Consider the following 72,089-nt stretch of genomic DNA (forward strand, 5'->3'; position numbering starts at 1 on the left):
AAACACAAGTTTAAAAATAATGATATTGAAAGAAATGTTTCTCTCTAGCTCCATAAAGAAAGACACAGTTTACCAAGGGTCCTCACAGCCTAGGTAGACATAGCTCATCCTTGGGGAGGACAGAGGTTCTGAGCAGTTAGCCACCTAGATCGGCCTCACCTATTTTGGTATGATTCAGTCTGTATCACTTTCTTTGTGTGGCCTCCTCTGTCCTCCAAAAGAAGATGATGCCTTTCTAGGACCCTCTATTTTTTTTAAAAAAAATTGTAATGTTTATTTATTTTTGAGAGAGAGAGAGAGAGCAAACATGAGCAGGGTAGATGCAGAGAGAAAGGGAGACACAGAATCCAAAGCAGACTCCAGGCTATGAGCTGTCAGCACAGAGCCTGACATGGGGCTTGAACTCACAGACTAGAGCTGAAGTCCAGAGTCCAACCAACTGGACCACCCAGGCGCTCCAAGGACCTTCTATTTTCTTGACAGCTCAGATATCAATTTCTAATCATATATTAATGTGATTGTGTAATGTGTGTCTTTCTTTCTTTCTTTCTTTCTTTCTTTCTTTCTTTCTTTCTTTCTTTCTTGGACCCTCTATTGTGTCTTTTTAGGACCTTCTATTTCTTGACAACCCAGGTCTCGATTTTTAACCATGTATTGGTGTGATTGTATAATATTTATCTCACATACTAGGACATATGTTCTAAGAAAGGCGGGATTATATTGATCTGGTACCTGGACAGATACATAATAAACACTCAAAACTTCTTCCGATGGATGAGATAGGGTGATGTTAGAAATATGTCCCTGGACAGTGAATTGTTTTCATTTTTCTGGTTGGTTAGTGTTATTTTAAGTCTCACCATAGCCATTTAGATAAAGCCAGACAACATATAATGTAAACGGGGGGGGGGGGGGAGGGGGAGAAAGTATTTTACAATAATTTAGTACAAACATTCTTAATTACAAGTTTTGGGATGCTTGGGTGGCTCAGTAGGCTTAGCATCTGACTCTTGATTTCAGCTCAGGTCATGATGTCAGGGTCATGAGATCCAGTCTTGCACTGGGCTCTGTGCTAATCTTGGAGCTTGCTTAAAATCTCTCTCTCCCTCTTTCTCTCTGTCCCTTTCCTGCTCTCTCTCTCTCTCATTGTCTCTCTCAGAAAATTAAAAAAAAAAAGTTTTGAAGTTATTTCATTTAGTGACAAGGCCACCATAATCTATATTACATTAAAAGTAATTTAAAAGTGTAAAATATTAATATATATTAATATATTTATATATATATATACATATAGATTAATATTGTTCTACATTTCCCCAAAATATATCCAGAAACATAACAATTTTCCTTCAATTTGTCATTTATTCTATTCTAACATATCAACTTTCATAATTAGCAACACATTTTATTTTGAATCAGAAACATAAATGCTTTCCAGAAATATCTGATTAAACTAAAGCAACTCTTTGTGCAGAAATAAATATGCTCTGAAATTTTAAAAGGAAAAATGAAGTGTATGTGCTATCAAATTGTTACAAAATAAAAGTTACCACTATAAGCCTCAATGTATTTTAAAAAGAAACTTAAATAAAGTAGAATGTAGCCATAAAAAGAACATACAGACTGTAAAACTGCTTAATCATTCATCAGGGCCAATATTTTCCATCTGATGAAGGCAGAATTGAAGGCATAGATTCCTTGCATAAACTAACTGCTGAAGATTAAGGATGTATCAAAAAAAACTCTAGCATCGTAGAGTGAAGTTGCTAAGAACTACCTATGAACTGCATATGTATTTTGATATTTTTTTCCCACAGCAATTTTCCAATTAGAAAAGAGTTAAATAAGCATTAACTTTGGGGTCCCGATTCTGCAACTGACTTTCTATATGATCTTGAGAAAATCATTTGAGGTACTTGGTCACTATTTTATGTATAAATGCCTTATGTATACATATACATATATGTATATGTATTTTATGTATAATGCCTCTCTCACATGAAAAATAATGGGATAATTCAAGTCAAACATCTAGCCTAGAACATTCTACATGGCAGATATTTTAACATTAGGCTACTCTTTCTCTTTTACCCAACTGTAAGAATTTCTTCCACAAAATCATGATAAATTGTATCCACCCTTTTCTTCTATCCTTTTGAGTCTAAATATTCATTTTGTGTATGTGTATGCCAGCTTGTTTCCAAATTTGAACATATATAAATGTTAGCAAGCACTTTCTTCTATGAGATAAAATTTGCTTCTTGCAACCTATTTCTAAAGCAAGAGCAAAGGAACAGAAGGGAGGCAATAATAGGAATTGGTGAGGAAGAAGTGTTGGAAAATCTAGATACCTGTTAGTCATGGTAATAAAAAAATAAAGAGGATACAGTTTTTAATCTAATTAAAGAAAGATTATTTTTATCATGTAGAAATATGTTTTATATGATAAAAATAATAATACATCTATGTTTAGATGCACTATATATATATATCATTTATATATATATAGCATTTAATAATATATATATCATATATATATGCTATATATATAGCATTTATATCATTGCTAACATAAACTTAGCTTGTGTCCTTTTTATAGAAGAGTATATGTAGATAGCCTGGAAAATACAATGTTAAAAAGCAGTGTTACCAAAGATGGGAAAATATTTTCTTAGGGCAGTTAATCCTTAATTCAAATCATAAGAAGAAGACTGTAGTATTGTAAATACATTTTTAGTTTCTTAAAGGATTTATTTTTGAGGGAATTTTAAGTTTACAACAAAATTGAGAAAAAAGCACAGAGATTTCCCACATATTTTCTGACCCCACACATGCCTAACCTCCTTGCCATAATGGTACAGGGCATTTTTTTTTACCAAGGCTGAACTTAGATTAACACATTATGATCACCCAGAGTCCATAGTTCACCTTAGGGTTCACCCTTGGTGTTGTACCTGCTCTGAGTTTGGACAGATGTATAATGACATTTATCTATCATTATAATATCATAGAGAGTATTTTCATTGCCCTAAAAATCTTCCATGCTCACTACTTCCATCCCCAGGAAACCGTTGATCTTTTTTACTTACTGTTTACATGGTTTTGCCTTTTCTGGAATGTCATATAGTTAGAATCATACAGTATGTAGCCTTTGTAGACTGGCTTCATTCACTTACTAATATGCATTTACTCCATATCCTTTTATGGTATGCTATCTCTATTTTTTTTAGTGCAGAATAATATTCCATTGTCTGGATGTACCAGGTTTATCCATTTGCCTACTGAAGGACATCTTCATTGTTTCCAAATGTTGGGAATGATGCATAAAGCTCCTATAAACATCAATGTCCAAGTTTTTGTGTGGTCATAAGTTTTCAACTCTGCAGGGAAAATACCAAGGAGTGTGATAGTTGGATCATATGGTAAGAGTATGTTTAGTTAAAAAAATTTTTTTTACATTTATTCATTTTTGAGAGAGAGAGAGAGAGAGACAGAGCACAAGTGGGGGAGGGGCAGAGAGAGAAGGAGACAGAATCTGAAGCAGGCTTCAGGCTCTGAGCTGTCAGCACAGAGCCTGACATGGGGCTCAAACTCACCAACCGTGAGATCATGAGCTGAGCCGAAGTCAGACATCCAACCGACTGAGCCGCCCAGGTGCCCCTAGTATGTTTAATTATTTAAGAAATCACCAAACTGTCTTCCAAAGTGGCCATATAATTTTGCAGTCCCACCAGCAATGTACAGAAGTCCCTGTTGTTCCGTATGCTCAGTAGCATTTAGTGTTTTCAGTGTTCTGGATTTTGGCCATGCTAATAAGCATGCACTGGTATCTCCTTGTTTTTGCATTTTGCATTTCCCTGATGACATTGGACGTGGAAGATTTTTTCATATGCTTATTTGCCATCTGTATATTTTCTTTGGTGAGGTTCTGTTAACATATTTGGTCCATCTTTTAATCAAGTTGTTTTTCTTTTTGTAGTGTTTTAAGAGTTCATTGTATATTTTGGATGACGGCCCCTATCAGATGTGCCTTTTGGAAATATTTCCTCCCACTGTGTTGCTTATCTTCTCATTCTTTTGATACCATCTTTTGTAAAGCAGAGGTTTTTAATATTGAAATCCAGCTTGTCAATTTTAATTCTTTGTTCCTTTATAGGTGAGGAGTTTTTTCTTCTGGCTTCTCTTTTTCTTCTGGCTTCTCTCAAAGATCTTTTACTTTACCTTGGATTTTCAGTAGTTTAAAACTGATACACTTGTGTGTGGTTTTCTTTGGCATTTATCTTGCTTCGTGTTTTCTGAGCTTCCTAGACTTGGTTTGATATGGGATATTAATTTGGAGAACCTCTCAGTCATTTTTGCTTCAAATATTTCTTCTGTTTCTTTCTCTCTTCTCCTTCTGGTATTCTCATTATAATATGTTACATCATTTGTACCTGTCCCGAGGAGCTTGGATGTTCTGTTAGGTTTTTTTCCAGTTTTTGTTCTATTTGCTTTTCAGCTTTTGAGGATTCTATTGATATATATTATAGCTCAGGGATTCTTCTCTCAGCTGTGTTCAGTCTACTGCTAAGCCCATCAAAGGCGTCCTTTGTTTCTGTTAAGTTGGGGTTTTTCTTTGTCATTTCTTCTTTTTGGTTCTTTCTTAGGATTTCAATCTCTGCTTACATTGCTCATCTATTGTTGTATGCTGTCTAATATATCTGTATTTATACCTATATCTGTATCTATATCTACCATCTATCTGTATATAGAGATGATAGATATAGATAGATATAGATACAGATATAGATAGATATAGATATAGATATAGATATAGATATAGATATAGATATAGATAGATAGATATGGGTCATTTCAACATCTCTGCCTTGTCTGGTTCTGATATTTGCTCTATTTCTTCAAATTATTATTATTATTTTTTTTTTTTTTGCCTTTTGGTATGCCTTGTAATTTTTTCTTGATAGCTCTACATAATGTGCTGGATTAAAATGAGTCTAGGAAGCACAGGAAACACCAAGGAAGATAAAAGGAACTATTGTAAATAAACTTTAGTAATGTGGTAATGAGGTGAAGGGGAGGAGAAGCATTCTATAGTCCTAGGAATCCATCTCAGTCTTTCAGTGAGCCTATGCTTCTGGATTATGAAAGTCATAAGTGTTTCTGACTTTTTTTCCTCCCCCTCTTAGGTGGGATAGGATGGCTAGATCAGACTGGTTTTGAGTATTTCCCATCTCCCATAAGGAAGGGTAGAGCTGATGGGTTGGATACATCTCTTCTCCTGGTTAGTTAGGCTCTGGTTAATTAGTTTCATGTGAGGGCAGACCTTTTTAAGAAGAATAGAGTTCTGGGCAGTATTTCAAAATGATTCCCTTTTCCCTGCCCCTCACTGGAAGCAAGAGAAGATTTTTCTCCAAGACTTTTTGCAGAAATGTTGTTGAACTACTGAAGGTATATCTTAAAATATTTTACTAACCCCTCACTCACAACTGGACCCTCCTGGAGTCTTTAACTCTGAGTTGTTTCCAGCAATTTATCAATTCGAGTTCAGATTTACTTATTCTGGAACTGGTACCCTCGGATGCTTACTAATACCTCTCTGGTAAAATGAAACTCCCTGTGTCAGTTTCCCCCTCCCCAATCTCAGAGACTGTATTTTGCCCTGAGTGCTCTGCTCTCTTCTGGATCCAAGACTTGATTTTCAGTCTGTTCAGCTTTTTACCTGTTGTTAGGATGGAGTGGCGACTTCCAAGCTTCTTGTAGACAGAACCAGACACTTTTGATGTATTTTTCTAGGGAGCTAAATTCAGAATGACTTTGGTCTTTCTGATAGTTTGATCTGATACATGTTATATAGAGTTTACATAAGAGGAGGGGGAGAGGACACTTGTTAGTGTATTCTCCAGACAAATTCCTTGAGAAACCGTTGCTTTAGATTTCTAAGGCAGGAACTTTTTAAAGCTTTTTTGCAGGAACTGGATAATTTGAATCTACAGGTACTGTTTTAACACCTGAATTCTAGATATTCTAGAATTAATTGAAAGAGTTCATTGAAAGAGTATCTACAGATACCGGCTGGCTAGAGATTCACTTGACGTAAATGTAAAAATTAAATAATCTTCATTGTGACTTTATTTTTGTAAGGGATCTATTTAGAAAGAATTGATACAGTAATAGACAAGTTAAAAATATTTTGCAGGAAGAAAATTTGGACTTGATAAAAAGCTTAGAGAAAGAATTGATTGAAGTCACAGATTTCTCTTCCATCAAAATAAAAGACTGGTACATTACCTTGATTTAGCTGTATTAAAGACAGGACTTACCAATTATCTGAATTCAATTATTTTAAAAAAGGTTTTGAGGGTGTTCCTGGATGATTTACTTGGTTAAGTGTCCAACTTCAGTTCAGGTCATGATTTCACAGGTCGTGGGTTTGAGCCCCTCATTGGGCTCTGTGCTGACAGTTCAGAGCCTGGAGCCTGCTTTGAATTCTGTATCTCCCTCTTTCTCTGCCCCTCCCCTGCTCATTCTCTCTCTCTCTTTCTCTCTCAAAAATAAATAAACATTAAAAAACAAAAACAAAGTCTTAGTTCCCATACAACTGTCCATCACAGCTGCAGCTAAATTCAGAGTTGAGCAGAAGGGAGAGGATAGGAGACAACATAGCACTCTATTTTTTTCCCTCTTGAGATTGACTTAAAGCCTTAAAGTCTTCAAATGTATTTTTATTAAATTTTATATTTTCTCATCATTCTACAGGATCTTGGTAATTCCAAAATTTTCCCACATACAGGTAAAATATGCATTTGTTTTTCTGTCCTCTTATATTTCCTTATTTACATTCCATGACTCAGTTTATCTGACCCTTTACAGATTTCTCTTGCACGCGGCGAGTCTTTGAGAGATACTAATCCCAACAGAAACTTGAATATCCATGGTATAAAGTGGTATTATAAAAAGTCAATGATATTTATTTTTTATTAAATTTTTAAAAAATATTTATTTTTGAGAAAGAAAGACATAGCATGAGCAGGGGAGGGGCAGAAACAGAGGGAGACACAGAATCCAAAGCAGGCTCTAGGCTCTGAGCTGTCAGCACAGAGCCCAACACAAGCTTGAACTCTGGGACAGGGAGATCGTGAACTGAGCCAAAGTCAGACCGTTACCTGACTCAACCACCCAGGTTCACATCAACGATACTTAATAATTGAAGAATGCAGCCTTCTAAAACATGGAAGTTATTTTTTTTAAACAAAGTTTTAAAAATTACAACTATTTTGCAATGGCTTTGGAAATACACAGCAGGCATGCTTGATTCAACTTCCTCCTAAACTCTGATAATCTATGTCTATCAAAGGGGACTCTAGCTTTGCTTTCCTTTCTTGGCTTTTTTTCCCTCTACTTGTGGCTTTCTGTTCCAAGTTACTGGAGTTGATTTAGATACAGAGACGGTAGTAAAATAATAACATGTTTTTTCTACTCAATTTTTGTTGTTTGTATTATAAAAAAACATTTTGTCAGAATTTTGCCATGTCATGGTACAGAACTTGCTGACTTCAATTATTTAAGTTTTCCAACAGTCTGACGAGTCTTCCCCTGAAATAACTGTGTTAGATACTAACTTTGTTAGGTGCTATTTAATATTAAGTGTTCAGGTTATTCAGTTTTTTACTTCAATATCTGGAAATAGAAAGAATAGGAATCTGTTTACCAGTCTGGTTCTTTCATCTACTGGGGAGTGGGGAGGGAGAGGTAGATAGCTCCATGAGACTCTGCAATTCTTATTCTCTGTTATATCCCATCACCTAGCCTAATGTCTCATACACAGAAGTCAGAATTCAATAATAAAATTGCAAAAACAGAAAGAAGGTAGTTGTGTGTATGTTTGTGTGTGCATGTTTACATGTAGGTATTTATAAGCCTAAAATACATGTCAGCAAATACAATATGTAGAAATTGTTTGGATTCTTATCCAACAAACCAACGTTAAATTTTTTTAAAAATTCAGTATTTTAATACTTACTAGATATTTGATGTTAAGCGATTATTTTTCAGGATTTTTAAAGTTAAAATAATATTATGGTTATGATAAAATAAATCTTATGTTTTAGAGATGCAGATTAAAACATTTATGAATATAATTATATTTGTTTGAAAGCAACCAATTTAGAAGTTAAGGATATAAATGACACAAGAATGGTCTTGAGTTGACTGTCGTAGCCACGTGACAAGTATGTGGGAGTTACTTATCGCATTCTCTTTTTATATACCTGAAGTCTTGAAGTCTTGAAGTCTCAAGTCTTGAAGATTTGAAGTCTATTATACCTTCCCTAATAAGAGTTTTAAAAGTTTATGCACAAACATGACCAGTAATATATTAAAAAACAAAATAAGACTGTGCAATGTCCTCATCTTATACAAATAAAATTGAATTATTTAAATTACAGGGACTTAAATCACTGAGTTCCTCATTACTTCTCCAGCCCAGCACTTCTTAACTTTCTTACTCTTTCCATTCCACCCTTCTTCTACCTCAAGTACTTTAGGCAGACTCCTGCATTCAAACACTTGTGCCTAATAGCACTCCCATCTGCAACTTGTTTTTTAAATTAAAAAAATTTAAATGTTTTTTATTTATTTTTGAGAGACAAAGAAAGAGCAGGAGTGGGGGAGGGGTAGAGAGCAAGAGGGAGACACAATCTGAAGTAGGCTCCAGGCTCTGAGCTGTCTGCAGAGTCAGACATAGGGCTCAAACTCACAAACCGCGTGGCCCGAGCCGAAGTCGGATGCTCAACTGACTGAGCCACCCAGAGATCCCAGAGTGTGTTTGCTTAGACATCTACATGGCTTACAACTTTTAAATATCTAAACAAATCTCTCCCAATGAAGTGTCCCTATATAACTCAATTTCAAACAGGAACTCTTCTAACATATCACTTACCTTCATCTCCCATTGTAAGCTTTTTCCATTTTCTGTAACACTATTTGATAGACATATTTATATATACAATGTAGATACAATATATGTATATGTATAATTATATACATATATATTTGTCTGTATATTGCCTACCTTCCCTGATAGAAGGTAAACTCAATTGTATTTTTAATCTATTTTGTTCATAACTGACTCCCTGGTGCCTTTAAGGAATTCAACAAATACTTGTTGAGGGAATAAATTAATCAAGTTATCACTAAAAACCATGTTTGTGTATTTCTCTATTTACTGTTTTGGAAATTGTGTATTTACTGTTTTGCTATTTTTTTTTTTAACATCTTTTGTCTACAGTTGTAAAATACTGTCGAAAGTATTTGTACTTTTCACATAAAGTAGGATAACAATTTTTTTTTTAAATTTTTTTTTTCAACGTTTTTTATTTATTTTTGGGACAGACAGAGACAGAGCATGAACGGGGGAGGGGCAGAGAGAGAGGGAGACACAGAATCGGAAACAGGCTCCAGGCTCCGAGCCGTAGGCCCAGAGCCCGACGCGGGGCTCGAACTCACGGACCGCGAGATCGTGACCTGGCTGAAGTCGGACGCTTAACCGACTGCGCCACCCAGGCGCCCCGGATAACAATTTTTATATGTTAAAACTTGGATTATTTTTCTGTGATTATTACTTTATATTTGGACATTATTTTTTTATTTATGAACAAACAATGTGAGTTTCTCCTGAATTTATCTTTACCAGGCTAGACTATACCACCAGACATATGTAATATGCTCTAACTTTAGATTTCACAGCACATCTACTCTACTAGATACTCAAATTTTAAAATAAGGCTCCTTAGTAAGGTCTCCACTTAGATTTTTAAGATTATTTTTGTTGTTGTTCCCATACTAAATGTTATCCTACTTGAATATGGCCGTAAGGTAAATTCTTCCCTTATGAGAGCTATGGGAACCGCTTCTCTATTATGTGCTCTTTCTCTTTGTATAGGATATGCACAAATTAAGCTTGGGGCATTGAAACATTAAGGAGCAGACAAAGATTATCTGGGAATTTAAGGAATAAAGCCTTGATATATGTTAGTGCAAGTCTTACTGGAAAGCAGTTCAACATAGAAATTGAATTCTCAATTGCCTTAGTCATATCTGCTATTTTATTACTTTCCATGAATTTGTAATCAAATGGTACATGTTAGATGTGGCCTGAGTCCATTCTTACTAGAGAGTGAGTTTAATTCTTAACTATTGCTCATTAATGAATGTACATGCTGAAGTTTCATTCAAGCCAGTACTTGTTGGAGAATAATCTGCATTTTGAGTTTCTCTTTGGAGCTCTTGTTTTCATCTTTCACATCTTTCACATCTTGTCACATGTATACAGAGTGGATTCAGTTAAGGAAGAGTATAGGTCTTTTTAAGTAGTTTTTTTTAGGTAGATGGTAACCTGCAAAAATGTAATTAATCTATTCTGTTTAAAGAACAAAGAATATATGGTGTGAAATTATTCTCCATCTATCTGTGTGATCTGTAAAAAAGTTATCTTTCAATTTTTATTTATCTGTGATGTTGGATTCAAATATCAACATTCAAAAATAAGAAAGATGACCCAAGATGACTTAAAGTTCAGAGATTTTCATATTGAAATGTCTGTAACCATAGAAATAATTTCTTATATACTTGTAGAAATGTTGAAACTTACAACCCAGTGAAAAAATCCAATATGACGGGTGCCAATATCCATATCAATTTCATTCTACCAGATACGATGTGCATTTCTTTGGACAAAAGTGATTCGCGTTGCTCTCCCTTTTCTATATGTTAACGTTTACCTCAACAGAGTTGCAAACTAGACCAATCAAAGATGAACAAAAAGTGGGAATAACCTAGATGGAAGAGCTACCAGGACACCCACAAAATTGCAGTATCTGACCATTTTTCTTTACCTTCTCTATCCATCTGGCTCAATCTTCAGATACATCACATGGAAAACATAAAGATATATAAGGAACTGTGGAGTTCTTATTTGACTGGTACTGTTTTCAGTTAATGGCACATTCTCTAACCCAGAAAGACATTTAAGTACTCACTCTAGAGAGTGAATTCTCTAGAGCCTCTAATTTCTGAGACATGTCAGAGCGATTTCTTTAATGGGGTGAGGTATTATTCTCTGGATCATAACTTTCTCTTTGCTCCATCTCCAGATACCGGGAAATAACCCCAGCTTCTTTTTGAGATTTATTTAACACCATGTCTCTTGAACAGGTTCTGAGGCAACTCCTGCCATCTCTTTCAGAGGACCCAAATCTGACTCATCAGAAATGCAACTCCATCTTTTACTTTAACAAACATTGGGAATTCAGTCCTCCCAGTGAAACTGCCTTAATTTATGTGTCTGTAAAAGTAGCTTGCAATCTAATTTCTCACTCTTTATGTTACACAGATGAGAGTCAGACGTACATATGTCCATACTGCAGGAGTCACAAGCCTGTATGAGCTTATACTCTTGTTTAAGTCCTAGTTGTAGAACAGCTCTTCTGTAGTGTGTTTGAGGGGGTGAAGTGGGTGGGATGGGAGGGAGGGAGACTCAGAACACCAAGTCCCACCAAAAAAGAAAAAAATCTATCATTGTTCACTTTCTCCTTCCTTGCACTTTATAATCTTTATTAGTTGGAAATGGGTGTCTTAGGGTTGCCAATCTGGTCTTCTCTTCTCTGCTTTGAAAGTCCTGAATATTGATGTGACATAAATACATATTCTGTGGTTTTAAGGCATTATGAAAACTGAGACTGGGAGGGTTTCTCTTTCACATCTTAGTTATGGGGAAAACATAACTTTAGTCTCCATGTTTTCATATGTGTTCTATGAACAAATAGCAGACATGTGTACCTAGTAAAGGGGGGACTTCATTCAAAAGGATGACCACAACAAGTGGAGGGGGCTATTACAATAGGGAGAATCTTCTGACAACAAGATCTACAAGCTTCACAAAGGTCATGCAGAAGGAAATTTTCTTTTACTGGCAGAAGTGAATAAGACTAGCAAGAACCCAGTACGGGTGAGTGCTAACAGATCTGACATTTGAGCAGGAAATGTTCTCTGGTGGGGAAGGTCTGTTAAGGAAGGATAATTCCATATCAGATGTTGGATGCTGGTTTGGCTGAGAGTAAGCCAAAATAAAAGGCTTAACCTAAGTTTAGCAGGTCATATTAGCAAGTATTTTGTCCAGATGGGTCAATGGGCATAAAAAAGGGGAATCTAGGGGGTGCAGTCAGTTAAACATCTGACTCTTCTGACTCTTGGTTTTGGCTCAGGTCATGATCTCAGAGCTCGAAAGTTCTAGCCTACACCAGGCTTCCTATGGACAGTGCAGAGCCTGCTTGGGATTCTATCTCCCTCACTCTCTGCCCCTCCCCCACTCAGGCTTGTGTGTGTGTGTGTGTGTGTGTGTGTGTGTGTGTGTGAGAGAGAGAGAGAGAGAGAGAGAGAGAGAGAGAGAGAGAGACCCAGAGAGCACTCTCAATAAGAACAGGGAGAATACCTGGAAGGTCTGTGTTTGGCCTTGTCATAGGTAAATAAGAGGGGCATCCAAAATCTTCCTCAGTTTACATGGGAAAGGGTCATTGTTTTTGGTTAAGCTCTCTGGGGAACACAAAAGGATAAGATTTCTTTACCATCACTCTTTTCCACATGATACTTGGCTCAGGAAAATTTGACCTTATCACTTAACATCATTTACCTATTCCAACCAACTTACGTCTGTTAACAAAGCATCCTTAGAGCAACCTCTCCTGTTGTACCCTCAAAGAGAGAAACTGATTTTATTTTTTTGAGAATAACAAAAAAATAAGGCAGGATGTAGTTTTTTGTTTTTTTGGAGGTGGTTTTTTTTATTGTAAGGGACACTAGAAGAAAAAATTGTCTTTGGCAGTCTATTTCTGAAGAGGTACAAAGCTTCAGGCCCTTAAAATGAGGCCATGTAGCTGGAAACTTTATCACGTCTTTGCTAAGAGTCCCCATGTGAATAATTCTAGGCAATTCTAAACCTTGTGAAGAATATATTTGCTTTTAGGGAAACTGGAATGCTCCTATATAAGAAGAAGCAAAGTCTATCCTATTAGTCTGAGCACTGGACTGGAAGATAGAACTCCAGTTTCTATTTACAGCCTCAATGGAGATTTGCTATGGTCCCATGGGGCCTCCACTGCCTCAGTCTCCATGTTTCCACCAGTTATTTGCAAAAACATTTCACAAGTTTCTTTAATAGAGTCACAGACAAAGCAACACTCATTCCTGGACTTTGCTTGTATATACACAGAAGTAAACATCATCTATGGAAGAGTTGTAAAAAGGCTAATACATGTTTATTAAAACTTGTATGATTCATGAAATAAAGTTTCAGGTTTACCAGGCTTTATTCTAAGCTCTTTATGTATATGCCTTCATTTAAAACTTGCAACAACACTTTGAAGTTGATGCCATTATTACCTTGACTTTGCACTTTGAGATAACTAAAGGAAAAGAGCAACTGAGTGGCTCGAGTTTAATACTGGAAAAGTGAGTTTTTGTATCCTGATGGCTTGACTTCATTAATTTACTGTTGATAGGTAATCAAAGACCTAATGTAATTAGGGTCTCAATCAACTTGCTATATCAACAATTGGTCCATCTGGTAGGAAATCTTTAGTAAGTCAAGGTTTTAGTTGAATCAATCTCTGAACCAAAAAGAGAGAGAGAGACAGACAGAGAGAGAGAGAGATACAGGGCCACCTGGGTGTTTCAATCAGTTGATTTCAGTCTTGATTTCAGGTTAGGTCATGACACCAGGGTCATGGGATTGAGTCCCACGCTGGGCTTGTACTGATAGTGGGGCTTGCTTAAGATGCTCTCCCTTTTCCCCTTCCCTGCTCATGCTCTCTCTCTAAAATTAAAAAAAAGTACAGATTTCTGTCTTAGATTTGAAGGATTGTGCCTTCATGTTGAGCATTTGTAATTGAGTGCATCTCTAGAAAATTTGCAAACAAAACCAAAAAGAATCCTGAATTGATGCACATCTTTATATTTCCTAGTAAATTTATGGTGAGCAACATTATTTTACAAGGAGTTCTTTGGAGGTTTAATGAGGATAACTTTGGCCTGAAATTCAATCTCAAGATAATTCCAGAGTAAATGGGAACATTATGTGTTAACAGATTCATTTATCACAGCACTCTAAAGCCTGATAGATGATACAATACCCCATTTTGCTAATTTGCTCGCCCCTCCCCAAGCACAGAACCTGTAGCACCTGTGTGTTTAAGAAATTCTATTGGAGTTTATCAACTAACTATCAATTAGGTATTGGGTTATTTCTACACTTGACAGGTACCTAATTAGGTAGTTTTATCTCTTAGCAAATAAAACCATTTTATTCCCTTTTTCTGGACATTTTAAACAAGATTTTAAAACTTGAACTTGTCCAGATAATCACTTGTTTCCAATCTTGCAAATATAAGCCAAATTGAATCAAAGCCTGAAAAATAGAAAATGTGTCCCTGGAATTTATATCACCATTTTTCTCTAGATAGCAGATCATTCTTGAGTTCTTCGAGCGATTTGATGATTAAGAAATAAAACTTTCTAAAAATTACAGTCACATTTACCTCACAGCAGGCAACAGCCTTTAAATTCCACAGGAGTTGAGTATCCCAGAGCAAAATTTGGCCCTAAAAGTGATGTAAGAGAGCATAGAAAGTGAAAATGAATTTCCTATGCTAGGCCATATGCTCAGCTTTCCAGAATTTGTTTTCTGTTAGCTCAGGGCCACCATGGTTGTTAGGGAAGTTTAGAACTCCCTAGTCTCTCAAAGAGGGAAAAACATGCAAAACTGCACTGAATGAACCGTTAACACATTTGACGTTTATGTGTCCTTTGTGATGGCTAGTTGTGCCAGGTTATCTTCTGGATGTAGTAAGTTCATTGGCAAACAGGAAGAAAATCTTCAGTTCTATAGATAAATCTTAATTTTCTGATGGGGGGGGAGGATGCAATTAGAATGCAGCAATGGGAAATATTTGTTCATAATGTAATGCTAGAGTCAAGAAAAGATGTGTTCATGTGGCAAAAGTCCCTCTACAATCGTTAGAGATTAGGTAATTTACTGAGAGCTTCAGTAAACTCTTCTAAAGTTTACTTTAGAACTTTTAGTTCTAAAAAACAACAAAAACAAGAATTTTTGATAAATTAACACATTTCATGTTTAACCTCAGATAGTGTTGTGTTCATGGTTCATTTGTCCCACTTGCAGTCACCTAAATATTTGCCAAGAAATACCTTGTAGTCTCTATGTGAGTTAATATACACATATACATCATCTTTATTGCATTTAGAGTTTTCCCGTTCTTCATTTGATAATCAAGTTATACCAGAAATAGTTCGAGCTAAAATTAATTTAATAAATTAGACAATTGTCCTTTGGATCAGCAGTCTTAATAAGTACATCAAAGATTCCAATTGCTACCTTTCTCAGACTTATTTGGCATTATAGAGTCATCTGTATTTATATTTATTTCTGTAAGTCACATTACTATTCTTGTTTTATGGTACAGAGCAGATGACCCTCCATGCTTTTCTACTCATTCTATTTACTTAGTTTCTGGGTTCCAAAAGCATTGTGTTCTTTTATTTCTCTAACCACATACTGTTTTTTAAGTTTTTGTTTTCATGCCAAAAAAAACCCCCTTTGAACATGATTTTATAGAACACACTATGTGGCCTTCCTATCCTAATAGAAGCAAGATTTAAATTAGACAGAAGCCATCTGCCAATATTGCCACATTTTCTTAGCAGTCTCCTTTGCTTTAAACTCCAAGAAAAATTCTAGGAATTCATTATCATTTCTGACACATGTATAAATTACATAGAAGCTATCATCTTCAGGGGCTCCAAGCTCTTTCCATGGCCCTTTAAGCCTATAGATGTTAATGGCTTCTCACTGTCAACACTAAGAAGTGTCAACAACACTTTGTACCTTCTGCACAAAGTGACTCTATTAATGCTCTTGAACAACTTTTGTTGAATTTTCTTTTCAGCCAGGATCTTAACTGACTCAGGAAGGAAGGCAACAGTCTTTCTTTGTGTTTATTTTTAGCATAAGAAGTCCTTGTTTGGTGCTTTATAAGTCACAGAACTTTAGTATATTTTGCACATCGGAGGTCATTCTAGCCCATTTGTTTTCTCACACTCCTTTTCTTTAAGTTTATTTACTTTTAATTTTTTTTTTAATTTATGTATTTATTTTTGAGATAAAGAGCACAAGCAGGGGAGGGGCACAGAGAGGGGGAGAGAGAATCTCAAGCAAGCTCCATGCTGTCAGAACAGAGCCTGATGTGGAGCTGGAACCCAGGAACCATGAGACTATAACATGACCCAAAATAAGGAGTCAGATGCCCAGCCTACTGAGTCACTGAGGTTCCCTGCTTTTCTTTAAATTTATTAAATTATTTGACTCCTTATTTTCAAATGGATTTATTTTTATAGTCACTTTGTTCGTTTTTGTGAATTTCTAGGTGAATTTTAATTTTTTTTTCAACGTTTTTTTTTTTATTTATTTTTGGGACAGAGAGAGACAGAGCATGAACGGGGGAGGGGCAGAGAGAGAGGGAGACACAGAATCGGAAACAGGCTCCAGGCTCCGAGCCATCAGCCCAGAGCCTGACGCGGGGCTCGAACTCATGGACCGCGAGATCGTGACCTGGCTGAAGTCGGACGCTTAACCGACTGCGCCACCCAGGCGCCCCAACTAGGTGAATTTTAAAGAAGTTTTCTTCCTGATTACCACACCACCCAGTATCGGTTTGATCTGATAGGGAATGGTTCTGAATCGGATGGGCTGGTGCAGCTGTGCCCTATTTTTCTCTTGCCCACATTGCCCTTAGTGAACCCTTGTCCCCTTCACACAACTGTGAAGAAGAAGGACAACCCCTCAGGATTAGTTCAGCATTATCCCTTGATGGAGAGTGAACTCTTGTGAGGGAGAAATGTGTACATGCCAACAGTTTTTCATGTTCTGAGGAGTCTACTAACCTCTGCTGTGGAGCCCAGACCAAGGGTGCTCTATGTGAAGGTTTCTGGGAAAGGGTAGATTCCCTAAGAGTTGTGACAAAGGTTGTACAACAGCATACATTTCTTGCAATGCTTCCCATTGGCTTCTCTGCTCCCATAGGGAGGAATCCTGGGAAAGTAGATGTCAACACAAATATTACCTAAGTGGCAGCAGCATGGGTTTTCCCTGTTGTAATATAGTTCAACTTTCTCACAGTATTCCCCCAGAATGTTCCTGCAGCTTAACTCATTTCAGCTTCAAAATTCCAACACTGGAGAATTTAGTGGCATGGGAAGTTTCTTACAAGACAGTAAGGTGAATGTGCCTTTCTCTCAAGAAGTTAGTGTTCATGCAAAGAAATTTAATTATTAGAAACTGTTTCATAGTAGTTATATATTTCTGTGACAACTCATTAGGATGGAGATGTTGATCTTTAACAGATATTGCTCAAATCAGAGAATGAAGCATGCACACATAATTGCTGGTGTTTAAGTGTTCTAAGCTAAGCTTGTTATATAATATCAAATTTCTTGTTTCCAAGTAGTTTTTGGTCATATATTAACATGACCTATATTTTTTTGGTGATGCAGCAAGAAAGTTATTGTTAGGTACTATGATTTCCACAAATGCATTATACTTTGAGCCTTTATGAATTATTCGTGCAATGATTATGAAGAAAATCTTTTACAGTCATCAAGGCTATACATTTAAAACAGGGAGTTGTGTTTAAATTTCTAACTTAACAATGCAATTGTACATTTCTAATAAAATCATGTAGGCTTAAGTACATTACCACTAAATTGAAATATACTTTGAAAATCAAAAGAAAATAATGAACTGTAAATCATCTAACACAGGTATTCCTGAGAGTAGTTATATTATCCCTAATATAAATTTTAAAACAATAATTTTCTAATGTCAGGCATCTTCAATTAGCTAAATCTCCTTTTTTCACTCTTTATAAAGGAGCTTTGTTTCCCATTTCAGTTTTCAGTATATGCTATTTGTTTCTTTAACAAAATAAGGAGTACTCTGCCTAATGTAAACTGGTGATTTCATAAAGGCATAACCATAACTCCATAGAATGAGAAAACAAAACAAAACTTAATTTCCCCCATATAATGTCTCTTTGTATTCTTTATAAAATAAAGTCACAGATCATAAGGATATAATCATTGACATTCTAGAAAAAATTTAAAAAATAAATCTCAAGTAATAGAATCAGGGCAAATCAAATGGGAACAGGAAAAACAAATAAAAATATTTAGATAGTGCAGAATAATTATTTACAATAATATCAAATCAGTGGAGAATTCTGGTTTCTATATTTTCAAATGCATGTTAGCACAAAACTTTCCAGGAAAAAATAATGGAATAATCAACCCATTAGATTGTGTGTGTGTGTGTGTGTGTGTGTGTGTGTGTGTGTGTGTGTGTCTGTGTGTGTGTGTGTGAAGAGAACTTTTAGGATCCATTTTCTTAGAAACTTTCAACAGTGTAATACAGTGTTCTAAACTATGGGCAACATCCTATATTTTAGGTCACCAGGACTTATTTATAATTGGAATTTTGTACCTTTTGATCACCTTACTCATTTCACCCACTTTCCATTCCCACCTTTGGCAACCACCAATCTATTCCTGTATCCATGAATTTGTTGGTATGTTTTTTTGTTTGTTTTTGTTTTTTTTAGATTCCACATAAAAATTAGATGTGGTGTTTTTGTCTGACTTGCCTCACCTACCAAAATGCCCATCCATTTTGTTGCAAATGGAAAGGTTCCTGTTTTTAATAGCTGAATAACATTCTTGTGTGTGTGTGTGTGTGTGTGTGTGTGTGTGTGTGTGTGTATATGCCATATTTTCTTTATCCATTCATCCAGCAACAGACACAGTTTCCATATCTTAACTATTGTAAATAATGCTGCGGTGAACCCAGGGATGCAGAGATCTTTTTGAATTAGTGTTTCATTTTCTTTGGATAAATAACTAGAAGTGGAATAATGGGATTATATGATATTTCTATTTTTTATAACCTCTGTATTATTCTCCATAGTGGCTGCACCAATTTATATTCCCACCAACAGTGCACAAAGTTTCCCTTTTCTCCTTGTGCTGTCCAACACTTACTATTTCTTTTTGATAATAGTCATTCTAACAGGGGTTAAGTTATATCTCATTGTGATTTTGATTTGTATTTCCCTGATGATTAATGATTTTCATATATATCTTGTTTGATAAAATGTCTATTCATATTCTCTGCTCATTTAAACATTTTTTTCATGTTTATTTATTTATTCTGAGAGAAAAAGAGAATGAAAAGAGAGAAAGAGGGTGATAGAGAATCCCAAGTAGACTCCACACTGCCAGCAGAGAGCCCATTATGGGGCTCGAACTCACCAACAGTGAGATCATGACCTGAGTTGAAACCAAGAGTCAGACACTTAAACTGACTGTGCCATCCAGGTGTCCCTGCTCATTTTTAAAATTATATATATATATATATGTTTATTTTTTATTGTTGAGTTAGACAAGTTCTTTATATATTTTGGGCATTTACCCTATATTAAATATATGATTTACAAATATTTTCTCCCATTCCATTGGTTATCTTTTCATTTTGTTGATGGTTTCCTTTGCTGTGCAGATTTTTAGTTTTAATGTAGTTACACTTTTTTGTTTTTTGCCTTTATTGCCTTTATTTTTTGTATTGAATCCAAAAATTCATCCCCAAGATGCATGTCAAGAAGCTTATTGCTTGTGTTTTCTTTTAGTAGTTTTATGGTTTCAGGTCTTCCATTCAAGTCTTTAATCCATTTTGAGTTGATTTTTATATATGGTATAAGATAGTGGTCCAGTTTCATTCTTTTGCAGGTGGCTGTCCAGTTTTCCCAACACTATTTATTGAAGAGACTGTTCTTTTTCCATTGTATATTCTTGCCTCTTTTATTATAAATTAATTGATGTTTATAAATAAACACAATAAAAATTGTGTTTATAAATAAACACAGTTTATTTCTGTGTTCTCTACTTTGCTCCATTGCTATATGGATTTATATTTATGCCAGTATACTACTGTTTTGATTACTATAACTTTGTAGTATAGTTTAAAATCTGAGATTGTGATACCTCTACTTTGTTCTTCTTTCTCAAGAGTACTTTGGCTTTTGGGGGTCCTTTTGTGGTTCCGTACACATGTTAAGTTTTTTTTTTCTATTTCTCTGTGATAGGGATTAAAATTTGATAGGGATTGCATTGAATCTATATATTGTTTCAGGTACTTTGGAAATTTTAATGAAAATAATTATTGTGATCCATGATCAAAGGATACATTTTTTATATATTTCTGTCTTCAACTACTTTCATCAATTTCTTAAATCTTTACTGTACAGTTTTTTCACCTCCTTCGTTAAATATATTCCCAGATATTCTTTTTGGATGAAATTGTAAATGGGATTATTTTCTTAAATTTGCTTCCTGATAGTTTGTCTTTATAGAAACACAACAAAATTTTGCATATTAATTTTGTATCCTGCCAGTTTACTGAATTTGTTGATTAGTTCCAACAGCTTTTTGGTGGGGTCTTTGGGGTTTTCTCTATATAATAGCATGTCATCTGCAAATGCAGACAGTTGTACTTCTTTCTTATTTGGATGCTTTTTACTTCTTCTTCTTTTTTTTTTTTTCTCGCCTAATATGCTCAGGCCAAATTTTCCAATACTATATTGAATAAAAGTGGTAAGAATGGGCATCCTCATCTTTTTCCTAATCTTACTGCAATAGCTTTCAGCTTTTCCCTGTTGAATATGATGTTAGTTGAGGGCTTGTCATATGTAGCCTTTAGTATATTGAGATACATTCCCTCTATACCCACTTTGTTGAGTGTTTTTATTATTATGAGTGTTTTATTAGGATGTTGAATTTTGTCAAATTCTTTTTCTGTATCTACTGAGAGGATTATAAAATTTTTATGTTTAATTTTGTTAATGTGGTACATTGCATGGATTTTTGTTGATGTTGAACAACTCTTGCATTCCTGGAATAAATCCCACTTCATCATGCTGTATGATACTTTTAATATATCATTGAATTTGGTTTACTAATATTTAGTTGAAGATTTTGTGTTGGTTTGGTTTCGCTATCAGGGTAATACTGGCCTCATAAAATTGGTTTGGAAGTATTTCTTTCTATTCTAATTTTTGGAAAAGTTTGAGACAGTTTGGTATTTAAGTATTCGGTAGACTTCAGTGAAGCTATCTGGACCTGGACTTTTGTCTGTTGCAAATTTTCTGATTACTGATTTTATTTTCTTAACACTAATTACTTTTTTCAGATTTTCTCTTCTTCATGGTTCAGTCCTGATAGGTTGCGTGTTTCTAGGAATTTATCCATTTATTTTACGTTGGCCAGTTTGTGGGTACATAATTTTTATAGTAGTCTCTTATGATCTTTTTTATTTCTATAGTGTCAATTGTAAGGTTTCATCTTCTATTTCTGATTTTATTTGAATCCTCGTTTTATTTTTTTTCCCCTTGGTGAGTCTAGCTAAAGGTTTGTCTATTTTGTTTATCTTTCCATAAAACCAGCCCTTAATTTTATTATTCCATTGTCTTTTTAGCTTCTCTTTATTTCCATTCTGATCTTTATTTCCTTTCTTCTACTAACTTTGATCCTTCCCCCCTCCCCCACCCAGTTCCTTAGGTGTAAAGTTAAATTATTTAATAATCTTTCTTGTTTCTTAATGTATCAATTTATGGCTCTGAAACTATCAGAACTGCTTTTGTGGCTTCCCATAATTTTTGACATGTTGTATTTCCGTTTTCATTTGTCTCACAATATTATTTCATTATCCTTTGACTCATTGGTTGTTCAGTAACATGTTGTTTAATCTCCTCATGTTTATAAATTTTCTATTATTCGTGTAATTGATTTCTTAGTTTCATACCATTGATAGGGTTTGAGAAAAAGTGCTTGATATAATTCAGTCTTCTTAGATTAAGACATGTTTTGTGGCCTAACATGATCTGTCCTAGAGAATGTTTTATGTGCACTTGAGAAGAATGTGTATCTAGATTTTGTGTTTTGATGGAATGTTTTGTGGATATCTGTTAAATCCACCTCGTCTAACATGTTGTTGAAGGCTGGTGTCTCCTTATTGATTTTCTGTCTGGATGATCTACCCATTCATGAAAGTAAAATGTTAAAGTTTTCTCCTATTAATACATTGCTGTCTATTTCTCCCTTTAGGTCTGTTAATATTTGCTTTGTGTATTTATGTGTTTCCATGTTGGGTGTATAAATATTTACATATGCTATATCCTCTTGGATTGAGCCCTTTATTGTTATGTAAGGACTTTGTCTTTCATTACTATCTTTGTCTAAAATTCTATATTGCCTGATAAAACTATAGCAACTCCAACTTTCTTTTGGTTTCCATTTGCATGGAATATCTTTTTTCCATCTCTTCAATTTTACTCGGTGTGCGTTCTTACACCTGAAGTGAAACTCTTGTAAGCAATAGATATATGGATCTTGTTTTTTATTCATCCAGCCACTCGGTTTTTTGATTATAGAATTTCCACCATTGACATTAGAGTAGTATTGATAGTTATGGACTTATTTCTAGTTTAATTATTTTCTGACTAATTAGTGTTTGTTAATTATTTCTGTAATTCCTTTGTTCCTTTTCTTGCTTTCTTCCTTTGTAATTTGATGATTTTCTGTAGTCTTTAAATACCTTAGTCTTTATGTTTTGTAAATATAGTCTAAGTTTTTGATTTGTGGTTACCATGAGGCTTACCTAAACATAGTCACAACTATTTTAAGTTGATAATAACTTCAAATGCATTCTAGAGTTTTACTTTTTATTCTCCCCTTTGATTTTTTTTTATTTTTGATGTCACAATATTCTTTTTTTATCTTGCATATCCATTAACAAATTATTATCTTGCATATCCATTAACAAATGCATTATGTGGTAATGCATTTACTAAGTTTGTCTTTTAACAAATTATTGTAGTTATACTTTTACTAGTTTTGTCTTTTAATCTCATATTAGTTTTGCAAGTAATTAACTCATCATCTTTAAATTAGATTATTCTAAATTTCACTATAGATTTTACCTTTACCAGCAACATTTATACTTTCATATGTATTCCTCATTCTAGTTATTGTTTCAGCTTAAAGGGGTCCCTTAAACATCTATTTTAAGCCTGGTCTAATGGTGATAAATTCCTTTAGGTTTTGCTTGCCTAGTTAACTCTTACAAAAGCCAACTTTGTGGAATGAGTGTTCTTGGTTGCTAATTTTTTTCTTCTTTAAAAAAAACTTCAGGGGTGCCTGAGTGACTTGGTTGAGTGTTGGACTTCAGCTCAGGTCATGATCTCACGGTTTGTGGGTTCAAGCCCCGCGTTGGGCTCTGTGCTGAGGGAGTCATCCAAGCGCCCCTCTATTGTATTTTTCAGTTTGATTATTCTACAGCTCCATGACTTCTATTTGGTACATTGTTGTATTTTCTACCTTTTTGTTGAAATTCTCACTTCATTTATGCATTATTTTGCAGGAATATACGTAAAGAGCAGACATTAAAAAGGTGTCAGATAAAAAACTGATGACAGTTGCTATCTCAGGAAAATATACAATATGATGTTTTCTCTGGGCCTTCCCAAGAACTATGTCATGTTTGACTGAAGGGATGACATTTTATTGTAGCACTGAAGACATCAAGAATTGTCCAAAAGATAAAGCATCAATTAATATTTATTGATATCTTTGGCTATGTGGCAAGGTTGGAAAGGTCTTTTCTGATTAGTGTGTTAGTGGACTAGTGTTAATACTTGCTACACTTGGCAGATTTTAAAGCTGAGTTTTTCTCTTCTGGTTCCTTTGAATACATTCTAGAAGAATGCATGTCTCCTATTCACAGAAGTTGTCTCCAACTTCTTTTTGCAAATTTTTAAAAAAATTGTTTATTTATTTTGAGAGAGACAGAGCACCAGCAGGGGAAGGTCTGAGAGAGAGAGAGACAGAATCCGAAGTAGGCTTCAGGCTCTGAGCTGTCAGTGAAAAGCCCGATGTGGGGCTTGAACCCACAAACTGTAAGATCATGACCTGATCTGAAGCTGGACACTCAGTTGACTGAGCCATCCAGGTACCCCTTCCTTTTGCAAACTTATTGCATCTTTCCAGTAGGTTGTTTATGATTCTATATTTTGTGTCCTAGGCATTTTATAGATATCTCCAGATTCGTTATGCTAAGATTCCCTTGTTCTCCAGGCAGCCTACTTGGATAGGATCTAAGACACATCTGCAAGAGCAATCTTCTGACGGTAGCTCACAACTGATCTGAAAAAAGTACTTTCCCATTCTTTGCCCAAGGAGTACATGCCAACCCAGGGAAGCACCTTTCTCTTTTTGCTTAGAAAATCTCACAAACCTCAATCTCCTGATCTGTCAGTTTCTCAAGCTTAAGTGAGATACCAGTTCAAGCTATGCTACCAGCTCCTTGAGACTTATATCTGTTTTTCAGGTGATCTCATTACAACCCCTTTCCCTGTTGGGGAGTATAGGAGTGGTTGAAAGCTGTTGGCTTGGGTTTCAAACCAGGTCAATTTCCTTTAATTTATTTTCTATGATGACACACATGCATTCACATATAAACATATACACTCTCGAAGTATACATAAAAAACAATTTTGGGGGAAGGTAGTAGTCTGAGGGTTGGTGGAAGCAATTGTAGAGTTATGCTTTTATCTTTTATCTTTATCATATATAATGTTAGTTGAATGTTTTCACTGCATATATATGTATGTGCCACTGCTATGATTTTATATGTATATGAATGTATATATGTGCATACACATACAGTACACAAAGAAATGCAGAATAAGATTTTTATTATTTTTTTAATTCTCCAATTTCCAGCTTTTCTCACCCCATCCCCCATTTTTAAGCCACCACTAAACTACTTTCTGTCTCTTATAGATTTCCTTACTCTGGACTTTTGTGTAAATGGAATCAAATAATCTATGATCTTTAATAATTGGTTTCTTAGCAAAATGTTTTGGAGGTTCATTTATATGGTAACATGAATCCGTATTTAATTTATTTTTGTGATCAAATACTTCATTTTATAGATACACAATTCTATTTATCTTTTCATTCAGTAATGAATAGATGGGGGGCTTTTACCTTTTGGCTATTATGAATAATAAATCTATGAACATGCAGGTGCAAACTTTTATGTGGACATATATTTTTGTATTTCTCTTAGAGTATTGAACATTTTAATTGCCTCTTTTCCTGGCTATGTTTTATTTATTTTGAAATTTCAAATAATATAGAACATGAAGTAGGTAAGTGTACATAGAATAGGCATGGGTTTAAGCATTAAAAAAAAGTGCTTTATTTTTGAGAAAGATAGAGAGTGGGGGAGGAGGAGGGGGAGGGAGAGAGGGAAAGAGAGAATCCCAAGGAGGCTCCATGCTGTCAGTGCAGAACCCAGTGCAGGGCTTGATGTCCCATACCCTGAAATCATGACCTGAGCCAAAATCAAGAGTCAGACACCTAACTGAATGAGCCCCTTCCATCCATTTTTTAAAATGGATTTTTTTGTGTGTTGAGTTGTTCTTTATAAATATTGGAAGTTAATATTTATTTATAAATATTGGAAGTTAATCAATATTTATATTCATTCAGTAGGTTGACTTTTCATTCTATTGATGGTTTATTTTGCTGCACAGAAGCTTTTTAGTTTGAGGAAGCCCTAATTGTTTGTTTTCACTTTTTTTTATCTTTTGCATGGGGAAACATATTTAGAAAAATATTGTTAAGGTCAATGTCAGTGAGTCTACCACCTATGTTTTCTTCTAGGAGTTTTATGGTTTCAGGTTTTATGTAATCAGTTTTGAATTTATTTTTATGTGTGGTTTAAGAAAGTGGTTGTTTCAGTCCTTTCATATAGCAGTCCAGTTTCCCCAGCACCATTTATTGAAGAGATAATATTTTCCCTGTTCTATATTTTCACCTCCTTTGTCATGATTAATTGACTATATAAGCATTGTTTCATTTCTAGGCTTCGTATTCTGTTTCATTGATATGTCTATTTTTGTGCCACTACCATATGTCTTGAATACTATAGCTATGTAGTATAGTTAAAACATGAAATTGTGATAATTTTAGCTTTGCTCTTTCTCAAGATTGCTTTGGGTATTGAAGATCTGTGGTGGTTCCATACAAATTTTAATATTATTCTAGTTTCCTGCAAAATAGTATTGGTATTTTGGTAGAGACTGCATTGAACTTAGAGATTACCTTGGGTAGTACTGTATAGACATCTTAAAATACCAATTCTTCCAATCTATGAACATTGTATATCTTTCGATTTACTTGTCATGTTCAACTTCATTTATCAATGTCATTGTTTTCAGAGTATAGGTCTTTCATGCTCTTGGTTAAACTTATTTCTACATATATTTTTTAATATAATTGTAAATTGGATTGTTTGCTTAATTTTCCTTTCTGCAATTTTGTTATTAGTGTATAGAAATGCAACAGATTCATTTATATTGATTTTAAACCACTGTTTCCTTATTGATTTTTTCCTCTGTTTGGATAATCTATCTATTGATTTAAGTCCACTAGAATTACTGTGTTACTGTTAATTTCTCCCTTTTCTTTTGTTAATATTTGTTACATGTATTTAGATGCTCCTGTAATGGATGGATAAATATTTAGAATTGTTGTATCCTCCTGTTGGATTACCTTTATCTATAAATGTAATGCCCTTTTCTTTGTCTCTTATTACAGTCTTTAAGAACTATTTTGTCTGACATAGTATTGGATCGCTCTCCTCTTTTTTTCTTTCATTTGCATGTATTATCTTTTTCCATCCTTTCACTTTTAGTCTGTATGTGTCTTTTGGTCTGCATGTCTCTTGTAGATAGTATACAAATGGATCTTTTTAATCCATTCAGTCATCCTATGTCTTTTGATTGGAACATTTAATCAATTTACATTTATAATAATTACTGACAGGTATGTACTTATTGCCATTTTGTTTATTGTTTTCTGGTTGTTTTTGTAGTTCTTCTGTTCCTTTCCTCTTCTTTTCTTGTCATTTGATGATCTTCTTTAGCATTATGCTTGAATTCCTTTCTCTTTATTTTTGTGTAACTATTATAGTTTTTTGGTGTGTGGTTATGTTGAGGTTTATGTATAACATCCTATGTTTATAGCTGTCTGTACTAAGTTGATGGTCTCCTAAGTTCAAGCACATTTTAAAAACATTGCATTTTAACTTTCCTCTCCTTTTTTTATGTATATGATGTCACATTTTACATATTTTAACTTTGCATATTTCTTAATTTTTGTAGAGGTAATTGATTTTACTTCTTTGGTGTTTTAACCTTCATAGTAGCTTTGTAAGTGATTGATATATACTACCTTTCATATATGTTTGCTTTTACTGATAAAATTTTTTTCTTTCATAATTTTCTTCCATTTAGTTATGGTCTTTTGCATTTATAGAAGTCCCTTTAACATTTTCGGTAAAGTCAGTTTAGGATAATGAGCTCCTTTAACTTTTGCTTGCCTGGGAAACTCTTTCTCTCTCCTTCAATTCTAATAACCTTGGTTGTTGGTTGTAGGGTATTTTTCCTTTCAGCATTTTGAATATATCATGCTACTCCCTTTTGTCCTGCAAAGTTTCTGCTAAAATAATCAGCTGATAGACTTGAGGTTTTCTTGTATATAACTGTCTGCTTTTCTCTTGCTGTTTTTAGTGTTTTCTCTTTATCTTTAACTCTTGCCATTTTAATTATTATGTGTATTGGTATGGGACTCCTAGTGTTTGTCGTAGGAAGAGGTGAGCTCAGGATCCTTTCACTCCATCTTCCCTTATCACCTCAAGAAGAGTCATTTTGAGGTAACTTTTCCCACTGAGAAAAGTTCTGCAATGTGTGCCTGCTTATAGACAAAATAAAATATATTCTAGTATAAGGAATATGTAATCAGTATTAATAGTAACTTCTTGAAATTTTCATGACATGCTTATCTCCAAACTTCCATTCTTGATTGCAGTGTTTACCTGCTACATCCTAATATTCAACATGGGTTTATACCTATTTTTCTACCTTATAGTCTCTCTCCAGTTACATTTTTTTGGAGGAGTTAATATCTTGAAAAGAATTTGGCCATTAGAGTTGATTTATTCTATCAAGTGCAGGGTTGAAATTCAAGTAAAAAATTTTTATCAGCTACCTATCCCTCTATACCTGACATATTTCTTATGTTTATCAACAACATAGACAGTTAACACTGAGAGATCAAAAACATTTTGCTCAAATTAAAATCATTTGTAACAAAATGAAATAGAATGCCATCAAAATATAAGTAACCAAAAAGAGAATGGTTAATAAAGTAATTAGGTTAAATACTCAAAGAATGCCAAAGACATATTATTTAATGCTAAAATTACTAACAATTTAATGTGTGAATTATATTTTAACATGCAATTAATTTTGATATATCAATAGATTTTCCTTAAAAGGAAACTAAAACTTTAGAAAAATCATATTACTAGTCTGTTTTTTGAAATAGTCTCTTCAAAACTTCAAAACTGACAAATAACACTGCATGCCTCTAAATAATATATATATAATTTATAAATAATATAATAAACAATAATTTATATAATAAATAAATATAAATAATATATAATACATAATAATGTATATAATAAATTATTATTTTATAATAAATAATTTATATATATATTTATTTATACAAATTAGAGAAATATCCACCAGGCTTAAAATTTCTTTCAAAAATGAAAAAAACATATGTTATTTAGTATTAAGAGTAGTAATGGCGATAAGAATTGGTAAGATTTAAATAAAATGATATCCAGATCTGCATATTTTTAGGTGTGGATCAATTCAACATTAAAAATTTTCATTCACTGTTAATTTTGTATATATTGAATCAGAACATAAGTTATTTGAAGAAAAAAACTTGGAATATGATTATTATTGCAATTTTAGTAAATGTTTCTAAATTCAACATCTCATTTTTACATGATAGAATATGGGCTTTATGTGGCAAATCAACTGTCCCAAGTGTCAAACAAAACTATGATACTGTATGCATACTATATTCTTCCCTTAAATCAGTGAAAATGACTGGTTATCAAAAGGGGGAAAATGTAGCTATCTTGTCTGATGGCAGAAACTTGAGGTTTTTTTGTTCTAGATGATCAGCCCCACATTTTGTACTCTCTGGAACCATCAGCATCATCAGTGACCCTTTGGTAAATAGTATTTCACTTAGAAGGTTTTTGAATACCCTGAATGGAATAGTAACAATACAAACAGAGTGTCTAGTCCCAATTCTGCCATCATCTATAATGTTGCCTTATGTGAGTCACTTATCTTTTCTGTTTCTTAGTTTTTTAAGGTGCAAAGTATAAAATTAAAGTATTTCTAAAGTGCCCTCTAAGTAAAATTTGGAAGGACCACCCATAGAATAAGTCATAAGGAAGATAATGTTTATTAGTGGTGAGAAGTTGACAATGTCTGGACTGTGGCCAACTGGAAAAGCCACATTTAGTTGCTTAAATGTTGAACCAGGAGGGCAATATCAAGATCAAAAAGTAGAAAAACAATGACTACTTTTTAGACCTCATCATTTTCCGAATGTCAGATCTCGTTGTAAATGTATTCTATACTTAAAAAAAAAAAAGTTTATTTATTTATTTTGAGAGAGAGAGAGGGCATGTGAGCAGGGGAGGGAGGGAGAGAGAGAGAGAGAGAGAGAGAGAGAGAGAGTGATAGAGAGAATCCCAAGCAGGCTCCATGCTCAGCACAGAGCCTGACATGGGGCTTGACGCCACGACTGTGAAATCATGACCTGAGCCCAAATCAAGAGTTGGATGCTTAACCAACTGAGTCACCCAGGTGTCCCTAAATGTATTCTTTTCTTAATTTCATTGTTATGTAACAGAGGTAAAGTAACATTTTTTTTTTGTCCAGAATAGAGACCATGACTATTTCTATATGCCTTAAGTGAATAAACATAAATAACTTATGAACATTAGATTGGAATACTGGAAATCCTGATTACAGAAGTGTTACTTTAGCTCTATCATTAAAACTATGTGCGTAGTTAAAGATTTAGGGAAGATTTTAGTAAAAGTGTAAGCCCTCAGGACAGGGCTGATGAAGTAAATCGATATTTCTCACTAACTTAGTAGAGAAATGAAAGTCGTCAGGATAGAGAATATAAGTTACCGTACATCATTTGTATATCTAATACCAATATTTATACTTTCTTCTTCCACCAGCCGTCACTGTATTTGGAAATTCTTTGGCTTGAGGTGCCTAGGTAGCTTAGTCAGTTAAGCATCTGACTCTTGATTTCGGCTCAGGTCATGATCTCACAGTTCATGGGTTGGAGCCCCGTATCAAGCTCTGAGCTGACAGTATGGAGCCTACTTGGGATTTTCTCTTTCCCCCCCTCTCTCTCTCTGCCTCTCCCCCACTTACCCCTTCTCTCTCTCAAAAATGTCTTTAAAGACATTAAACTTAAAAACTTAAAAAAATGTCTTTAAAGAAATACTATGGCTTGTAATTTGCTACCTTTATGCAAAGAAGAAGGGTGTCTGTGTGCATGCATATGTGTGTGTGTGTGTGTGTGTGTGTGTGTGTGTGTATGTATCTATGATAATCTACTTGAGAAAAGTCTGCAAATCACTTGAAAGTGAGTAGCTTCAATTGCTTTGAAACACACCTATTTATCTACTCAAATCAATCCTACCCATATTATGTTTATTTTGTCAAACACAAACTTGTTAATTCAAATAACTGACTTCTTGTCTCGTTCCCAAAGAGCGAATGACTTCTCAAGAACAGGTAGGAAAGTTCACAACAGTAGAAGGAAGAAACAAGTTTTTCAGACTGGAAACAAAACTCAAGAGTGAAGTATCAAAATAATGTGCTAGAGGTGACAGCTCAGGTGTCTATCCAGTACGCTAGAGTTTTTAGGTACTGCTCTTACACTTGAGAATCTTGAGAGGGGAATATCAAAACACATTTAAAATTGATGTAGATTAATCCAAATTAAAGGCCATTCATATGAAAAGAGTATCCCCAGAAACTTAGAATTCAAAGTTAAATATAAACATGGGAATAGAAGTAGTATGGGAGTTATATTGGTTTGGAATTGGGAGCCATATAAATTTTGACTCATTTACCCATTAGAGTGCATTTGCAAAAATTACTTATTATTGGAGTGTCTCCTTATCTGTCAAGTGCATGGAGTGGATTATAACACAACTGTGATCTTTAACAGCTCTCTGCTCCTGTAATCCTCTGTCAAATGCTTGCCAGGTCTCAAATGGCTGTGACAAATCTGCAATAACATGTGAGGACATTCACAAATGAAAGTAAACATGGGATCATAAACTGAAGATAAAAGTGCAGTGCTTTTCACAATATGCTCTTAGGTTTGATAAACTGAAAACATCCTTTAAAAAGCAGAGAAGCTCAAAAAAACCAAACTATTTTTTTTTATCATTTTTATTCAAATGGAAAGAAATGCTCATCCAGTTTTCCTCTCTTCTTTATGTCGACTACAGTAATGAGGGCCCGGGGAATTCTTCGTCTCTCCAGAAAGGTTTCTTCTTATTTCAGGCAGTATATATTATTTATAATAAATATGCTGTTTCTATTTTTGTGGTGAATCCTCTGCAGAGAGCTCCTGCTATTTCATTACTCGAGTGACGAAGCCAACATTCATTTATGGTCAGTAGTAGCACCAGTACTCGCTGTTGATTGTCTATTTGCCATCGTCACTTAGATTATTTATTAAATCCACTGCAAGCCCCATAAGGGAACTATTTTCTCATTTTTCCTTTATTCCTCATTCTTCTCTCTCATTCTCTGTGGTGCTGACCTCACAGAGGCCGTTAGTTGAGGGATCTTAAATTCTCTTTATTATCAGTTTTCAATTTGAAGATCACCTCTCCCTCTTATGCACAGATCTTTATTTCATTCGGACTGCCATAGATGCATTTTTGTTTTATGTGAGATGTTTGCTTCATGTTTTTAATGCTTTCCTGAAGAACTTTGCTCAAAACATTACAATTTTCTTTTTTTAGTTTTCATTATAAAATAAATGTGGAGTGGTACGCTGGGGAATGATGAAGCAATGAATGAGGGACAGGTGTTGGTTTTATAGAAAGGGATTTGTAAGAGAACAGAAATACCCTCCTTCCTTCATCTACTACACATATAGCAGTAGTTGGCATTAGAAAAAAACAGAACACCCCGATCACAGCTTGAAAACAGTATTTCTGGTCCTTCACAAACATTTGGAGGAGACTTACAGCCCTAAAGCCAAGTACTTACAGTTATAAGCAGCAGGGAAATGGATCACCTGCTACTCTGTCTGCCTCTAGTGACAAGAGATCTGTGTCTCCCCATATCCACAGAGGAATGCCAACAACTGAAAAACATTAATCAATATATTATAAAAAAATAGTTTGCCTGTCAGAATTCTGATACAATAGCAGACTTGAAATGATTCTCAAATTTACAATCTACCTCATGATCATCTATTTCCATTTCTAGTGAATTTTGACAGGACAATATAATAATTAAAATTAGAGTTAAGATGTGTTTACAAGATATTGAAAACAGATTCAGAATACCCTAAGCAAGCTACCTTTTATTATTGAAAAGTAACATTACAAGTAGGAGGAAATCTGTTTAGAGCCTTAACAGAAATCTTGAGATAAATTCCAATTCTTGCCTTTACTATTATTCAACCATTTACCTATAAAACTAAGCATACACAGTTGTTTAAATGCCATAGAACGTAATCCAAAATTTATTGTAAATGTTAAAATGTATATGTAATATATATGATAATAATATTAAAATGTGATGAACTGATAGTGAGGGTAAAAATATAATTTCATTGATCATTAAGAGGCCAGATAAGAAAGAAATGTCAGAAAATTTTTGAGGACAAAATGAATATTTTGACCACAAAGAGAAAACAGAAGTCGTAGGTTTTCTACGAATTTAATTTAGCATTACTTGACAGGGAATTCCTCTACCCTTAATACTAAAGTGATTCAAAATAGGGAGAATATTTAATATTTCTTTCTTGGTCTTTGAATCAATGTGGTTTTCCCCTGAGTTTGTAGAAACTCACCAGACACAGATATTCTGGAGATCATTTAAACATTTTTAGAGTAAAAAAAAATTTTTTTTTTTTAGAGTAGTAAGCAAAAGGCTAAATACCATACTAGGAAAAGAAACAAACTTTCTTGAAAGAGAACTGGGGAAATATGAAATACATTAAAGGAAATTTGCCATTATAGCATATGGTCAAATTACAAATTTTGAGATGTTTCCAGTTGAAATTCACTTTTAGTAAAATTTGAACTGGTAATATCTCAAAAATCTAGAGAACATGTGACTACTGAATACAGTCATTTAGAATCACAAAATAACGATGACTTTGACATTGGGTCATTCTCAATTTACTGTAAAAGCTCAGCATCATATCCACCCAGTCATCACAGAGCTCAATTAAAATATTGCAAATGATAAACAGCATCCTATAATGAATCACAGAAAGATAGGCAGTGGGGCTGGAATTTCCCTAGGTCATCATTTGGACTTATTGGAGGTAAAATGGGCAAGTATGATAAGATGGATACTCTCTCTGGTGCCTCAGCAAGTGAATAGTAGAACCAGACAGTCTGAATCTAAGTAATAGTAGGCCCATTCTTTTAAAGATGGCCTTTTAGAGAGCAAGACTCAGTCCTTGCTATACACATTACTAAACTTAGAGTTTTCAAGTTGACTGAGGGGAGAATTCTGCCTTCAGTGACTCAGTGGAACAGACAACTTGAAGCATGTCCTTGAATATATATTGTGAGGGTAACTTAAATAAACAGAGAAAATATATTCTACCTTAATGGAAAGGAAAAATCCAAGTAAGGATGCTAGTTTTTTCTTAAATAGATGTACTCATTTGATAAAATTCTAACTAGAATTGAAGTAGAAATTTTGTGGAACTTACAAAGTCATTTCAAAATGTATAGAGAAGAGCAAAGGACAAGGAAAAGATTGTACTCTTCTGAATAAAAAATAAATAAATAACTTAAAAAGAAGAAATCAAAGAATCATAAAGCTGTTAAAATTTCATGTCCCAGGTGTGCCTGGATGGCTCAGTTGGTTAAGCATAAGACTCTTAATTTTGGCTTTGGTCATGATCTCACTGTTTCATGAGTTCATGCCTCTGCAATGCATTTTGTGCACCGACCTCATGGAACCTGCTTTGGATTCTCCCTCTCTCCCTCTCTCTCTGACCCTTCCCCACTTGCACTCTCTCTGCCTCTCTCAAAATAAATAAGCCTAAAAAAAACTTCATGTCCCATCAATTCCTCTGCAAGGTATATAGACTACACTTACGTTGGAGAACATGGAGACTTGTTTGTAAAATGTACATACTAATATTGTTTATAAAACCAAATATAAGAAATGCCCAAAACTTCTCTCTAAGAAGTATGGATAATAACTGACATCTACATAACACTGGGTGATCACAGAAGTAACAATTAATGACTTAGAGCAATATTCATTAACATGAATGCATTCTTAAAATATACTATTTAATGTTAAAATATTATGCAAATTACTTCTTAAAAGGATAACTTAAATACAATAGGAACTTCTGGGTGCAGTTTTTAGGAATGCACACCTACACCTACACCTATTTTAGTATTTCATACATATATGTTAAAATATATATAAAGATAAGGGAATAATATACACGTATTCAAGATGGTGATTATATTTAAGTAAGAGTGAGTTATTTGACCAAGAAGAGATATTCAGAAGTCTTCAATGGCATTGGTAATTATCCATTACTTATTTCAGTTGGTGGGTTCATTCACATACATCATATTTTTGTATTTCCTGGAAGTATATGTAACTATTATATTAAATATATATTTATATTATGTATACACTAATAGTAATGACATAGAAGTACTCTTGTATGTAAGACTCTGTACAGATGAAATATGTTTTCTACATATTAGCTCAAGGCTCTCAGAATACTATAACTGGCAAATTACAGATGAGGTGAAAAAGCCAACCCTTCTAATGGTCCTTGGCTTTTCTATTCCAGATTTGCTTTTTCAGGTGATTGGAAGAAATTAAACATTAGAATGTTAGCTTTCTTATGTCTAATATGAAGGTTTCACTGGATAATTCTAAGTATCATTTTATGTACTATTTGTCAGGTTACTGCGTCGAAAATTGGGAAAGAAAAATTAAAAAAAATTGTTTTGAATGCCAAAATTTAGTCATTCCAGAAATTCAACCAAATGCAGTATCTCATTTATTCTTTTCTGAACACCAATTTCATCTTGCCAATTTTATTGTCAATTGTTTTTATTACATTCCTTTGTTCTTCCCAGTATATCCTGTTCTGTTAATTATATTGTCTACTTATTACACCATAAAAGTTATAATCTCTACTAAATTGACTGTCTCATTTTGTCAAAAGTGCTCACCTTTCTTTATCTGAAAAAAACAACACTGCATTAATCTTAAGCTTCATCTAATTAAATTTCCACTTTTCTCATTCATTTCCTATAAGATTCTTTAATGAATAAGTGATGTGTATTATATGAACTTACTTTCTCTCTTATGCTTAAGATAGCCCTTTGAAAATGTTTAAATTCATCTCCAATACCTTCTCTTAATAGAAAAGTTTTTCTTAGTCCTAGTTATACTTGCCTTTATGTAACTGGTAACTTTTCATGTTTATTAAAATATTTACCTTGTTTTCAGTAAATGACTCAATGATATCTTAATCCAATCTTTAATATAATCTGGGTGGACCCATACAAGCCTGTCTTCCTTTCTTCACTCATCTTTGTTTATCTTCTTTCCCTTAGACAAATTAACCACTCTCAAGCTTATGCTCATTCCTGCATTGTAGCCATAATCCTTTTCTTCAACCCCATTGAATTTTCCTCATGTCTCCATATTATCTTTTTTTTTTAATTTACATTCAAATTAGTTAGCATATAGTGCAACAATGATCTCAAGAGTAGATTCCTTAATGTCCCTTACCCATTTAGCCCATCCTCCCCTCACCCAACCCCTCGAGTAACCTTCTGTTTGTTCTCCATATTTAAGAGTCTCTTATGTTTTGTCCCCCCTCCCTGTTTTTAGATTATTTTTGCTTCCTTTCCCTTATGTTCATCTGTTTTGTCTCTTAAAGTCCTCATAGGAGTGAAGTCATATGACATTTGTCTTTCACTGACTGACTAATTTTGCTTAGCATAATACCTTCCAGTTCCATCCACATAGTTGCAAATAGCAAGATTTCATTCTTTTTGATTGCTGAGTAATACTCCATTGTATATATATACCACCTCTTCTTTATCCATTCATCCATCAATGGACATTTGGGCTCTTTGCATACTTTGGCTATTGTTGATAGTGCTGCTAAAAATATTGGGGTGCATGTGTGCCTTCAAAACAGCACACCTGTATCACTTGGATAAATGCCTAGTAGTACAATTGCTGGGTTGTAGGGTAGTTCTGTTTTTAATTGTTTGAGAAACCTCCATACTGTTTTCCAGAGTGGCTGCACCAGCTTGCATTCCCACCAACAATGCAAAAGAGATCCTCTTTGTCCGCATCCTCGCCAACATCTGTTGTTGCCTGAGTTGTTAATGTTAGCCATTCTGACAGGTGTAAGGTGGTATCTCATTGTGGCTTTGATTTGTATTTCCCTGATGATGAGTGATGTGGAGCATTTTTCATGTGTCGGTTGGCCATCTGGATGTCTTCTTTGGAGAAGTGTCTATTCATGTCTTTTGCCCATTTCTTCACTGGATGATTTGTTTTTTGGGTGTTGACATTGATAAGTTCTTTATAGATTTTGGATACTAACCCTTTATCTGATATGTCCTTTGCAAATATCTTCTCCCATTCTTTCGGTTGCCTTTTAGTTTTGCTGATTGTTTCCTTAGATGTTCAGAAGCTTTTTATTTTGATGAGGTCCCAGTAGTTCATTTTTGCTCTTGTTTCCCTTGCATCCAGAGACGTGTTGAGTAAGAAGTTGCTGCATCCAAGATCAAAGAGGTTTTTGCTTGCTTTCTCCTCGAGGATTTTGGTGGCTTTCCATCTTACATTGAGGTCTTTCATCCATTTTGAGTTTATTTTTGTGTATGGAGTAAGAAAGTGGTCCAGGTTCATTCTTCTGAATGTCGTTGTCCAGTTTTCCCAGTACCACTTGTTGAAGAGACTGTCTTTATTCCATTGGATATTCTTTCCTGCTTTGTCAAAGATTATTTGGCCATACATTTGTGGGTCCATTTCTGGGTTCTCTATTCTGTTCCATTGATCTGAGTGTCTGTTCTTGTGCTAGTACCATACTGTCTTGATGATTACAGCTTTGTAGTATAGCTTGAAGACTGGGATTGTGATGCCCGCTGCTTTGGTTTTCTTTTTCAAAATTGCTTTGGCTATTCGGCGTCTTTTCTTGTTCCATACAAATTTTTGGATTATTTGTTCTAGTTCTGTGAAGAATGCTGGTGTTACTTTGATAGGAATTGCATTGAATATGTAAATTCATTTGGGTGGTATCAACATTTTAACAATATTTTTTCTTCCTATCCAGGAGCATGAAATCTTTTTCCATTTTTTTGTGTCTTCTTCTATTGCTTTCATAAGCTTTCTATAGTTTTCAGCATATAAATTTTCACCTCTGTGGTTAGATTTATTCCTAGGTATTTTATGGTTTTTGGTTCAATTGTAAATGGGATTGATTCCTTGATTTCTCTTTCTGTTGCTTCCTTGTTGGTGTATAGGAATGCAACCAATTTCTGTTCATTGATTTTATATCCTGCCATTTTGCTGAATTCATGAATCAGTTCTAGCAGTCTTTTGGCGGAATCTTTTGGGTGTTCCATATAGAATATCATGTCAACTGTGAAGAGTGAAAGTTTGACCTCCTCCTGGCCAATTTGGATGCTTTTTTCCTTTGTGTTGTCTAATTGCAGAGGCTAAGACTTCCAATACTATGTTGAATAATGGTGGGGAGAGTGGACAACCCTGTCTTGTTTCTGACCTTAGGGGGAAAGATCCCAGTTTTTCCCCATTGAGGATGATATTAGGTGTGGGTCTTTTGTATATAACTTTTATGATCTTGAGGTATGCTCCTTCTATCCCTTCTTTCTTGAGGGTTTTTATCAAGATGGTATGCTGTATTTTGTCAAATGCTTTTCTGCATCTATTGAGAGAAGCATATGGTTATTTTCCTTTCTTTTATTGATGTGATGAATCACATTGATTGTTTTGCAGATATTGAACCAGCCCTGAATCCCAAGTATGAATTCCCACTTGGTCATGGTGAATAATTTTTTTAATGTATTGTTGGAGCCAGTTGGCTAATATCTTGTTGAGGATTTTTGCATCCATGTTCTTCAGGGAAATTGGTCTATAGTTCTCCTTTTTAGTGGGGTCTGTGTTTGGTTTTGGAGTCAAGGTAATGCTGGCTTCATAAAAGAGTTTGGAAGTTTTCCTTCTGTTTCTATTTTTTGGAACAGCTTCAATAGAATAGGTGTTCACTCTTCCTTAAATAGTTGGTAGAATTCACCTGGAAAGCCATCTGGCCCTGTACTCTTGTTTTTTAGAAGATTTTTGATTACTAAATCGATTTCCTTACTGGTTATGGGTCTGTTCAAATTTTCTTTTCTTCCTGTTTCAGTTTTGGTAGTGTATATGTTTCTAGGAATTTGTCCATTTCTTCCACATTGCCCATTTTATTGGCATATAATTGCTCATAAAATTCTCTTATTATTGTTTTTATTTCTGCTGTGTTGGTTGTGATCTCTCCTCTTTCATTCTTTTTTTTTTTTTTTTTTTACAGCACCCTCAAATTAGGTTGAGGAGCTCATTTATTTTTTTTAATTTTTTTTTAACGTTTGATTTATTTTTGAGACAGGGAGAGACAGAGCATGAACGGGGGAGGGGCAGAGAGAGAGGGAGACACAGAATCTGAAACAGGCTCCAGGCTCTGAGCTGTCAGCACAGAGCCCGATGCGGGGCTCGAACTCACGGACAGTGAGATCGTGACCTGAGCCGAAGTCGGACGCTTAACTGACTGAGCCACCCAGGTGCCCCTCTCCTCTTTCATTCTTGATTTTATTTATTTGGGTCTTTTCCTTTTTATTTCTGATTAACTGGTTAGTGGTTTATCAATTTTGTTAATTCTTTCAAGTAACCAGCTTCTGAATTCATTGATCTGTTCTCCTGGTTTTTTTGGTTTTGATAGCATTAATTTCTGCTCTAATCTTTATTATTTCCTGTCTTCTGCTGGTTTTGGGTTTTATTTGCTGTTTTTTTCCAGCTCTTTATGGCATAAGGTTAGGTTGTGTATTTGAGATCTTTCTTCCTTCTTTAGGAAGGCCTGGATTGCTATATACTATCCTCTTATGACCGCCTTTGCTGTGTCCCAAAGTTTTTGGGTTGTGGTATTATCATTTTCATTGGCTTCCATATACTTTTTAATTTCCACTTTAACTTTTTGGTTAGCCCATTCATTCTTTAGTAGGATGTTTTTCAGTCTCCATGTATTTGTTACCTTTCCAAATTTTTTCTTGTGGTTGATTTTGACTTTCATAGCATTGTAGTCTGAAAATATGCACAGTGTGATCTTGATCTTTTTGTACTTGTTAAGGGTTGATTATTGTCCTTGTGTGTGTTCTATTCTGGAGAACGTTCCATGTGTACTAGAGAAGAATGTATATTCTGCTGCCTTAGGATGAAATGTTCTGAATGGTTCTGTTAAGTCCATCTGGTCCCGTGTGTCATTCAAAGCCATTTTTTCCCTGTTGATTTTTTGATTAGGCAATCTGTCCATTGTTGTGAGTGGGTTGTTGAAGTCTCCTACTATTATGGTATTACTATTGATGAGTTTCTTGTTGTTTGTCATTTATTGATTTATATATTTGGGTGTTCCACATTTGGCACATAACTGTTTGCAATTGTAAGGTCTTCTTCGTGGATAGACCCCTTGATTATGATATAATGCCCTTCTTCATCTCTTGATACAGTCTATATTTTAAAGTCTATATTGTCTGATAGAAGTATGGCTACTGTGGCTTTCTTTTGTTGACCATTAGCATGATAGATGGTTCTCTATCCCCTTACTTTCAATCTGAATGTGTCTTTAGATCTAAAGTAGGTATCTTGTAAATAGCATATACATGGATCTTGTTTTCTTATCCATTCTGTTACCCTATGTCTTTTGATTGGAGCATTAGTCCATTGACATTTAGAGTGAGTACTGAAAGATATGAATTTATTGCCATTATGTTGCTTGTAGAGTTGGAGTTTCTGGTGGTGTTCTCTGGTCCTTTCTAGTCTTTATTGTTTTAGTCTTTATTTATTTTATTTATTTGTTTTTTCCTCTTTTCCCCCCTCAGAGAGTGCCCCTTAAAATTTCTTGCAGGGCTGGTTTAGTGGTCACAAACTCCTTTAATTTTTGTTTGTCTGGGAAACTTTTTATCTCTTCTATTTTGAATGACAACCTTGCTGGATAAAAAATTATTGGCTGTATATTTTTCTGATTTGGCACATTAAATATATCCTGCCACTCCTTTCTGGCCTGCCAAGTTTCTGTGAATAGGTCTGCTGCAAACCTGATCTGTTTTCCCTGGTAGCTTAAGGACTTTTTTTCCCTTGCTGCTTTCATGATTCTCTCCTTGCCTTAGTATTTTGTGAATTTGACTATGATATGCATTGTTGATGGTTGGTTTTTGTTGAATCTAATGAGAGTCCTCTGTGCTTCCTGGATTTTGATGTCTGTGTCTTTCCCCAGGTTAGGAAAGTTTTCTACTATGATTTGCTCACATAACCTTTGCACTCCTATTTCTGTCTTCCTCTTCTGCGACCCTTATGATTCTGATGTTCCTTTTTAACGAGTCACTTATTTCTCTAATTTTTAAATCGTGCTCTTTTGCCTTAATCTCCCTCTTTCTTTCTGGTTCATTTTTCTCCATAAGTTTTTCCTCTATATCGCTGATTCTCTGTTCTGCCTCATCCATCCTTGCTGCTGTGACCTCCATTCGAGATTGCAGCTCAGTTATAGCATTTTTTTTTTCTTGCTGACTAGCTTTTACTTCTTTTATCTCTGCAGAAAGGGATTCTAATCTATTTTTCACTCCAGCTAGTATTCTTATTATCATGATTCTTAATTCTGCTTCAGACATCTTGCTTGTATCTGTGTTGGTTTAGTCTTTCTTTTGGTTGAACTCCTTTGTTTCATCATTTTGAAGGGAGAAAAGCAATTAATGAGGTAAAAAATAAAATTAAAAAATAAAATTAAAATATAAAAAATATAATAATATTAAATTTAAAAAGTTCCAAACAAACACACACAACAAAAAAACAAATAAATGATGCTAGATTCCAGGTGTGTTTTGGTGTTGAAACACCAAAGCCCCTGGGTGTTGAAAGGGTCTTGATAGATTAGAGAAAAGAAATGAAAGAAAAAAAGAAAGGAAATAGTTTGAAAATTTGAAAAAATAAATACACTAAAGTACACTAAAATATAATGACAGAAGTAAAATAGAATTTGAAAAAAATACACAAGAGTAAAATTATAGTAGAAAAACCTAAAGAAAAATATTTTTAATAAAAATTGAAAATAAAAATGAGTTTTTCCTTTTTTGTATTCAAGACAAAGAAAAGAAATGAAAAAGAAAAAAGAGGAAAAAAAGAAAATAAATAAAATTGAATAGATGGACTGGCAACCAGACTGAAATACTAGTGAAATTACTTTGTTTTCCCTTAGATGTCAACCTATGAAGCATTTTATAGTCCTTAAACTAAGCAGTCAGAGAGACTTGTGTTCCTGAAGACTGAGGTTGGCTCATTTAGGCAGGGCTTAGTGTAACAGCTCCGTTCTCCACCTCATGGCACTGCTTAGCTTACTGGGGTGGATTGTTGTAGTGCTTGTAGGTGCGTATGTGCATGCCTGGGAGCGGTGAAAATGGCATCACCCAGCTACCAGTCTCTAGTATTGGAACTCTGCTCTCCCTGATTAGCAATCATGTACCTGTCCTTTGTCTTCTGCTTCCATCCACTCCACTCTTTTACACAGTCCATGACCAAGCCCTAGGCAGCACCTCCCTCCTGAGTTTTGTCACATACTCGGTTGTTTTTCCCAATCCCTTACTTCTGAGGGACTGCAGCTTTGATCTGTTCTGCCGCCGTGTGGAAGGTCTCACCAAAAAGGGCCGTGTGCCAGTTGTACCCAGGAACGTTTGCGGGACCGTGCTGCTGCCGATGCCCAGAGCCTGCAGCCAGGTGCCAGCCCACCCCAGGAAAAATAGTGAGATTGTGTAACAGCAGCATTTGAGGTACTATAGAAAAAGCACAACACACATCTGGCACCAGGCTTTACCCTTAATAACCTTGTTCTAGCACCAGCAAATGTGGTTGTTCTCCTGGGTCCTCTGGGGCCTTGCCTTTGGGGGACCCACACAGCCTCTACAGGTGTCCTCCCAGCAGGGAAACCACCTGCCCCATGTGGCCTGAAGAACCCCGGACTCCACTCTGATCCTGGGGATTCACCAGGAGCACCAGAGCACAGCCAGAGCACAGCCAGGTATCGAGCTGCAGAGTTTCAGACTCTGTGTTCCCCCCTGTTTATAGTCTTAATGGAATTTAAACCTTCTCCTTTCTCCCTTTTTAGTTACATCCCTGTGGCTGTTTTTCTACTTTTCCACTTTCTCTCCAGCTGCTTTTGGGGGGGGTGCTTTTGCCTTATTCTCCCCTGTCCCCTGTCCTCTCTCCACACACCAAAGCAGCTCCCTGCCCTCCGCAGCTTCTCTCTCCCCCAGCTCACCTCTCTCTCCTGTGTACCTGCTGAGTTCTGTGGTTCAGGTTGTGCAGATTGTTGTGTTAATCCTCAGATCAATTTTCTAGGTATGCAAGATGGTTTAGTGTTGGTCTGGTTGTATTTCATGATGCAAGACACACAAGAAACTTCCATGCTATTCTGCCATCTTGGCTCCCTTATCTTTTTTTGTCTGAATGTTTATATGGGAGTACTGGTGATCAAAAGAGAGCATTCTACTGTTGTAGTGATCTTGCAAAGAACCAAACAAGGGTCTTCATTGGCAGAAGCAATCTTACTTCTAAACTCTTGGAACTTTAAAGATGAGAATATGTTTAAATAAGTTTGAATTACATAAATAGCATATATGCTGACAACAACAACAACAAAAGGTAATCAAGTGTCCCTCCGACCTTGCTGAATCTATGAGTTTCAAATATGCATTAATGAATTTATAAAACTGCCATTTGCCTATGTCAATATAGAGGAAATACATAATTCATATGCCTCTGTGAAGATAACTCATAGTCCAATATGTGACTATGACTATAGTATTTGACTATTGGTCAAAGCTGTTGTATGAAGGATAAGCGGATGGAACAAATTAATGTCCAGAAGAAGGCTAAATAATATTTTGGCATAATTTCATCACAGTATATGGATTTCAATCAGGAATCAAAGATGTAATCATCATGGTTACATACTGTTGGGAATGATAAGGTATTAGGACATCTGGATGTAATTGGAAGGGAAAGGCTTGAAAGAAAATAGGCAAGGGAATACACATAATTCTTATTCAGTATCTAGGGACAGTTCCTTACTTTTCAGACAGTGATCCAAAAGTACCATAATAAATAACTATAGCAGCTGCACCTTGGCACATGGACATAAGTCTCATTCCTGGAACAGTACTGTAGGTGAGAAGGTTAGCAAATAAATGCCATTTAAAAAATATGAGCCAAAATCAATAGATAATAGAAATAAAACTACTTTTAAAATATGGTTATAGAGTTAAAGAAAGAATACATTATAATGTTTGGGAAAATAATTGTTAAATCGTATAGTCACACAAGCATATGTTTATATATATATAACCAGACCAAAATTTCATTGGGTAGTTATTTTAATTTTTGTACTAGGCAGGATTCCAAAAATAGAATTCTTGCAGTCTAAAAAGCAATATATTTTTTAAGCCATGATCACTTCTAAATTCATTCATCTTCATTAATACATATGAAAATGTTATCAGTAATCAATTTGAAAGTTTAATTTTATTTAGATTTCATTGGCAGAAAATTTTTTTTCATAAACAGCTGTAGTCCTAAACTAGATAATTAAATAGTAAGATACTCTAAGAAAAATGCCATTCAAAGAACAAATAATACTGGTGGATTTTAAACCTTTTCCAATGGTATATTTTTATCTTTAAATTATTATCTTACTTTCTCAAACAATTTTAGCTACATTGACTGATATCTATTACCACTGAGAGTACCTCAAACTTCATAGATATATCAGTCACATAATGCATAAAAACATATTTTTGTAAAAAATAGATGATGAATAATCTTTGTGGGCCAGCAAATGCAATGCAAGGAATAGAATTATGTCTACCAAATTCAACACATTTCTGAAAGATGACTTAATAAATATGGCTACTTGGAGAAATACGTTATGTTCACATCATAATTGCAAGACCTATTCAAGTCATTCCGCTTAATATAAAGGGGAATAAAATAAAACTACTCAAAAATAAAGGGAGTATGCTAAAAGTGTGTGTCACTTTTTTTTCAATTGGTTCAAGATTTCCTATGTTGCAGTTTCATTAGAAATTCCTCAAGATTCAAAATAAAAAATAGGAACCTGTTAGATGTTGTAAATTAATGTCTGTCATTATTATCAACGCAAATGGGCTTGTATCCAAGGCCACTAAAAGCATATCAAGGCAGTGTTAAATTTACATAGCATTGTAGGATTTTGAATGATATGTATCACATGGAATTTTGTTCATAGTTTTATACATCTGACCTTAAAGAAGTGACACTAAAGAGAAAAAAGAAAGAAGAAAATGCATCCACAAAATAAAATATAAAAATATGAAGAATTACATCTAATAGGTTATTATGAAATTTGATTATTTAAGCATGAAATTTATCTACCTATAAATGTGGCATTATATATCAGGAACTAAATGAAGAAGAAAATCAGGAATGATGGGAAACTAATCATGGCTCATGAGATTTGGTTGTAAAACTTTCATAGATTTATTTCTTAAAAAAATGATAAGGAAATACATTACTATCTTGGTGCAGAGACACACATGTAATGAGTAAACTACAATTTACTGCTAGAAGAGATCACCGTATAATTCAATTTATTGCCCTCTCATAAATTTCAGAATAAGTTGAGTTTTTACTGCTAACATTCTTTCAGTTATATATAGCCTCAGTACACCAGTAAAACATGTGGACTTGAGATGCAACAGACTCACTCTAATGTCATAGGGATAACATGTGTATGATGGTGAGGACTCCTTGCTAAACCATTTATTTGCTCAAAGGACAATTTTGTCATCGTAAGTAAAATTAGTATCTGTTTTAGTTCCTAGTTTTTCTGGATTCTCCATTTTGCCTGCTGTGCAGTTACAGAGATTAAATGACCTTGAGAACTTGATACCCACCTTACAGTCAGGCAAAGTTTACACATTCATTATGAAGAACTTAATTCTGCTGGTGGTAGTCACAAAAAGAACATGAGGTAAATAGAAAACAAGAGGAAATACATAATATTTTTTAACAATACAATTTTTTTACGCCCAGTCATAGGTTTATAAGCCAGGTAGATAGCTTCACTTTTTACTATTTTTAAAGCAATTTTAGGTTCACAGTAAACTTAGGAGAAAGAGACAGCAAACTTAGGAAGGATCACATGGTATTTCTAATTTTTTGAGGAGTGCCCATGCTGTTTTCCAAAGTGGCTCTTCCAGTTTACATTTCCACCAACAGTGAATGAGGTTTCCTTTTTTCCACATTCTCATCAATACTTGTTTCTTGTCTTTTTTATTTTAGCCATTCTTTTTTTGCAGGACGGGGGTGGGATATGACCTTTACTGATATGAGTTTTTCCACTGGAGTGGAAACAATGTACAGAACCAAATGTTTGTTACTATAACTTCTGCATCACAATTAAAATCCATACAGGTTTGTTTTGTTTTGTTTTGTTTTTTTGTAAAGTCAATTCAATCAAAATCCACTACTTCAGAGTCTATAGCTTCTTTGAAGCCACAGTAACACTGAAATATGGTTAAGACTCAAATGCAGAAATTTGATTGGTTGGAAAGCTAATTAAACTTCCAACTTGCTCAAATAGAATTACAAAAAGGCAGTGTTGTGTTTTTCACAGAGATACAGTCCCCTGGAATCACCAACACTGGACAGCTGTTAAGAGTGTTTAGAGTCCTGAGATAAAAGGAATCCGGGAATCCTTTAAACAGTCTTTGATTGTCCTTTCTTCCCAATCAGAGATTTGTTTATGTGTGGATTGACACCACCACCAGCAATTGTAGCCTTGATGAGAGAATCCAATTCTTCACCTCCACGAATAGCAAGTTGTAAATGAGGAAGGGTAACAAGCTTTACCATCAAATGTTTGGATGCATTTCCTGCCAATTCAAGTACTTCTGCGGTGAGGTACTCCACGATGGCTGCATCTTGCACAGCGACAGTCACGCCCACACGTCCATGACTGGTCATCTTAGGTTTCACTGAATATTGCCCACTGGCAACTGCAAGCCAGCTCTCTGCTGGCCATGTCCCTATGTCTTGGCCTTTCCAGAGTCCTTCCCAGCCTTACTGCCAGCCTTTGAATTCTGCTGAGGCTTAAACAAGCAAGGCAGAAAAAGAATTAGAAAACCAAGACCCCACAGCCTACTCTTTCATTGGACCCCGATTCAAACTGCCAATTTTAGCCTTTCTAACAGGTGTGAGGTGAAATCTCATTGTGGCTTTAATTTGCATTTCCCTGATGACAGCGACTTTGAGGATCTTTTCATGTGCCTGTTGACCATCTGGATGTCTCCTGTGAAAAAAAAGTCTATTTAGGTCCTCTGTCCACTGTTTTTAATGGGATGTTTTGGTGTTTTCGATGTTAAGTTGTATATCAGTTCTTCATGTAATTTGGATATTAATCCCCATATCATTTGCAAATATCTTTTCCCACTCAGTAAGTTGTCTTTTTGTTTTGTTTATGGTTTCCTTTGCTGGGCAAAAGCTTTAGTTGTTTATTTTTGCTTTTATTTCCCTTCCCTCAGGAGACCTATCTAGAAAAATTGTGCTATGAATGATGTCACAGAAATTATTGCCTGTGTTCTCTTTTAGGATTTTTATGGTTTTAGGTCTTATGTTTGGGTCTTTAATAGATTTTGAATTTATTTTTGTGTATGGGGTTAGAAAGTAGTCCTGTTTCATGAGAATGTCCCCAGCACCATGTATTGAAGAGACTGTCTTTTCTCCATTGTATATTCTCGCCTTCTTTGTCAGAGATTAATTGACCATATAAATGCGGGTTTATTATCCATGCTGTCTATTCTTTTCCATTATCTATCTATATGTCTGTTTTTGTGCCAGTAGTATGCTGTTTTGACGACTACAGCTTTGTAGTATGTCTTGAAACCTGGAATTGTGATACCTCCAGTTTTGTTCTTCTCTCTAAAGATTGCTTTGTCTATTCAAGGTCTTTTGTGGTTCCATACAAATTTTAATATTAATTTTTCTAGTTTTGTGAAAAATGCTGTTTGTATTTTGATAAAGATTGCATTCAATCTGTAGATTGCTCTGGGTAGTATGGACATTTTTCACGGTAATAATTCTTCAAATCCATAAGCATGGAGTATTTGTGTCATATTCATTTTCTTTCATCAATGTTTTATACTTTACAGAGTACAGGTCTTTTACCTTTGGGGTTAAATGTATTCCTAGGTATCCTTTTTGGTGCAATTGTAGATGGAATTATTTTCTTAATTTTTCTTTCTGCTACTTCATTATTAGTGTATTCAAATCCAACACATTTTTATATATTGATGTTATACCCTGCGACTTTACTGAGTTCACTTATTACTTGTAGTTTTTCAGTGAAGGTTGATTTTGTCAAATGCTTTTTTCTGCACTTGTTGAGATGATAATGTAATTTTTATTCTTTTTTTGGTTAACGTGATATGCCATGTTGATTTCAAGATGTTGAACCATCTTTGCATCACTTGAATAAATCCCAGTTAATCATGGTGTATGATTTTTTGTGTGTATTATTGAATTTGAGCTGCTAATATTTTGTTGACTATTTTAAAAACTATGTTCTTGAGTGATATTGGCCTGTAATTTTCTTTTTTTCTAGGTTAGATATCAGAGTATAGCTGGCTTGGTAGAATGAGCTTGGAATCATTTCTTCCTCTTCTATTTTTTGAAATAGTTTGATAAAAATAAGTAACTCTAAATGTTTGGGAGAATTCGCTTGTGAAGTTGTCTGTTACTGGACTTTTGTTTATTGGGAAGTTTTTGATTGCTAATTCAATTTCATTACTAACAATTGGCCTGTTCAATTTTTCTGGTTCTTCCTGGTTCAATTTGGGAAGATTGTATGTTTTTAGAAATCTGTCATTTTCTCCTAGGTTGTCCAATTTGTTGGTGTGTAGTTTTTCATGGTAGTCTCTGTTTTTCTGTGGGGTTGGTTGTAACTTCTCTTAACTTTTGATTTTATTTGGTCCCTCCCTTTTTTTCTCTATGAGTCTTGCTAAAGGTTTATCAATTTTGTTTATCTTTTCAAACAACCATTTCTTAGTTTTATTGATCTTTTCTATTGATTTTTAGTCTCTAGTTCATTTACTTTTACTCTAATCTTTATTATTTCCTTCCTTTTTTTCTTTTTCTTTTTCTACTTCCTATAGGTGTAAGGTTGGATTGTGTCTTTGAGATTTGTTTTTTAAAGTTAGCCTGTATTGCTGTATATTTCCCCCTTAGAACGACTTTCACTTCATCTCTTAGATTTTCAAGTGTTGTTTTCATTTTCATTTGTCTTAAGGTATTCTTAGATTTCCTCTTTGATTTCTTCATTGATGCTATTTAGTAGCATGTTGTTTAGATTTGTGTTTTCTCGTTGTTGTTGTTATTGTCGTTTTCCAGATTTCTTGAAATTGGCTTCTAGTTTCATAGCATATAAAGATACTTTATATGATTTCAGTTTTCTTAAATTTATTGAGACTTGTTTTCTGACCTAACAAATGATCTATCCTGGAGAATTTTCATGTGTACTTGAGAAGAATGTATAATCTTCTGGTTTTTGATAAATGTGCTGTTAAATCTCCTAAGTTGATTAGGTCTAATGTTAAGGTCAATGTTTCCATTTTCTATCTGGATAGTTTACCCTTTGATGTAAGTGGAATGTTAAAGTCTCCTCCTCCTCCTCCTCTTTCTTCTTCTTCTTCTTCTTCTTCTTCTTCTTCTTCTTCTTCTTCTTCTTCTTCTTTTCTTTTCTTTTCTTTTCTTATTCTCCTTCTCCTTTATTCTTCTCCTTCTCTTTCTCCTTTCCTCTTCTCCTTCCTTTTTTCCAAATGCAAACTTAGTTTAATAAATCAAGGAATCGCAGGTGACTGCACTCTAGGAGAACATTCAGTTCCTCATGGCCCATTCATAGTCTTCTCTGAGACTCCACTGTTAATGGTGTGGCCATGAAGCTTATAGCCATCTTGTCTTGCTAATGCCACTGTGCCAGGCTGTACCCCAATGCCAGTGGGCATATGACAGATGAGTTCATATTCATGAGGGTCATATTTGTCATCCATGGATGTCATCTTCTCCAGGCCATGTTTGGCAAACACTCTTTAGCTTTACCTCTAAAAGTGATAACTCTTGGAAGATATTCTCCAGAGTAAGCTTCTTGTCCCCAGGCTCTGTTTCTTCAGAAATGTACTCTGCAGTCCTTTCCAAAATGTCTGCCACCTCTACCAACTCCTTACAGAAACTCTGGATTCCAATATCTTGGCATCTTCTACATATATCTGGGTTTGCCACCTTATGTTTTCATCATCAGCCACAGCTCTCTGGTATCTCATTGTTAAGTCCTGGACTTCCTTCTCCAGTTTCACAGCTTTAAGGGTTAAGGCTCGTTCTGCAAGAGAGGGTCCAAGTGCATCAGGAGGGTCCTCAGAACTGCAGTCCTCTTCTGCAGTTCTCTGAGTGGCAGTGCTTAAAGGATGCAGCGATCCCCTGCCTTCCAACACAGCTCTGAAGGCCGGAAGGCACTGCACCAGTGGCTGGATTGCTCACACTGATCACACAGCCATATTCCGGATCCCCAATGTTAAAGTCTTATGGTATTGTTTTATTACTGTCATTGTCTACCTTTGTATCTATTAATATTTGTTTTATATATTTAGGCTCTCGTATGTTACGTGCATGAATATTTACAAGTGTTATACATATTTTTTGGACTGATCCTTTTATTATTATGTAATCTCCTTTTTTATCTCATTAAAATTTGTTTTAAAATCTGTTTTGTCTTGCATAAGTATTGCTATCTCAACTTTCTCTTGTTTTAAATTTGTGTGTAATGTATTTTTCAATCACTTCACATTCTATCTGTGTGTATCTTTAGATCTAAAGTGAGTTTCTTTAAGCAGCATATAGATAGGTCTTGTTTTTTATCCATTCTGCCACACTATGTGCATCCATCTTTCCTTCCTTCCTTCCTTCCTTCCTTCCTTCCTTCCTTCCTTCCCCCTCCCCTTCCCTTTCCCCTTCCCCTTCCCTCCTTCTTGTATTTTTTTTAAAGTTTACTTATTTGCTTTGAGAAAAAAGAGAGGGGGGAACATGAACAGGGGAGGGGCAGAAAGAGTGAGACAGAATCCCAAGCAAGCTTTGTGCTGTCCGTGCAGAGCCTGATGTGGGGTTCTATCCCACAACCATGAGATCATGACCTGAGCCAAAATCAAGAGTCAGATGCTTAACCGAGTCACCAGGCACCCCTATTTCTTTTTCTTTCTTTCTTTCTTTCTTTCTTTCTTTCTTTCTTTCTTTCTTTCTTTCTCTTTTCCTTTCCTTCCTTTCTTCCCTTCCTTTCTTCCCTTCCTTCCTTTCTTTCCTTCCTTTCTTCCCTTCCTTCCTTTTTTCCCTTCCTTTCTTTCCTTTAGGAGTATTTAGTTCATTTACCTCTAAAGTAGTTATTGATAGAGATTTATTTATTGCCATTTTTTAAGTGTTTTCTGGTCATTTGAAAGTCTTTGACACCCACTGTCATTCACATTTTCTCCAATGTTAGCTTATAGAAGCTACATAGTTTTGAATATTATCTTTAGGTCTTTGATCCTTTTTTTTGGTAATTTTTACGAAGTGTATAAGATCTGTGTCTAGATTTTTTTTTCATGGGGTGAAATGTGTTCCAACACGTTTTGTTGAAGACACTTTTTGTTCCATTGTATGACATTTACTCTTTTGTCAAAGTTTAGTTGACTACATTTGCATGGGTTAATTTTGGGCTCTCTATTCTGTTCCATCAATTCATTTTCTGATTCTTGCACCAATACCACACTGTCTTGATTACTGAAGCTCTATAGTATGTCTTCAAGTCAAGTAGTGTTAACTCTTAAACTTTGTTCTTCTACTTTAATAATAGGTTGCTTATTTTGGGTATTTTGCCTCTCCATAAGAACTTTAAAATCAGTTTGCTGATGACCACAAAAACTTGCTGGGATTTTGATTAGAACTGTGATAAAACTAGAGATCAAGTTGTAAACAGTCAACATTTTGGCAATATAAAGTCTTTCTATCCACGACCATGTAATATGTCTCCATTTATTTTGTTCTTCTTTAATTTTTTCTTCAGTTTTGTAGTTTTCCTCATATAAATCTTAAACTTGTTTTTTAGATTTATAACTAAGTATTTCATTTTTGGGGTGCTAATGTAAATGGCACTGTGTTTTTAATTTTAAATTTTACCTGATTGATGCTAGTATATAGGAAAGTGGTAGTTTTTATATGTTAACCTTATACCTTGAAAACTTGCTATTATCACTTGTTAGTTCCAGTATGTATGTATGTGTGTATTCTCTCAGATTTCCTACATGGATGATTATGTCACCTGTGAAGAAATTAGTTTCATTTCTTCCTTTCCAATCTGTGTATCTCTTAGTATGATGGCTTTAGATGTTTTGTAGATATTTTTATCAAGTTAAGGATATTCCCCTTCTATATCTAGTGTGCTGAGAATACTTATTATAAATGGGTTTAGGATTATGTCAAATGCTTTTTCTGTTATCTATAGCTATGGTCATATGATTTTCTTCTTTATATATTAATATAAATTAATTTATTAATTAATATAATGTATTAATTTATGTACTTAATTTAAATTATTTGATTTTTTTATATTTGAATCAGCCTCGCATAATTTGAAATAAATCTCACTTGGTCATGGTATATAATTTTTTATACATCATTGGATTTAATTTGTTAAATTTTTTTAAGAATATGCATTTGTATTCATCAGAGATAAATGTCTTTGATTTTGTTGTAACATCTTAGTCTAGTTTTGTTATTAGAGTAATGCTGGCATTGTAGAATTAGTTATTAAGTATTAAGTAAATTAGAATTAGTTGTTAACTATTTCCTTTGCTTCTGTCTTCTTGAAGAGATTATAGAAAATGGGTATTTCTTCTTTGAGTATTTGGTAATATTCATGAGTGAACCCATCTGGACCTGGTGCTTTCTGTTTTTGAAGGTTATTAATTATTGATTCCACTTTTTAGGAGCACCTGGGTGGCTCAGTCAGTTAAGTGACCAGCCCTTGATTTTGGCTCAGGTCATGAGATCAAGTCCTGTGTCAGGGTCCAGGCTTAGCATGAAGCCTGCTTGGGATTCTGTCTCTCCCTCTGCCACTCCCCTACTCACATGCTCTCTCTTTCAAAAAAAAAAATACTGATTCAGTTATTAAATATAATTCTAGTATCTATATCTTCTTGTGTGAGTTTTGGCAGAATGTGTCTTTTAAGGAATTGATTCATTTCAACTAGTTTATAAAAGTTATTAGCATAGATTTGATTATATTATTTCTTCATTATCTTCATATATCTTCATTATCTTCCCAGAGCACAAGCAGGCAAGGGCAGAGAGAGAGGGAGACACAGAATCCAAAGTAGGCTCCAGGCTCTGAGCTGTCAGCACAGAGCCCAACATGTGCCTCAAACCCATGAACCTGTGAGATCATGGCCTGAGATAAAGTCATGCTTAACCTACTGAGCCACATAGACACCCCAAGTTTCTTCATTATCTTTTTAATGTCAATGTGATCTACAGTGATGTCATTTATTTAAATTCTGATATTGTCAACTTGTTTCATCTCTCTTTTTTCCTAGTTAGCCTTTAGCTTTATTCTCTATTGATTTTCTATCTTCAATTTCATTAATTTCAACTCTAGCTTTATTTCTTTTATTATCCTTATTTTTTTTTTTTTTTTTTTTTTTTTTTAAATTTTTTTTTCAACGTTTTTTATTTATTTTTGGGACAGAGAGAGACAGAGCATGAACGGGGGAGGGGCAGAGAGAGAGGGAGACACAGAATCGGAAACAGGCTCCAGGCTCCGAGCCATCAGCCCAGAGCCTGACGCGGGGCTCGAACTCACGGACCGCGAGATCGTGACCTGGCTGAAGTCGGACGCTTAACCGACTGCGCCACCCAGGCGCCCCTATTATCCTTATTTTTGATTAATTTTTCTCATTTATTTTCCAAGATACAAGTTCAGATGATTAATTTTATATCTATCTTCTTTTCTAAAATATGCATCCACTACCTGCCTTAAATTTTGAGACGTTATATTTTAATTTTCATTTAGGTTCTGCTATTGACTTATATTTTAATTCTAATGTGGTTTGAAAAGAAACAATATATAACTTTCATTCTTTTGAATTTTCTAAGTTATGTTTTGTGGTCTAGAATATGGTTCATCTCACCGAATGTGCCATGTGAGCTTGAGGAGAGTGTTTATTCTGCTCTTGTTGGATGAAGAAGTTGATAGATATTAATTACATCCAGTTGATTGATGGAAAAAGTAGAACGCACTCAATGATGAAAAGCTCCAAGTTTTTCCTCTCAGAACAGGCATAAGACAAGGGGGCCCACTCTTGACACTTTAATTCAATTAGTATTAGAAATCTTACCCACAGCAATGAAAGAAAGAAAGAAAGAAAGAAAGAAAGAAAGAAAGAAAGAAAGAAAAAAAAGAAAAGGAAAGGAAAAAGAAAAGGAAAGAAAAAAGAAAAGGAAAGAAAAAAGAAAAGAAGGAATGAGCATCCAGACTGGAAAGAAATTTTTGGTAGAAAGTAATGTTATGATATTTATCAGTCAGCATGATTTTTACTTTTATAATTCAGAAAGTCCTGCATATAATACTAATACCATTCATAATCTGCCCATCTCTAGAACATTGATAAACTGTGAAGTCACAGTGAAAAATAATAGTCTTCAATCCCTGTCTATATTTTTTTGCTTTTAATTGAAAAAAAACTAATATTATAAAAGATGTCAAATTATACATCCAAAAATGTCAACGAATTCCTAATTGGATAAATCAGTAAGTACACCTAGATATCCTCATCAGTCTTTAGAATAGCAAAAATAAACAGTCTTGTAGGCAGCCAGAGAAAAAGAACATAGTAGAGAAGGAAAAAAAAAGATAATTGCAGCAGATGTTTCTTCAGAAAACAGGCAAGCTAGAATATAACAGAGTGCCATCTTCATTTTTATTATTTACTTATTTATACGGTTATGTATTTACTTATTTATTATTTTTTTAGAGAGAGCACAACAGGAGTAGAGGTGTAGAGGGGTAGAGAGAAAGGGAGATAATCTTTTTTTTAATTTAATTTTTTTTAATTTACATCCAAATTAGTTAGTATATGGTGCAACAATGATCTCAGGAGATTCCTTAATGTCCCTTACCCATTTAGTCCATCCCCGCTTCTACAACCCCTCAAGTAACCTTCTGTTTGTTCTCCATATTTAATAGTCTCTTATGTTTTGTCCCCCCTCCCTGTTTTTAGATTATTTTTGCTTCCCTTCCCTTATGTTCATCTGTTTTGTCTCTTAAAGTCCTCATATGAGTCATATGATTTTTGTCTTTCGCTGACTAATTTCACTTAGCATAATACCCTCCAATTCCATCCATGTAGTTGCAAATAGTAGATTTCATTCTTTTTGATGGCTGAGTAATATTCCATTGTGTATATGTGTGTGTGTGTGTGTGTGTGTGTGTGTATATATATATATATATATATATATATATATATATATACCACCTCTTCTTTATCCATTCATCCATCATCCATCAATGGACATTTGGGGTCTTTCCATACTTTGGCTATTGTTGATAGTGTTGCTATAATATGGGGTTGCATGTGTCCCTTCAAAAAAGCACACCTGTATCCCTTGGAAAAATGCCTAGTAGTGCAATTGCTGGGATGTAGGATAGTTCTATTTTTAGTGTTTTGAGGAACCTCCATACTGTTTTCCAGAGTGGCTGCACCAGCTTGCATTCCCACCAACAATGCAAAAGAGATCCTCTTTGTCTGCATCCTCGCCAACATCTGTTGTTGCCTGAGTTGTTAATGTTAGCCATTCTGACAGGTGTAAGGTGGTATCTCATTGTGGCTTTGATTTGTATTTCCCTGATGATGAGTGTTGTGGAGCATTTTTCATGTGTCGGTTGGCCATCTGGATGTCTTCTTTGGAGAAGTGTCTATTCATGTCTTTTGCCCATTTCTTCACTGGATGATTTGTTTTTTGGGTGTTGACATTGATAAGTTCTTTATAGATTTTGGATATTAACCCTTTATCTTATGTGTCCTTTGCAAATATCTTCTCCCTTTCTGTCGGTTGCCTTTTAGTTTTGCTGATTGTTTCCTTCACTGTGCAGAAGATTTTTATTTTGATGAGATCCCAGTAGTTCATTTTTGCTCTTGTTTCCCTTGCATCCAGAGATGTGTTGAGTAAGAAGTTGCTGCAGCCAAGATCAAAGAGGTTTTTTCCTGCTTTCTCCTCGAGGATTTTGATGGCTTTGTGTCTTACATTGAGGTCTTTCATCCATCTTGAGTTTATTTTTGTGTATGGAGTAAGAAAGTGGTCCAGGTTCATTCTTCTGCATGTCGCTGTCCAGTTTTCCCAGCACCACTTGCTGAAGAGACTCTTTTTTCCATCAGATATTCTTTCCTGCTTTGTCAAAGATTATTTGGCCATACATTTGTGGGTCCATTTCTGGGTTCTCTATTCTGTTCCATTGATCTAAGTGTCTGTTCTTGTGCCAGTACCATACTGTCTTGATGATTACAGTTTTGTAGTATAGCTTGAGGTTCAGGATTGTGATGCCCGCTGCTTTGGTTTCCTTTTTCAAGATTTCTTTGACTGTTCGGGGTCAGAAAGAGAGAGAATCTTAAACAGGCTCACACTCAGCATGGGACCCAATATGGGGCTCCATGCCCTGACCCTGGAATCATGACTTGAGTCAAAATCAAGAGTAGGATGCTCAACCAACTGAGCCCACTCAGGTGCCACTAGGGTGCCATTTTTAAAGTACTGGAGAAAGATGAGTCGAAATTAAAAAATAAAAGAAATATAGATATATATATATGTTTATATGTATATATACATATATATATACATACATACATATACATATATATATACATATATACACATATATATGTATATATATATGTATATATATATATACTATAATCATTACACAGATAAAAAAAGAATTGGAAAAAATTCAAAATTCATTGTGAAAAATATTCTCAGTACACTATCTATAGAAGAAAACATCCTTACCTTGACAAAGCCATTTATTACAAATATAAGGCTAATGTCAAGACCATGATGAAAGACTTAATATTTTTCTCCTAAGTCTAGAAATAGCGCAAAGCTTGAACTCATGACTTTTATTCCATACTTTACTGGATTTACTGGTCAAGGTAATGGGAGAGGGGAAAAAAAGCCCTAAAGAGTAGAAAGTAATAGGTAATACTGTCCTTAGCTACAGATAACACAAGGTTTGTATAACATGTATGTAACCTAAAAATAAAAACCAACAAATAGATAAACAAATTTTACAATGTTACAGATAGGTCAACAGAAATAAAAGGCAATTTTTTAAAATTGTTTTCTTTTTTTAAAAAAATTATTTAAACCCAAGTTAGTTAACATATAGTGTAATAATGATTTCAGGGGTAGAATTTAGTGATTCATCACTTACATATAACACCTAGTGCTCATCCTAACAAGTGCCTTCCTTAATGCCCATCACTCATTTAGCCCATCCCCCAGCCAACATCCCTCCAGTAACCCTCAGTTTGTTCTCTGTATTAAGAATCTCTTATGGTTTGCCTCCCTCTCTGTTTTTATCTCATTTTTCCTTCCCTTCCCCTACATTCTCCTGTTTTGTTTCTTAAATTCCACATATAGGTGAAATTGTATGATATTTATCTAGATTTTTTTTTCTTATACAAGTGGTCAATGAATATTCAAAAAGGATGTTCAACATATTAATCATGGAAATGTAAATAAAACCAAAACAAATTCCCATTTTACATCCATTACAATGACTAAAATTAACATTACTGATAATATCAAATAGTAGTGAAGAAGTGGGTTAGATAAAACTTTCATCCTTGCGTGGTAGGATTGCAAAATAATAAACCATGTCAAGAAAGAGTTTGGTAGTTTCTCAAAATGTTCACCATATGACCCAGCAATTCTACTCTGAGGTAATTAGTCACAGGAAAAAAAAAAAAACTTTAAAAAGACACACAATAGCCACATAGGTGAATAATTATAATAACTATATTTAGACAAGTCAAAAATCAGAAAATGTCCAAATAAAGGAATAAATTCATTTTCATGCAATAGAGTATAACTCAGGGGGGAAATAAAAGGAAAACATTATTGATACAGTTACAGGGATAAACCTCAAAAACATTAAGCTGACCAAATAAGGAAGACAGACAAATTAACATTTTCTCTTATATGAAGGTCAAAAATCAACAAAATACTTTCTAGTGATAGAAATCAGACCTGTGGTTTCCTGGGGAAAGAGGCTGATGAGAAATGCTAAACTGACTCCAATGGCCACAAGAGATTTTTCTGTGTTATAATGTTCTATAACTTGTTTGGAGGGCAAATATATGGCTCCATAAATTTATCATAACTCATAGAATTGTACACTCACATTAGGTACAACTTAAATTATTCCTCTACAAATTTGATTTAAAATGCCGGCATAGAAGTCTTCTTAATCTTTTAAATGTATTTAATTTTTTTTCATCTTTGAGGATAAGTGCATATGTTAATATCCCTTATACAGTCAAAATCTTGTTTGAAAAATATACTTGGAATAGAACTTTTTTCTTGATAATCTCTTCCTTTTGCTCTTGTTTAAATCTTATGGGGAAAGTTTTTAGTTCTTAAATTCTTTCAAATTCAGAAATAATATTATATGTCCTATTTTCCAGCCATCTAAGTACATAAAATAATTTTATTAAGTTGTCAGCCCATATCTAAGCTATCAAACTCATAACATGGGTGAAAGGAAATATCATTAGCATTTTCCTACAAACCATTTCACATGGTGAAAACTCCAGAACCGACTATCAATTTTCGTGAGAGGTCCACAGTAGGAGACTAGAAAATACAATATGTGAGAACATATGGCAATACTTACATAAATGAAATACAGCCTATACAGATGGTTTCCTTAGAGAATAGAGTGGCATGCTTGGGTTGTTTTTTGTAGTCAGTCTGCTCCAAGATAGAGTGTGGTATTGAGTGAGAGTTGGCACTAGTAACTTAACGGTAGAAGAAAAAATCTATAAAACCCATATGGGTAACTTTGTTTAAAAAATTTTTTTTAATGTTTATTTATTTTTTTGAGAGAGACAGAGAGACAGAGCATGAGTGGGGGAGGGGCAGAGAGAGAGGGAGACACAGAGTCCAAAGCAGATCCCAGGCTCCAAGCTGTCAGCACAGAACGGGACATGGGGCTCAAACGCACCAACCGTGAGACCATGACCTGAGCTGAAGTCAGACGCTTAACTGACTGAGCCACCCAGGTGCCCCTATATGGGTAACTTTGAATACACTTTCTTTCTAGCTGGAATCCTCAAGTTTGTTTAGCCAGCTCTTCCCAACAGATTTTCTAATAAAGGTAAAAATAAAAAATAATAATCCGTAGTAATTCTAAATGGTGCCAGAAGATGTGTAAAGTTTTTCAAAAACTGACAAATCACAAATTAGGTAAAGACTAAAGCTCTAAGCAAATTTATAGAAGTGTGAAATAAAGAAAGCCAAACAAAATTACTATTCTATTCTTTCAGGCATGTGTACCTGTGGCTGTTTGTGATCTGTCATGTGTCTTCCACTCTCACCTTCACACGGATACTTTCTGGAGTCACCTGTGAATCTCTGCTGCAGGGCTTCTTCTCGATGACCTGAGTAGGCTCAGCACAAGAAAGGCCAACTGAAGTTGCCTTAGAGTCCATGCCCCTAGAAGAAGTCCTCCTTACAGTGCTGAATGAGAGTTTGGCATTTAAATACCCACTCCCTTGCCTTTCATGGAAATAATTCTGAGTAAGGTTCTCTACACTGTCTCTTAGAATCGCCAGTGGAACCAGGGTACTCCTTTGTCCACAGTTGCTAAATTGCTTAATAACATGCTCTTTATTGGTTTCCTTCTTCCTGTCTCACTTTCCCACTCCATTAACAGTGTTAACTGAGATCCATTCCCAACTAACTAATCATACTCATATCATTGTCTTGGTAACTGCTTTTCAGGTAGATAAAAGACAGTTACCTAAAGAAAAGGAAAAGTACTAAAAGTTACATACATTTTTGTAATTGAAATATTTCTAATTGCAAAGAAGGTGTACATAAAGTCTGGATAATTTCATGCCTCTGACTTCTAAGCAAAAAACACAAAATCAATATTCCCTAAGAAATGTAATTGAGGGAAGACATTGTAAGATAAAATCTATCTCATTTGAAAGTTTAGGCAAAGGTGAGGGGTCATTTTTCATTGAAAGTTCTATAAACATGAATGGCTTTCTTTCTTCTTTTTTTTTTTCTTTCTTTCTTTCTTTCTTTCTTTCTTTCTTTCTTTCTTTCTTTCTTTCTTTCTTTCTTTCTTTCTTTCTTTCCTTCTCCTTCTCCTTCTCCTTCTCTTCCTTCTCCTTCTCCTTCTCCTTTTTTAATGTGGCTTGAGCATGGATCCTGGTTCCTGCTTCGGGTTCTTTGTCTCCCTCTCTCTGCCCATCCCCTGATTGCACTCTGTCTCTTTCTCTCTCTCTCAAAAATAAATAAACATTAAAAAAATTAAAAAAGAAATGTGACTTGAAATTAAGTCAGTTCTCTGGGTGTCTCTTCTCTTTTGCCTTCAATGTGACTTAAAGGACCATCTGTTAGCCACCCTCTCATTCCCCCCACTCAGCTTCCTGCTTGTTCCTTCCAGTTATTCTTTTCCAGAAGTCAGCCAAGACAAGATTCCACATGCACTATTCCACTGTAGGCAGAAGGGTCAAATGGGCTGTCACTCCATTTCCTTTTTCATTGATCGGAGAAGCACTATGATGGCCTTTGCTTAATAAGTAGTGAAACCTAAGAGTTTATCTTGGGTTCAGGGCAAAAGAAGCCCCAAAAGTCTATTAGCTAGGTCATAGAGTCCAATTTAGTTCACCAAAATTTTGCAGTGTAATTTGTAGCTAAAAGCACAGGTAGCATATAGGCTATGCTTATTTTTGCCTTTGATATTTTTTGTTGCGTAGGGGCATAGAAAAGTAAGGGAAATGGGAAATGTAGGATCAGGTATAAGTGCTTGTTTGCTTGCAAAATATGGAAGAAATTGGAAAATATTTCTCTCAAGAAGAGGGCAGGTAACCAGGTGTTGTTTGTAAGTAATGAATCACTAAATTCTACACCTGAAACTAATATCACACTGTATGTTATCTAACTGGAATTTAAATAACTTAAAAAAACAAGACAAAAAGATGAGGGCAGGTAGGCAAGGAGACAAAGGAGACACAACATTGAGGAGTCCTGGAGAAAAATGTTCTGCACTCTATTTTTCTATTGAAGTTCTGTGGAAATAACAAATGTCACATAAGTTTTCAGGGCCAGAGAGAAAAATAGGAGTAATTGCAAGACTCTGTCAAAGGTATGGCTTACAGTGAACCTGAGTAATAGACCTCTGGGTGTCATACAGGAATTTCAGTAAGTAGAAAGGACAGAATAATTTCTGCCTCCCAGAATAACACATACAAGGAAAAGTGATTCTGGGCCTGAAAAGACAGGCAGAAAAGTATCAAACATAATGGTGAATATTTCAGCGGATATTTCAGTTCATTAAGTCATCAAATATTAATGGATCAACTACTATGCAGTAATACTATTCTAGATGCTAGGTATATAGGCAGTGAGTAAAGTATAGGACATTGGATAATGATGTTTTATTGGAAAAAAAGCAAGGGGCATAGGGAAAGCTGGATTTGGGATTAACAGTTGTAAGTAGAATACTCAGAAAATGTCTCACTGAGAAGGGTAAATTTAAGAAAAGATGAAAAGGAAGTGTTGAGTGATAAAAGCAAATCACTAGCAAAGGCTTTGAGGAAGCATGCATAGGATGCTCCATGAACAACAAGGCAATTAGTATGGCTGGATGAGAGGAGAAATTGAGGTTAGAGAAATAGTGAAGGTTCTTCTAAGGAGTTTACATATTATTTTGTGTTAAAACAGACATCATTAGAGACATCAAAGCCAAGGATTAACATATACTGATTTCAAATATATGGAGATCAATTTGGCTCTTGTATTAAGAACAGAATGTGGAGAAGGAAGGTGAAAACAGAGTGAAAAATTTGTAGGTTATTACAATAATTCAGATATAAGAAGAAAATCATTTGGAATGAATAGTAACAGTAAGGAGCGGCATGGCATTCTCATTACAATTGGAAGTGGAGTCCACAAGTTCTGCTGACATATTGGAAGTGGAATGTGAAACAGATAAGTAAAAGATGACTCTATCTCTTTCGTCCTGAGGAACTGAAAGTGGTTTTAATTATTGGGGATAGGAAGACTGTGGGTGTAACGTAGGCTGGAGTGGGTAGGTCAGATCAGGAATTTGGTACTGACATCCCACTTTAGCTGGGCAACCTTACTCTTATCTCTAAACTTGGGTGATAAGGAAACTTCTCTTGCCCTTTCCAAACTGTGGTAGTTGACTCTCACACCATGACTCTAAATTAACTTAAGAAGGCTTAAGTTGGGAATAACTTGATTGGTGGGGGAGAAGTTATGTTTAGTGTAAAAGGGAAGTAAGTTATTCAAACAGAACATTCTTCATGAAAAATATTCTTACTGGTTGTAGCTGAACAAACCAATTCTTACTAAGTTCCCTGATGAGCTTAACGTCATAAATCCAATGGGGAGGACATCGTTTAGTCTTTGCCCTAACTTGATCCTCTCAGTAAAATTTTTTGACAAGGTTGATTGCTTATAATTCCTAAAGCACTGTCTTATGTCTGTGACCCACATTCTTCAGATCTTTGACCATTCCTTTTAGTTTATATTGCATACTTACCACCTACCATTTGGTCATTCATGGTAGACATTTCTCAAGTATTAGTGCTATTTTATTTAAAAAATAAACTTTTGGGGCGCCTGGGTGGCTCGGTCGGTTAAGCGTCCGACTTCGGCTCAGGTCATGATCTCGCGGTCTGTGAGTTCGAGCCTCACGTTGGGCTCTGTGCTGACCGCTCAGACCCTGGAGCCTGTTTCAGATTCTGTATCTCCCTCTCTCTCTGACCCTCCCCCGTTCATGCTCTGTCTCTGTCTCAAAAATAAACGTTAAAAAAAATTAAAAAAAATAAAAAATAAGCTCTTAGATTATCTTATTTCTCGTTTAGCTCAATAGTTTCTGCCACTATTATAGCTTGATTGCTATTGAAGCTAAATCTATAACACTTATTTTTCATTTGAGTTCAAACTGGAGTTTGAGCCAGTTGGAATGGTCCCTTTGGCACGTTCTTCAGCCATCTTTATCACTTTTTTCCTTCCAGATAAGTTTTTGGACTACATTGCTCAAATGAATGGTGCATAAATGTTAAATTCCCTCTAAAGTGTATCAATTTACACTTTTATCAGTGTAATAAATATATGAAGAATAAATATATGAAGAAGCTTGTTTGTTTGTTTTCTTCCCAATCCAGACTGTTACCACTTTTAATATTGAACAATTTGAACTAAATGTATCTTAATTTCATGTTTGTGTTACCAGCTTGCATATAATTTTTGTTAGTTACTTGTATTTATGCTTTGGCCTCTTTTCCCCTATTGAATATTTATATTTTCTGATTTTTAAAAATAGGGGCATTATACGTATATAATCTGGTCTCTGTTGAAACTATATTCTTGGGGCACCTGGGTGGCTCAGTCGGTTGAGCGTCTGGCTTTGGCTCAGGTCATGATCTCACAGTTTGTGGGTTTGAGCCTCGCATCAGGCTCTGTGCTGACAGCTTAGAGCCTGGAGCCTGCTTCTAATTCTGTGTCTCCCTCTCTCTCTGCTCCTCCCCCACTCATGCTCTGTCTCTCTCTCTCTCCTTCAAAAATAAATAAAAACATTAAAATTTTTTTAAAAAAGAAACGATATTCTTTTGATTATTTACATAGAAGTGAGAAGTGAAAATAACTATATCTAGATTTTTTCATATAAGCTCAATTTCAGATATTACCAGTAGATTGCTAGATATAGTTTAGCTCAACAAGAGAGAATCCTCAAAAAAAAAAAAATTAGGTAGGAGAGAAGGAAATAAAGGGAAATACTGCTTGTTGATTGGAACTCACTTATGTGGACACTAGGGAAAGAGTTACCTTTTTTTTGTTCAGTTGAAGTACTCTTTTAAGTGCCAGAGGGGTGCCCTGGTGGCTCATTTGGTTAAGAATCTGGCTCTTGATTTCTACTCAGGCCATGATCTCATGGTTGTGAGATTGAACCCTGCATCAGGTTCTGTGTTGAGTGTGGAGCCTGCTTGGGATTGTCTCTCTCTCTTTCTGTGTGTGTGTGTGTGTGTGTGTGTGTGTGTGTGTGCGCGCGCGCGCGCCCCTTCCTCTCTTTCCTTCTCTCTCTCTGCTCATATCCCTCTCAAAATAAACATTAAAAAAATAAAAATTAATAAAAGTGCCAGAAATACATACAAATTTAGCACTGCCAAATTGAAGTTGTTATATATAATAAACACATTTAGATGTTGACTATACATTTCCTACTTTTACTATAAAATAATTTCTTCTATGTTTTTTACTGTAGTATGTAATTCTATAAAATAATGGACCTTTTCATGACCTGGGTTATTTTGGTTCTGTATAATTTTTAATGTTCTGTTTAATGGGATTAATTTTTGCATTATAGAAATTTTCAGAACTTATTTTCTCATTATCCAAACTATGCAGGAAATGTCACTTACATTAATTCTTAACTACTTATAAAAATAATAGTGTGATTCTAATTGTCTTAATAAAATTGATTTAGTCTTAATTAAAATACCTTCTAGGAAAGATATTGCTTAGGTCTATAAGCATTTTCTTCATATTGGAAGGGACAGAAACGTGTTATGTATTTTTAAATTGGAAAACAGTGTTTGGGAATAAATACATTTATCCTTTTACTAGGTTGACATTCCTAGGTAATGTGATGACTGTTGCAGTTTATAATTAGTTCTTGAAAGAACACGTGTGATAAGTTATCTTAAATACTGAAAATACCAGAAATGATAATTATTGTTTTCTTTCTTATAATGCCATTTTCATACCCCCTTTACTCATATTTTATTAAAAGAAAGATATCATAACAGTTAAGATATTGCCTTTTTGTATTCTAAAGTTTACTACTCTTTACTTTGATTTGCATAAATATTATTTTGTTATATCTGTAAGTGAATATTTTTGCCAATTATAATCTTTCCCAATGGTAATCTAGACATCAGGTAATAGAAAAATAATATCTAGCATCTAAGGAGGAACTTGGCTTTTGAGCTATATGTTCATCAATACAGTTCTTACAGTATTGCATGTTTTCCTTTGTGGTGAGATATTTGTATGCAAACCATAAATTCTTTATAGTATACATTTGGCCTTTGAACACTGCAAGGATTCAGGGTACCAAGCCCTCATACATTTCAAAATCCACATATAACTTTTGACTCTCCCAAAACTTTACCTATTCCATACCTAATAGCCTGGTTTTGACTGGAAGACTTACCAATAACAGTTGACTAAGACACATGTTTTATGTTATATGTATTATATTACTTTATTCTTAATATGCACTAGAGAAAATTGTGTTTTTTTTTTAAATTTTTTTTTCAACGTTTTTTATTTATTTTTGGGACAGAGAGAGACAGAGCATGAACAGGGGAGGTGCAGAGAGAGGGAGACACAGAATCGGAAACAGGCTCCAGGCTCCGAGCCATCAGCCCAGAGCCTGACGCGGGGCTCAAACTCACGGACCGCGAGATCGTGACCTGGCTGAAGTCGGACGCTTAACCGACTGCGCCACCCAGGCGCCCCGAGAAAATTGTTTTTAAGAAAGTCATAAGGAAGAGAACATACATTTACAGAACTGTAAATCTGTGTATAAGTGAACTCGTGCTGTTCAAACCCATGTTTTACAAGGATCAACTGTATTTTTCTTTCTCTTTTTACCTCCTGTATTTTGCATGTCCCCTCCAGGCCACCACACTTCACCCAATGCCCATCCCAGTGCCTAAATAATATGAGGTGCTCAATAATTTTGAATGAGTTGGTATAAAAACAAAATTAGAATCCAGAAACTAAAAAAACTATTGGCGAATTCACAGTGGAGAAGGCAGATATCACTGTTAAAACAAATAGCTGGTATAAGAAGTAGAAGATTATTAAGCAGTTTAGTTTTCAGCTGATTTAAATCTAAGGGACTGGAGCTTGTAATAAATATCCGATATCAGGGTTAAAAGAAACTTCTCCTACGTAGACTCTAAGCTTTTTGTACCTGGAGAAAATGTACTATTCGTAATTGTGTTCTCAGTGCTTTGAAGAATCTTTTTTTTTTTTTTTTTTTTTTTTTATTTTTGAGAGAGAGACAGAGCACGAGTGGGGGAGGAGCAGTGAGAGAGGGAGGCACAGAATAGGAAGCAGGTTCCAGGCTCTGAGCTGTCAGCACAGAGCCTGACGCGGAGCTCGAACTCATGAACTGAGAGATCGTGACCTGAGCCAAAGCCAGACGCTCAACCGACTGAGCCACCCAGGCGCCCCATGCTTTCAGTACTTTGTACAGTGAGTGGGTGGTGCATTCTAGTGCTAACTGAATGTTTGTGGAGGGAAGAAGGGAATGAGGGAAATAAGCAGGGAAAGAAGAAAAGAATCCCATACATTAGGAGTCACTTTTCATTCCTTCCTTTCTTTCGAAACTCTTAATAACAACTAATATACTTTCTGTCTCTTTGGGTTTGTTTTCTGGACATTTTATATAAATGAAAATATGTGTAGCTTTCTGTGTCTGGCTTTCACTTAGCATAGTGCTTTCAAGGTTCATCCATGTTATAACCTGTATTATAGGTTGTTTTGTTTTTGTTTTTGTTTGTTTTTAATGACTGAATATTTCATCAAATGGATGGACAACATTATGTTTATCTATTGATCAATTAATAGATATTTTGAGTTGTTTTCACTTTGAGGATATTATGAGTAATGTTATAATAGTAATTTATAAGATTTTGTGTGAAAATGTTTTTTATTTCTCTTTGATATATACCTAGGAATACAATTGCTGGTTGTATGGTAGCAGTATGTTTAACTTTTTTGAGGAATTTTCCAAAGTGGTTACATAATTTGTATTCTCACTAGCAACATCTGACAGAATTTCCCCACATCCTTGCCAAAAGTTATTATTGTCTGTCTTTTTTATATTAGCCATCCAAGTTGTGTGTAAAGTGGTATCTTACTGTGGTTTTGGATGGCATATTCCTAATGACTGTTTGAGCATCTTTTCATGTGCCTGTTGGCAATTTCTATATCCTCACTAAACAAATATTTATTTATTCCCTTTGGCTATATTTTTTATGAGTTGTCTTTTATTGTTAGTTGTAAAAGTTCTTTATATTATAGATACCAAATGGTTATCAGACACACAATTTGCAAGCATTTTCTCCCATTCTGTAAGTAGTATTTTCATTTTCTTGATCATTTCCTTTGAAGCACAAATGTTTTTAAATTTAATAAAGCCTAGTTAATCAAATATTTCCCTTTCCACTTGTATTTTTATAATTATATCTGTCAAATATAACTGTCAAATATAAGGTCATGATGATTTACTCCTATTTTTTTCCTAAAATGTTACAGTTTTAGCTGTTACATTTTATTTTTAATTAATTGTTAATTACTTTTTGTGTATGATGTGAGCTAGGCAGCCAACTTCTCCTCCCTCTCTCTCTCTCCCCCTCTTTCTTCTTTGCTGCATGTGGATAAGCACGATTTGTTGATATCCATCTGTTTTATGGACTGTCCTGACACTCTTGTCAAAATTTTTATTATTATAAAATTGACCATGAATATAAGTTTGGCCTTTGGGGTCTCCATTCCATTGATCTCTCTATATGTTATATAAAATACATATTACCACACACCTTGATTATTGCAGATTTGAAGTAAGTTTTTAAATTGGAAGTGTGCTCTTTAACTTTGTTTTTCATTTCCAAGATTATTTTGGCTGTTCTGGGTCCCTTGGATTTCCATATGAATTTTAGGATTAGTTTTTCAATTTATACCCAAAGGGAAGCTAGAAACTTGAAAAGGATTACATAGAAACTTTAGATCAATTTGGATTGCATAGATACTGTAGATCAATATTAAATCTACCAACGGAAAAAAAAATGGAATTAACTTAAGTCAACCTGTAATTAATTTCAGTGACATTTTGTAATTTCCAGTGTGTAAGTTCTGCACTTCCTTTGCTAACTTTATTCCTATTTTATTCTCTTAGAAGCTATTACAAATATTTTAATTTCATTTTAAATTTTTTTATTGATAATATGAAGAAATAAAATTGATCTTTGAATATTAATATTGTATCTTGCACTTTGCTAATCTTTTCATTTTTTATTTTTAATTTTTTAATGTTTATTTTTTGAGAGAGACAGACAGAGCATGAGCGGGGGAGGAGCAGAGAGTGAGACACAGAATCTGAAGCAGGCTCCAGGCTCTGAGCTTTCAGCACAGAGCCAGATGTGGGGCTCGAACCCATGGACCATGAGATCATGACCTGAGCCGAAGTCGGACACTTTAACAGACTGAGTCACCCAGGCACCCCTAATCTTTTCATTATTTTTAATAGATTTTTCTTTGGTGGGTTCCTGAGGATTTTCTATATAAAAGATTATGTCATTTGCAAATAGAGATAGGTTTATTTCTTCCTTTCCATTCTTGGGTGTCTTTTATGTCCTTGTTATACAGTGGACAAGGAAGTGTCAAGAACAGAAAGTTCACCTTATTCATAATCTCAGAAGAAAAGTTCTCATTTTTTAAGTCTTTCAGTCATTAAGCATAATTTTAACTGAGCTTTTTGTTATTGTTGTTTGCTTTTTTATAAATGGGCTTTACAAAGTGTAGGAAGTTCCTTCCTATTCTAGCTTGAGTTGTTTTGGCATACAAGGATATTGGGTTTTGTCATTTCTTTTTTTTTTTTTTCTGAATGTGTTGCAATTACCATGTGGTGTGTCCTTTTTTATTATGATATATTGAATTGATTAATTTTCATTAATTGAACAAATTTTACATTCCTGGGATAAGTCCCACTTGGATATGCTATTTAATGATTTTTAAATGCTTATTAATTTGATTTGTATTTGTTGAGAATTTCTGCATCTATATTTATAAGGGATATTGATAGGTAACTTTCATTTCTTGTAATGTCTTTACCTGATGTTGGCATCAGGGTAATATTGGTTTTACAGAATCCATTTGAAAATTGTTAATTCCTCCTTTTTTTTCTTTTAAGAAATTGTTTAAATCCTTGTTAGAACTCACCAGTGAAGTAATCTGGTTATGGATAATTACTTAATTACAAATTAAATCTCTTTACATATTAAGTCCCAAACAGTTTTTATTGTTTCTTGAAATTTTTTAGTAGTTTTTTCTAGGGATTTATTTTGTCTGTTACCTAACATACCTAAAGTTGTTGATGGTATTTCCTTATAATTCTTTTTATTTCTACAAGGTTAGTAGGACTATTCCCTCTCTCAGTTCTGATTTTAAAATTTCAGTCTTCTCTATTTTTTTCTTGTTTTGTCAACCTAATAGTATACTAATTATGTTAGTTTCTTCAAAAAACCAACTTTCGTGTTTGGTAAATATCTTTATTGTTCTTCAATATTCATGTATTTCCATTCCCTACTGTTTTTCATCTTGCTTGTGATGTGTTTAGTGTGACATCCTTTTTCTAGTTTCTTTTGGTAGAAGATTAAAATTTTGATTTGGTATCTCTATCTTCTTTTTACCGATATGGAGAAGCAAAACTGATAGAAAAGCACATTCATTTTAAATGAAGTATAAGATCATTTATCTTTGAGTTAAAATTAGGATTTTAATGAATACAAGTATACAAAAATAGAAATTTTCTCAAGTATTTTTAGATGACTAAAGTAATTTGAGACTGTGTGTACTACCCTTTGGATAACAGTTATGCCACGATAACTAAATAACCATTAATTCACACAGACGGCAAATTAGACATTGCTTGTGTACCACGTCAGATCTCATTGTTCTCACCTTTGGTAAGACATTACTAAATGGTGTTTGTTCACCATTATCAGGGAGAGTCCTACTGGAGCACAAGGCAAAAGGAAAAATATGCTCCTATTTAGATACTTATCAAAATATTCTCCCTTATCTTGAACTAAATAGAAAAAGTTAATGTTCTACAATTAAGCACACACATACCCCATATATCAGGCCCCACATTGCCAAATCTGCTTTGCATACCACTTTCAGTCCTCCTATACCTGGCCCAACAGGGGTCTGGATGAGATGACCACATTGGGTGGGACTGCCTGGCTCACTGCAAGGATCTGCTCCCTTTGCACAACTCAGGATCACAAAACTGACAAAGAGCTTGTCTTTTTTTCCATTTGAATATTTTGTCTGGGATTTTTGCATTAATTTTGATTTTTTGAAAAAGAATATTACATTAAAATGTTATTGTTAAAGTAATATTGTTTACCTTGATTGCTGAGTTTTTGGTGACCCCTTAAATTTAGCAATTGAGGCAAGAGCTGTCTTGTTAACCCTGATCCCATCCTTGCAGTATGTTCTTCTGCATCCAGTCACTGCTGAAGCAGCCATCACTGAAAGGGCCCCGATAGATTGAGGTTAGCTCCACCAGACAGTACCTAAGTTCATTATTGTAAAGAGCCCTTCTTTTACCCAACTCTGAGCTTCATCTTCTATTACTAACACCCGAAACACTGCAGACCCACCAGGCACCAAAACATGTGTAATCCAGAAATACAGAGTAAATCTTTGACTAATAATCATTATTTTTTCTCCCTCCTCCACCACCCACTCTTCCGCCCTGGCAGATGTATCTGAAATGCAGTGTTTCATATAACCTCTTGCACACAATCATCTAAAATTAAACAGCACCCTTTTGGTAGAATAAATTTGTATTAGCTGTCTCTCCTTGTCTGCTTCATGCCTTTTTTCCTCTCATGATGGAGGTTGTATTTCCTTATAAAATAATAACAGATAAGTCTTGGTGTCAGACTATTTTCTGAACACCATCTAAGACAAAGGAATAATCAAACAATGCTTGCTAAGAACACTGTATATTTTGGAAAAGTTTTTATTTATATTATTGTAGGAAATATTATCTTAAAAAATGTAATTTTAACCGTGCAAATATATTGCATTTCCTATCATTGAGAAGTTTTTTACCAATAGAAATGATGTCAAAAATTCTAATTTTGAAAATGTAAAGAGATTCCATTTTTTCCTCAAAACATAAACCCAACTCTTCACTAAGAATTTGCAGACAGTTTAAGAATATCTTAAAATTTAGTTGATGGCCTAAATATACTTTTTATGGATATTATTGTATAAAAGATTTCAAGATTATAGAAATGATTAAGGTACTTAATACATGAAAGATCTAATACAATTCTGGATACAGGAAAGGCTGTTATAAGTTAACACATGAAAAATAAATTTTATTTGACAATTGTCACTTTGATATATTGCTAAAATATTAATCAATTAATATCACAGTAGTACATTTCACAATAGTAGGCTATAAGATGTAAACAGATAAATCTCAGCAATCACAAAATAATACTTAGAACTGAAGTGAAAAAGAAAAATAAAGACTAACAGGTGACAAATCATTCTTTAAACTCCTAAGAAGTATTATAAATTATGTGGCGGGTAATTCCCAGGTGCCAATGATTGAGAAGACAAAGAAATCCACCTGGTGTATATGTGAAAGAGATTTATTGACTAATTTTAGAACATGTGCCACAGGATCAGGGCTCTGCAGGAGATTTTTCTTATCTTCTTATAACTTCTTGTTTTTGTGTCCCATTTACTGAAGTGTGTCATAGGTTTTATAATGTGTGGGCTAATTTTCATTTTAAAACGTTATTTACAAACTTTCAAAGAGATAGTTTTTGTTATTTCCTGCATGCTATTTCTGAGAATTATGAATGCCTAGTTCATATCTACTAACTTGAGAAATAGTGCTTTCAATGCTATGTAATATATCCATAAGAAGAGACTTGTTGCTAAAAAATTGGTAGAAATGGTTATTTTTATTGCAGTCCATTAATCCCAGTGAGTTAATTAGAAAAGTCAAATAAGTTATAAAATTATATATTTAAAGGTAAAATATGCAAAAGGAAGGTCTAAAGGGATTAAAATGCTTATAAAAATAGAAACTTCAGAGGGAAGCTGAAGATGTGCTACTGTACCTGGGGACCTAGATTGTCTCACTATGATCTGGAGCCTAAGAAACAAGGTCTG

The 72,089-nt window shown here is 34.6% G+C and overlaps 2 pseudogenes; both read right to left on the reverse strand.

The window, feature by feature from the left end:
• Positions 1-46,216: 46,216 nt before the first annotated feature.
• On the reverse strand, positions 46,217-48,212 carry LOC131507980 (histone H2A.Z-like; annotated as a pseudogene).
• Positions 48,213-49,636: 1,424 nt separating this feature from the next.
• LOC131507981 (grpE protein homolog 2, mitochondrial-like) lies at positions 49,637-50,302 on the reverse strand (annotated as a pseudogene).
• Between the last annotated feature and the right edge of the window lie 21,787 nt (positions 50,303-72,089).

This window comes from Neofelis nebulosa, chromosome 3, assembly GCF_028018385.1.
Source record: "Neofelis nebulosa isolate mNeoNeb1 chromosome 3, mNeoNeb1.pri, whole genome shotgun sequence".
NCBI lineage: Eukaryota > Metazoa > Chordata > Mammalia > Carnivora > Felidae > Neofelis > Neofelis nebulosa.